The sequence below is a fragment of the Clavelina lepadiformis genome, chromosome 7, assembly GCF_947623445.1.
Source record: "Clavelina lepadiformis chromosome 7, kaClaLepa1.1, whole genome shotgun sequence".
NCBI lineage: Eukaryota > Metazoa > Chordata > Ascidiacea > Aplousobranchia > Clavelinidae > Clavelina > Clavelina lepadiformis.
The window spans coordinates 16,534,323-16,586,656 of record NC_135246.1 but is presented as its reverse complement, the minus strand read 5'-3'; the positions used below and the strand labels follow the sequence as shown (position 1 = coordinate 16,586,656).

Here is a 52,334-nt window from a genome sequence, read left to right as displayed (position 1 = left end):
ATTATCGCAAAAAGAAAGCAGCCTTTAATTTCTTCTGTTATTCGAGTTTGGACATTTGTTTGCGCAAGGTAAGTTTCCAGACGAAACAAAAAAGCACAGATATATAAACTCCATTGTGCCTAAGTAATATTATCTTACGTCTGTTTACTGCCTTTATCGATGCATGGGAATCATGCCCATATCAGTGAAATAAAGCAGAATTCAAAAGCATAAAATGACGTTTTATGCAGTACTTAGAACAAATGTATTTTTGTTGGTGCGAAAGTAGTGTACATAAGTAACGTGGCAACACCTATATTGTTCAAAAACGTTTAAAAACAGCGAACGCGATTTATCCATAACGTTCCGTTCGTAGACTAGGGGGTACTCTCGGGCATCGATGCGTCATAAATTCATTTGTGACGTAGAATGCCGTAAATCATACAGTCACATGACGCACCGTCACGAGTTAGATTATGTTTATCTTTAGTCTACCAAGAGGCTACGCATAGAGACGTCTGTTTTATACTATGTGTATTTTTTGTTGTCTGAAAATTGCGTATCGCTTTTATAGTTTTGAGTGCTTTTATAGTTTATATACAACAGTGTACAACTGTTCATATACAACTTTTATAGTTTTTTATAGTTCGCTTTATTATACAACAGTCTTTATTTGGTATTTTATCCATAGTTTCAAACAAGTTATGATCATGCAGTTTAAATTTTGGTAGACCTAGTCAGGTAGTGTGTGAGTGTGTGGTTTGTTTTTGACTTCAGTGAGTGTCAGAGTGTGTGTAAATTTATTCCAAACCAGACCCAGTTGCCTTTTCACTTAAGCTGATAAGTTTTTAAAGTTCTACTAATGTATCATATAGGCTAGGGCAGTGCTTTTCAACCTTTTTGAGAACCATCCGCACATTTTTTTTCGCAAAAATTTCATCCGGACTTTAAACCAACCGAAAATTATTACACAAAAGAAAATGAAGAGACTTAACACTTTTTCATTCAAATGAAGAGACTTAACAACTTTTATCAATGACTCGGTTGCTGCTGAATGTTTCTGGCAATTTCAGACCAGTTAGGCACAACTTCTTGCTCCAAAGCTCCAAATGAATAAGTTTGTTTGAATAATTCCAAGTCAGAAAAAGTAAAAAATATGCACAATTTTCATCCGCACTCATCCGCACCGCGTTTGTCACCCGCACTGCAATTTTTTTCAACCGCACAAGTGCGTACCGTCCCACAGGTTGAAAAGCACTGGGCTAGGGTATTTATATTTTCTTTGACTTATTCAGCTTAAATCAATATTTTACTGCTGTGCAGTACTGGTCCTTCAAAACTTCATGTATGTTAGCATAAAAGAATTCATAATGTCACAGACTGAAAGGCAAGACTTGTTTGAGATATTTTTGAATCCACAATTTGTGATAAACAGAGAAAACATTGTCATTTCGGCGAGTTAAGCACCCACAGCATACCAAATTGGAAGTGTGAAAATGTTCTTTTAGCAAGAGATTCTAAGTATGAGCTGTCTTTTACAGTAAGCATCCGCTGATTAAACAGGATTATCAGGACAGTAAAAGAAGTTTATTAAGCCGTGCAAAATGATCAAAAATAAAAATAGTAGCTGCAGCTTCTGTTCGACAAAATACGGTAGTACTATGCAGTATAGTAGCTAGTCTGCTAGTATGCTTTACTTTTTTTAACACGCAGATGCCAATTTTGTAAGTTTCAAACTTTGTAAGTTACATTCTTATAATATATACATACATATATTTATATATATATATATATATATATATATATATATATAAGCAGCTAATCTTGGAAAATACCACACAAATTAACAGCATACCTGGGTCATACATACATATCTGTTTGTATGATACCACTTGGACACTTGCTTGGTGCCATAACAATCATATCTTTATAGATAGAGTATACACATATGCTAAATCGTATTTTACCTCTTTTATAGGTTTTTTGTAAAATTTACTTAGCATGACCAATTTTTGCTGACTCATTTTGGAGTCAGCAAAATTTTTAAAATACTTTTGATGTGTCATAAGTGGAAGAGTCACATGACAAGTCAAGAAATTCTTAATCACATGCACTGTCCATATGTAAACTCTGAAGTGAGAAATCGAAAATACCTGGAAACATTCACATCGTACCAAGGCAATGTAGCATGGTTTTACCTTTCTATTCATAATGGATGTATTCAGTAAAATTCAGAAAAAAATCAGCTCATCTGAGAAGAAATTTCAAAACTGCCGTTTTGCAAAATGCTTGTAAGTTTATATAAAATGCCTTACATTTTGAGTTTTGTCAGATTGTGTATGCCTTTTATCTCACATTGTTATTCTCTATATTTATTAAAATGGTGATAACGTTGATATTTTTATAGCTATGCTCATAAGGTATATAGGCCTATGCAATATGTATATAAATGTATTTATGCTTGTATCAGAGAGCTAAGATTGCCAGCATTGTATTTATTTCAAACAAAATATTTTTTCCACAAAAATATAGCCTACTAAGGCCTACATGCACCTGTTTTCATTCATGTTTCTGGATATCTATGTAAATAAGTAGTTTTACCAGGTATGTGAGCTAGTGAATATGTCACATTTAGACCCTGAAAGTCACAGTGCACCAGACCTATCATCTTTGTAGCAGTTTCCAGTTACTTGCTGATTTCTATGTAATTTGTTCTTTCAGTCATCTGAATGTGAGTCACAAGATCAGGAGCCCCAGTCATATGCTTTGCTTAGTGGTGTGAAATATTTGAACAGCATGGACCAACGCAGCAGTTTGCTGTTGTTACATAATGTAGACATCCTTTATGTGCAGTTAGACAACCATTTGGCCACTTAAGCTTGTCAGGTAAATTGTTTTCCCAACTTAAAGGGTTTTTGTTACTGGTGAACTTGAAAGTAATGAGGGCCGTTTATTAAGCAGATGTTTTAGTATCTTTCAGTATTTTTTAGAAATTACTGAAACAGGTTATATATAACTGTATACAGTATAGTTAACCAACAAGTGTTTTGCTGCAAGGGTTCAGTATAGTTAATTTAATTAATTTTGTGTAAGGTAACTTAAATGAAATAACTTAAGTGTGTAAGCTAACTTAATAAAGTTAAGAATATAATGATTATTACCAGTCATCAGCATGGTTTCATCTTAATATGGTCATTAGATAGGAAATGCATTAATGCTTGTCATGTGATGTGTATGACATGCACTGTAGCACATATTCAAATATCAAATACCACTTCCGAAAACATGCCACTAGCTACCGGTTGCACAGTGGACTACATGACTCTCTGCATTTATTGCTTTGATATTTGCAGATATACACAGTTATATAAACCCTAAGCCATCAATTGTGTTTCAAAAAGTGTACAACTAAACTATGTATTGCTTGGTTCGATTCAACGTTTGTTTCTACTTAGCCAGTGTAGTTTGTTATTGTTTTATTAAATACACCTAAGTACATACAAAATTGATGTTCATTATTCACAATGGCTCCGTTTTTTGATGTTTTACTGCGGTAAGTTAAATATCTGCTTTTTTCCGAATTGATATTACCATTGCATTTTATTTGTTATTTTGGAGGCCCATTCATATTGCAATATCTTAAGCATTGTTATAGCTATGAAACACACATAAAGATTTATGTGCATATGAATAAACATTAGCTATAATTTTGTTATATTATTTACAGCAAGGCCCGTTCGCTGCCACAAGTGTCGAAAATAAGCCCACCCCAACAACATGCCTCGTTTGCAGTCGATTCGTCGGAAGCCATGATTATGGTGGAGCGTCCACCCCCAGATATCAGGCTTGTCTTGTTTAAGGAGATTGGTGATACAAGCGACCGGAAAATCGTTTTTGACTCAAAATGTTTGCAGAAAATAGAATCTTCATCCTTTGTAAGTGTCAACTAGCTTTGTTGACCCACAAACATTTAATGACCTTATGTAAACATTTGCTTTCTGTATATATACATTTACTCTTTATACAAAGTAATATTTTAGTATTTTACATCTTTTTGTATATAGTTGAAATTAAACTGAAATTGTCAATATCCAATCACCTATGAACTATGATCTAACATACTCCTTTGGGTTATTATGTTCATTAAATCACATTCAAATTTCTTCAAACTTTGTAAAGGAAGCAAGCTGCAGTTCGTATGTGCATTCATAAACATATAACTTGTTCATAACGCAGTGTTGCAATTTTTATAGACTTCACAAGGACAAAATAATACATCAGGATCGAATGGCACCAGTGAAGCAAAATTCCATTATCAAGTATATAATGAGCTAGCTTGCTTAACTTATAGATTACTGTCTGCTCATTTTTATGTATGACTCTCTCATTTCGTTGGTATTGTTGTAGTTTAGAATGTTTTTTGTAATCTTGTCTTTATTTCAGTACATTCGGACTCCATCAGACTGGGGTGTTTTATCAGAGATGTTGTTTGGATCTGTGGGAATGGCACAGAAGGCGGCATCATTGAAAATTCACTACATGAAGTAATCATAAAATTTATAACATTAATATTCTTTTTCTTTACTACCTTGCTCTGAACAGTAGATGTACAGGTATACACTTATCACTTGATTATTAGTATTTTGGTAAAAACTGGAGTGAAGCGGTTGAGTACTAGATACAGGTGGTCAGGTTTCACTGTGCCTGCTTTAATGCTGCAATACTTGGCATTGCAGGAATCCACCAACTATAATGCTGAGCAGAGTATTTTGTCTGCCCTCGTTTAAAGATGCAACAACTGTCAGGTATGGAATGTGCTTTTCTGCCTTGTAAACGTTAGGGAGAAAATAAATTTTTATTGATCTTTTCTGAGCCTTGTTGGCGCCTGGCTGTTACAATTTAACACTTCTGGTTGTAATGCTATTTACTTAACGTGAAATTGATTTTTGTAAATTTTAGTCTGGACAGAGGAATGGAAAGCTTAGAAATGCAGCGGACAAATTCTGTTCTTAGCAGGAGAAAAGCTAAAACAATGCCAGGTATCCAAAATACCAACTGGTTGACGTTTTATAGTAATATTTTGTTTCTGAACCAAGTATTTTAATCAATAATTTTAATCACCCTCCTGATGCATGATTGCATAAATTTCAACTCAATTTCTTTTGCAATTAATAAATTAAATTCCGAATTAAAAAATAATTTATGCCGCAGTGCGACCAGGACATCATCTGGGTTGTTTCAATGTTTTTAGTTCCGTCAACTTCGTCAGAGTCACCTTGTTCATCAGTCGCGTCGTCTTATTCAAGTGGCGTCTTTCATCGATCCGATTCCGCAGCGTCATTATCTTCCTTTCTACCTAATTCTTTTACACTAAATACTGGTAAGAACTGTTAAGGCCGTTTTGTAAGTAGGCTATAGACGTTTGAATATATACGATAGTTGTAGTAAGGCTTGTTAAAACGTTAAAGCGCGATAACTCGTTATGTTTTGTCTAAGTGAATTGTTTGAAATTTTCTAAGTTAGGAATTTTTTGACTCTAGGTTCACTGGGAACGAATGCTTTAAGAATGCCGTCGAACTCAAATGGTCGAGCTCATTCTCTGCCTAAACACCAGAGAGATAGTTTCACGCTGCACGAGGAGGTACGGGCGCTTTTAATTCGGTGTTCATTTTTATTTGATTTCACCTGTAGTATTTCACCCAACCCAGACATCACGTACGTTCATGTTTCCGATTGGTAATTTGCGCAGACGCTAGAATATTATAGTCTTGCGGTTTCTTTAGCTTGCTCTTGGTATGAAGAAAATAGCTGGAAAAATCGTGTTTCCCGCTGCACTTTTAGTTTGGCAAAGCAGTCCGCAACCACAACACAGTGCGTTTTCGACAGGTGCTAAATCCAACCAGTCGTTCGTAGTCAATGGTTGCGACGGGGATGATATACTTGTGATGCTGGCCACAGTCTAGCTTTATAACTGACTACTACACAAGTTGTTTCCGATAATGTTTCTGTGTAACGATGCGAAATTCCACAAATAGTTCCTCCGTATGACGTTAAACAAATACAATACCGTTACCTAATAAAGTTAGGATGTCCGCAATTACAGTGAATATCGTAACCATTGTCAACTTGTGACCGAATCGCCACTATTGGTCACGAGACACAGGCTCTTTATTACACAATACCATGTCACGGAAAAGGCAGTTGTTGCGTAGGAGAGATTCGCTTTGTTTATTCAAGGAATATTGTATAATAGGCTGTACAATGTAGCGTTGCCAGCGACATACAGTCATCTTGTTCAAAATGTAAAACAAGGGAACTAGGTACAAACTACTATGTCGGGACTACTGCGTTTTGGCTACTAACGTCTTGTCACGTTAAGCCGTTGGCCGGCAACTATGTATTAAAATTGCATACTGTATTACGCAATGGTGGCAACTGGCAACAACATGTAAAAGCATTCTTACCTTGCAGCAGTCGGACAAAGTGCATTCCGCAATGCGACGGATTCGAATGCGAATAGGATTTGCTGTTTTGTGTGCACCCGAGCCCAGTAACGCAAGGTTAGTTCCTGCTTGCTTTACTGTAAAGTATTCACAGCAATCTTTTTACTATTGTTGAATTTTCATACTCTTTTTACATCGTTAATACCTGTTCCATTTTCGGTTGCCTTTATACTATTGTTGTGTGGAAAATTGTTCAAATACGGAACTAACCGATATTAAAGCTCTGTGTGGAAAATAATTCACAGAGCATGATACGTATGGGCTTGAAATGTCACGAGATGACAGACTCGCCCATGTAATTTTCGTGTCTTTTCGGTTACGTATTCTGTCTTTGCCAACGTTTATGAGATTTTTCTTCTCCGCAGCGCTTTTCAACAATTTTTCTTCGAACACTTTCCGATCATCGAGACCCACATGACGAGGTTGAAGATGGATATTGAAACCGCATTTCGACTGAAAACGAAAAACGATTTCATTGAAGCAATGATGAAGGTATAGTTATTATGGGATAGGAAGTATATTAATTGAATAAATACACGTTTTTGATGCAATTGTTTAATTTCGTCATCCATAATGTTCATAAATTACTCGAAACACATATAATTTATATCAGCATTTACTTTAGCATGCTTATACATTAAATTGTTTTAATTAATTACAAATCACGGCAGCCATCAAGAATTTACCGAACTGTATGTGCGTTCAGGCCCAACAGGCATTCTCGTCAAAACTTCAAGTTATTTATTCGACTGTTCGGTTGCCTGAACCCGTGTGGTCGCTCCTTTCTCTTCCAACGATTAAATCACCTCACCGTAGTGTAGTGGTCGATTCGTTCGTATCCGATCTTTCGAGATTGGTTCAAAGTTGCAACACGAAGCAGAAGAACTAGTGAGTTGTGATGGTTTATGTTCAGTCATAAATATTTAAAACTAGTGAGTTGTATTATTTGGTTAATATTCATGTGGCCATGACATAGTTTCTTCAACTGTCAATTGTCATCATTTTGACTATGCATGATGCTCTAACACCAGGATTGATTACTTGTCTTGTTATTGCCATAGTTAACGTTTTTCGAAGCAGCAGTAGATGTAACAAAGCTTAAGGAATTCTAAATTGTATTTCTTGCTTTTGAAGTTTTTTCAGTGGTCTTTTAACCGCTGTTTTGACCCATCATCTTGGTTGGGTTTCATCCGCGACTCCTATTACGGAAGGAAAGAGCGAAAATGACCCAAACGTTGATTACAACGCATTATGGGCTCAGCTCGGGTACGGATTTGAATGATAAAGGAACGCAAATAGAATCACTAAAACAGTAAAAGTTTTGCCGCCTCAACTTTACTAAAAATAGTTAATTTTCCATTTCCTCACATTAAAAAATAGTACATTAGTCACCGAAACGTCACGTCACATTAGTCAAGTTGAGTCGTTTCCTTGTTTTAAAATCTAAAAAAATTTTTTTACTAAAAAATCAAAAAATTGTCTTCCAGGGATTTATACGGCGCTGTCGGTTCGCCAACTAAAGTAAGCAGGACAGTTGTGACCGGGTCAGGACACGAGTCTGTGTCTTCCATCCTTTCTGTACTTTCCTATTTCATTAGATCAACTCGTGTCGATGACGTGGTACCGGTTCCGGAGAAAATTACCCCGCAGGTACTGGCGTAATTTCCGCTTTTTAAAAACAACTGAACATAGTAAATAAATAAGCATTTCACTCTAATCGCCGTTAAAAAAACTACAAAAATTAGCACGCGCCAAACTTGTGAGTTTAACAAACGAAATTTTCTTATTTTTTTTATAACTCTTTTACGTTTATTAAAAAGGACGTTTTTTCTGAAAAACTTATCACGTTATTTAGAGTTTGGGAATTACCCCTCCACCTACCAAATTCATCTCCCTCTCCTCGGTTCCATGCGAGATCGATGACTCGGATTACGTACTCGTGTCCGTCACCGACGATTGTGACAGTGCAGAAGATTCTACCAAAAATGAAAATAAGGAGAAGAAACCTGCACACAGCCTGTCCGTTGACCCTGCAAATAAGAGCTCAGTGTATGGGACCTCACCAAAGAGCGCGGTTTTAAGAAGTAAATCCTCCCCACAATCGACAAGAAGAGACGGTTGTTCATCTGAATCACTTTCAAGGAGTCACAGTGGACCGATGATAAAACGTTGCAATCGAAATCGTAGCAACGCCGTTCTGGAATCTCCCACTTTTATAAGGTAGGCCATTGTTAATATCACTTATGTGTATTCTATGGTTGAACATTAACTCTACTCTTTCCCCGAAAGTACATCGTTTTGTTATGTTGCATCTGCTGCGTTGAAAAGATTAACTTGCTTCGTGTAGGTTATGTCGTTATGTTCTTTACCGATTTTTTTTTTATTTAAAATCGCTGTTTTATTACAAACTCTAAGAAATTACACGTATTTTTATAAAATCTATTTATACTTAAAAAATACATAAATTCAGGTAACTTTTATAACAATGATATTTTCCTAACTGGCAAAATCATATTACTTGGACAAAGACAGTTCACTATTGCAATTATAACGACATACGAAATCGATCACGCCTGGGCAATATTTGCAATTCGTGATTCCGTAAACCCAAGGCTGCATGATTAGCAACGCATGGTCGCGTGACCATTTGTTTATGACGTGAATAATCAATCGATTGTTGACGAATGGTCATGTGCTTTAAAAAAACCTTGCAATTGTGACGGATGACAACACCTGGTGTGGTACATTTTTATTAGCCAGCGTTCTTATGACTTGGGTATAAACAGGCTGTTGTGTTTGCGCGGCGTTTTGCCTTAAAAAGCTAATCTCATCCATACGTTGCCGTTGTTGTTGTCTCAAGTTTAAGCTCGTTTTACTCATTTATTTTATGAATAACAACTTTGCTTCCGCATATAAGTGTATAATTCCATCAATGGACAAATGTGGTGGTGCAACTGCTTTTAGCTTTGTTTACTTCGCCTGGTAGTTCCTGTTATGACAAAGATACTGTTCCTGTTATATCAAGAGAACCGCGGCCTTATTCATTTCTAATTAAATCCACTTTCCACAGAAATCGAACATTTTCAAGTACGGCCGCTAGCAAGCCACGAAGCGTACAAAGCAGACGAACGTCAATTGGGTTCATTGATTGCGTAACATCGCCAGCAAAACAATCTTCAGACAATAATTTCTTTTCCAAATCACGTGACAGCAATACGACAAGTAAGTCATACTTATGCTGCTGAATTTGCGTTTTTCGCACCGCAAACACCGCTGCATACGCCATCGAATTTGTTTTTCTGCAACTCTCTGAATAAGCAGCCCATTTTTACTTCAGGTTCTAACACACAAGGGTCCTTCTGCATGAAGATAGACTGGCCTGAAGTACCAACTCATATCCCGGGAGAGGAAAAAATTTTATCGGCCTCTAAAACCAGAAAGATGTCGACGTCGCTACAACATATCCCGAGTGAGAAGTCGGATCTGTGTCAACTCGCTCCGTCTTTCGCAGAGAGGTTTTCTCCTCGAGTGGAGCGGGTGGTGAACGTGCAGCGCGCTTCTCCGCACGTGGGCGTGCAAGAGGTTGTAATTCCACTAACGGACACTTTGAGAATGGAAAAATCTTCAAATTCGTCACCTTCGCTGCAAGATTTGGGGAATGGACGCTCAACTCCGTCGCCCCACTCACAGAAAAAACTCTCCCCTAAGCCACCAACAAGATCCACATCTAATCCATCTGTTGACGCCGTTGGCTCTTTCAAACCAGGACATAAACGAAGTTCTTCTCATAATGATGTTAAAACTCGCGTTACTACGAGACGACGTCCCCTCCCTACCTCGCCTCCGTGCCCCGAAAGGACGTTGGAACAAGGTTCGAATCCCAGCGAAAGTGTCCCGGTCAAATCGGAGAGCCCCAGTTTCCAGCGCATTAAACTAATGCGAATTCCATCTGTTGAGATCAATCACAATGTGTTCGATGAATATTTTGATTCGGCGATAAATTCTTTAGACTCATCACCGCTAGATAGGGCCTCCGGGTCTACAGCTGTACTAGACGTCATTGATGAACAAAAGCAAGCTAGTGTTACGCACCACGTGGCCAGCTGCCCGAACTTTGCACAGAGCGCGGAAAAGGCACCGCCTATTCCACCACGCGTCGGAGCAAAAGTTACTTCCTCACATATAGAGCAGGGAAAAGTCGAAACGCGAACCAGCACGGAAACAAAACTGGACATCAAACCAATTTATCCGGACCTGTCCGACTTATCACCCGACCCCATTACTCCACCAGTACCACCTCCAAGAAGACCAAGCACAGACGTTAAGAAGATTTACCCCGCTCTTCCGATGGAACCCAACGACTCCTTTGACTCAGTGGAAAATGAGGAGAGAACCAGTTTTCATTCGTCGTATTCGCAAACTCCAACTTCCCTCCAACCGAGCTACCCTATCCCCTTCCCGAAAAGGCAGGTGTCTAGTCAAAGTGACGCCACATTGGAAACTGCAAGTGACGTAACATCGTCGCAAGGCATAGAACTGCCTTTAGCAAATATTGAAACAGCTCCGACTCCGACAGAAAGTGAGGGAACGATTTGGGAAGCAGCGACTGGATTTTCGTCACTCGTCGCTGAGTGAGTATCTTGGAATAATTTTTCATGTAGTTGATATAACAAGTCTTTTGCAAAGGTCTTCGTAGAATGACTAAAGTGCCCAAACTATTTGTTATTATAAACAATGCAACCCAACTCTTAGTTTGATTTATTTATCGTGAATGTTAAAACAAAGAACATAGAACATATAAATGACTTAGGCTTTGTTTGTGGCCTTGACAATAATTTCCAAATAATGTTGATTTTAACTGTTTTTTACAGCTACAGTCCTGAATATTTGAACGACTTTATTTTGCACGGTGTCTCCAACCAACCAGACATTCACAGCAAAATCATAAAGGACTTAAGCCACATGACCGGAAATTCAGCACTTGACGAACCAATCGCAGAAGCTTGTTGCATTTTGGCGGATACCGACAACTGGTGCGTGACTTGTTCGCTTTATGCTTTTGTCAAGGCTCTAAACCAGCGTGGTCCAACTGCAGGCCCGCGGGCCAACTTTGGCCCGCGAGCACCGATGTTTTGGCCCGCGAACTGATAGTCACCTTTGATAGTCGCTATTGTTGAGGAAGAACCTCGACCGCAGATGTCACATTGATCAGCATTTAAATTTTATCAGCTAAATTTTGAACTATTCTAATTTCAGTTTTAATAAAAAAGAGAACTTTTTTCAGTTCTTATATCAATGTCACATTGTTCTTCAGTTCTAATTTAAAAACATTGGCCCGCAAGATAAAAAATTTTCTGATTTTGGCCCGCGATGAAAAGAAGTTGGACCACGCTGCTCTAAACAAAAGCCTTCAGGCGTTTGAAAAAACTCATGTGTGTAACTTAGCCGTGTGCAAGCACAAAACCACTCTACAATTTTTTATAGCAAAGCATTATTAAGGGTTTGCAAGTTTAACCTTACGTTTCACAGGACGGTCAAAGTCTTCAGTAGCCAGAGATTGCGCAGCGGACCTCCCGATTTGCCAGCACTTACCTCCAAACTAGTCAGCAGTATTTTATCCACTGTCAGCCATATGCACGTTATGAAAATGTCGTCTCAATTTGTAAGTGTCCTAATCTGATTGTATTTGTGATTATGTGTTAAAGAAATCAGGATCTTTACATTGCTTTGTTTTGCAAAACTCATTGCTTCATTCATGTACAGTATATGACGTTTTGCTGTTTTTTGAAGTGCATGGATCACCTGGAAAATGAGCTCCGCCAGCTGGTGCTAAAGAGTCGCATGCTTGCCGAATATGTGAGGGGTCGGGTGCGTGTCACCGTGTCTCAGCTTTCAGCAGCTTTAGGGTAAGCATAAGACACCGTTAACTAGTTACGTTTACTCTTATAGCTGAAGCTAGAAATTGTTCGTGAGTTCACTGAAAGTCCATTTAAAATATCTCTTCCACTTGGCAGGATTGAGGCCCAAGATCTTCCTCTTCTCATGGCGATTGCATCTTGTCACAGTCCGCAAGTCGCTCCCAAGATGATGCCGTAAATACACTCAGATGACAAACGACTTTCTTTGGTGTGTTTCCTGCTTGTATAACGTCTCCTGACATCGATATGCAAACTTCGCACTGTTCTTCTGTCACGTAACAATCGTTTTGTCACGCATGCATGCGTTTTTGTGCAAAGTCAGTGTTTCTTTTAAACCGTCATTTTAAAGTAACAATTAGTAGTGTCCCGAAAAAAGTCGTTGCTTCTTTGTGGTCGAGGCATTTTTTGTTAAATTTCCAAAGTTTTCATTTGAAGGCTCAAGCCCACTCAATGTGATGTCATCATATTTATAATTGAAATCGCGCTCCTTCGCTTGATGTTAAATACTTTGTTTTTTGCACATCCTGTTGTTGTTTTCGTCGTAATTGTGGCCATTTTGTCATGATGAATCGCGCTAATGCATTAATCGCGAACTACAACAGCGCAATCACCGCAGCAATTGAGTGAAACCTCTGCAGCCTTTCGCTGTCCAGCCATCACGTAAATAGTGTTGCTGTTCGAATTTCTTCTTCCTCAGTTTGTCAGTAACGGTAGTCTTCATTTCAGTGAATTTTAGTTCCATTCGCGTTTTATGTTTTTACTCAACACTAATTTTCTAACATCGATGAACTAAACCTACCTTTACAGTTGTCCCGTTTTGCGATCACTATTTTGCTTTTCAACTAATTAGGGTAGTTCCTTATCCCTGGGATAATACCAATTACATTTTTGCCTCATTTTAAAATTTGAGTTGTTTTTTGGTATATTGTTTATTTCATGGTGCTGCTGTGTTGCGTAGTGATGCAATTATGTCCGCACAATAAACATCTGATCACGTGAAAACCTGAACTGCGTGGTTAAGTGACTCAATATTTACATTACTGCGATGTTTTGTCGTTTTTTACCCTTATACTGAAAGTAATTTGTGGATGACTGGTACGAGGAGCAGCGTTTGAATTATATTCTGATCTAATCTTTATGCATGTGCATTAAGTGATATATTCAAAGTGGAGATAGTTTTGATTAAGCCCATGTAGCCTTAATGATTTTAGAAGATCTTATTTTAATAAGATATTCGGTGATCCTCCATGACGAGCAAAAAAATTAATACAACCAAATTAACCCGAGCAAACTGCTTTAGCTTTACCGACTCACTATCTCAGTATATTTAAGAACTGTCCGTTCCGGGACAAATATTTTGAGAAATACATGTTATTGGGTCATCTCCTTCGATTGTGGATGTCAACTTCGTCACTGCCCTTGCTCCATACCCTCAGTCTGCATGCCGTTGACTTAACCGCCACCACGTTGACAGGTGGTAAAACTACACCTAAAGCGACCGAGAATGTCTGGCTACCTGGGCGGCAGAAAACAAACTGAGTTTTCTTTTTAATCCAAAAGGCAAAGCCACTTTGCTCCCCAAACTCCATAGAACAGTACAAAAGATACATTTCCGCGGTAACACCATCGATCCTCACTTATTACTGCTTGTAAGCTCCTGACGTCAGTTCCAAGCACATGAACTAAAGGTATAGCTTCTGAAGGGCATCTTGGAAACGCTCCTTAATTACCACGGAGCCCGTATCGGGCTCATCATGGTCCACTTTTCTAAACGACCATGCTTACCAAAATTTCTGCAGCGGACTATAGGCCTATTACTGCAGCCTAGTTGGTTTTTGGAAACTGTTTGTGGAAAACCGGATGACTATCTTCAAACGTACTAAGCCAATTCAATAAACAAAAAAGATGTTTTTTCTGAAATCGGTCAAATTTTTCCAACGACAGTTGATCAGTTCAAAGCTGTACACCATGACAAGCACTTATAACTGAAGAAAATTAGCTTATGGGATATTTTTGTAAACCTTAAAGTATACCATTGAATAGCATTATACGTGCCATGTTTTATAAAAAGATAGTGCTGCAGTGCTTTGGCTAGCCTGTTGCAAATAGCAAGCTTGCATAAAGATAACCAATCAATAAGGACTAATCACATATTAAAATGTTATATGGCGGATAAATAAATGACATTAGACTTTTCGCTTGGTAGCCTATAGACCTACCTTCTGATGACTGTAATATTTTCGATACTTGAAAAATCTTTTCGCCGGTAAATTGTATTCGTAAAAACATGATTTTAGAAAAAATCTTTAACAATAAAAACTGTTGGATGCGAGTGTATATAGGCTACCAATGCCGGTTTTGTGATACGACCGTTTGATTAGTGAAAAGATTTGTCATACAAATTTCGTGCAGATTTCGCCGTACAAACATTCATGAATAATTAATAGAAACTAATGCATTTAGTTGAACCTGGAAGTAGCTTTCAACGAATAGGAAAGAACTACCAATAATAAGAAGTCTATTTATTTTGCTCACATTGTGTTGACTTAGCACCGCAAAGTTTCAGAGAAATGCATTTCAACGATGAAATAATTAATAATTCACTGGTCAACAAAAATTTTGTTGCATTTCTACCAACACTTGTTCTTACTTAATTTGGGGGCGCTGAATCCGAATCTGACCTTAGTTTTTTTCTGCAAGGTGTAGATTTTTTGCAAAATGAGATTTTTTATTTTTTCTTTACTAAATTCAAATTTTCTGAAAATTACATGATTTGGCAGATGACGTTCTTGCTTATAGTCGAATAACCAACCTCAAAACAAAAATAGGTTCCTAGAAATTATTGTGTTACCACTAGCATTTGTATTTACGGACAATTAGGCACCAAATGTTTGATAAAATGTAACAAAGATCATTTTTGCTGGTAAAATACATATCATAAGCAACTTTTTTGCAAAATGACATTGAAAAGAACGATGGAAATCCAATAACTGAATAACTTCTTCGTTTGTACGCTTTTTGAGTTTGCTGCTTTAATTTTATCATATGACAAAGCAGGGAAAGTGTAAAGAAGATGATGAAAGGATTCATTGTCAGGATTTAGAGCTTTAACAAACGGTGTTATGAGACCGTTTGATGTGCAGGGGCGGAAAAACAAATTTGTCTCTGCTTACGATTGGATTAAGTGTTACATTAGGCATGCCAACTTGAAATGTTTCACGTAAGGGCCGCTACTTCTGTGTCCAATGTTTTTCACGTGCTCTGCTATCCCACATGCATAGATAACATAGAAATTTAGTGTATCCTTTTTGCTGACCTAGCAGAAAACTAACCATTTTGAGGTTAACACAAATGATCCAGTTGTGCTCATGTTATCTGAGCAAATCCATAACAATTCTGATGTCATCATGCCATTCCTTTAAGACAGTGGAGTGACCAACTGGAACAGCTTCATAAACATTTCCATTGTGTAAAAAGACACACTTGAGGCTGCGCTTGGAACTGTCCAAAAACAATCGCCATCGTTCTGGATCATACGAGGAGATACCCAGTTGTTCGAGAAGACCAGGTATATCGTTGCAATATACCAGCATATTTTCCTCTGAAAAATAGGGAAGAAAGAGTTCTTCTCTTTTTCGAAAAAGGAAACCTTTACAGATTGATCTGGAACCTGTTTTTTCTTGAGTCTGGAGGCTAAGAGCTGAGCTTCTTGCTTGGACAAATCTAAATCACGTAATAAGTCATTCAGTTCTGATTGATTAAACTGCTGAATAGCTACTCTGGTTTCACCAGAAGAGTGTTCAGATTCTGTATCTGTTCTTTTATACTCCATTTCCATAACCTCTTCCCTTTCCGATTCAGTTTCCTCATTTTCAGAAAATGTAAAACCACTAAAGACTGGAGGACGGAATCTATCAGAGTGCGGAACAGGTCGTATAGCTGATGGTATACTTGGATAAGAAAGCATTAGTCGGCTCTTCCTGCCAACACCTTTCATATTTACCATGCAAAAGTAGCAGTCAGTCGTGTGATCTTGGGGTTCACGCCACACCATTGGAATGCAAAAAGGCAGACTCTTCCGCTTTCCTTTTGTTCAGTCTCTGAGTATTTCTTCGCAGTTATGGCACACAATATGTGGAGACCATTTCTTATCTTGATCGCCAAGATGGATGCCAAAGTAAGCTCTGTAGGCAGGCTTCACGAACGATGTTATATTTCATCTTTGACGAAAAAAGCGTGTACACCCCACTCATATAACAAAATGAATCAGGTTTATTTTTGCATTTACGAGTGTAAAATAGAGCTTATAACCTATCCTACAGCATCTATCCGCAATACCTCACTATAATCAAACTGCTTAGCTTCTTCAAACGCCCTTAAACAGCAGTAGGCTACAACTTAAAAGAGCTGAAAGCTTCTATCTGAAACACTGGTACTGTACCATACAGACTGCGCACACTAAATGTGAGCCAGAAACGAAAAAATTTAAATTTTCGATTGCATAAAAACTAGAGCATTCATAAAAAAACTGATTGCAGATTTGAAATCAGCATCCCAAGATTGTGTAGAATCAGTTAAAAAATCTCATGCAACAAAAAATAAAAAAAAATTTGTTGACCAGTGTAATCTATGTTTATCAAACAAATTGAACTTTGTTAAGCTCAACGTGGCGATATTAAGCCACCGCCATCAACACCACACACTTCAGTGAAAGACTGCGCACAGTGGACAAAACAAGATGAAGTACGCTCTTTCAAACTCGTCCACCGCTGGCTTGCTCTTGTGGTATTTTGGTTTTTCGGTATAGGCTTAATTTCAAGCGGACATTTGGAATCAACAGGACATGATTCCAGCTCATATAGTCAATGTTTCTAACGCAACGTTGCGTTTTTTGACTTAGCACGTATAAAATATCGCCAAATAAAACTTATAACTTATTTATGATGAATACGTCTATTCCACGAACAACTTTGCTTTCCAAAAACATTTCACGGAAAGTTATGTGACGTTCTACCAGCATTGGAAGCCAAGGTATTGGAATATCAGAATTGTTTTTTGTTGATACTGTGTGTGTGTAGCTTGGAAGGCGACCTCTATAGAAAAAGTCCTTCGAGATGCTCAGGCCAAAAAATGTCTTTTAGCCGCATGGTGGCACAAAATTTGAAGTTTGTTTTTAGTCCATTACATTCCCGCCTTTTTGACATACCAAGAAAAGCTGACCTACTTTGTGTTTTGAGCTATGTTAATGGAAAGAATTTGGACCACAAAGTTTAAACTCTGCGGAAATTTACTACTTCTTGACTAGAGCTGTTTGTTCATACAGAAGCTGTTTATAAACTACGTAATGGTTAATCTAGCTTAAAATGAGGTACATTGTCTCGACTGAAGGACCTAAGGTTATTCCATATACATTGTGTTAAGACTGCTGATTTCTATATTTTAAAAGCTTTTGACTTACATACTGTATACAGTAGTTTGGATCAAAACCTTTGTACTTGATTTAATACATGTTGTCACAATTTCTTATGGTACAACCGGAAAGAAAGCCAACACACAAAAGTTGTATGTAAATCAAACAGGACGTTCTGTCTGTTAGGGAATATTATTTCCTAAGGCGCTCAATAGACAGCAATAAAATTTTTGAAAACTGAAGACCTTAATTTGAAGCAATTATGCTTCTTCTAACGTAATCCATAAACAAATTAGCCTAAACATAACGCGTCAATGGGTAAGAACAGTTTTCCAAGAAGTGTCCCATCACGGGTGACGTTCCGGCTATAATTATCCAATTATATGAGAATGTTATGTTCCTAAATCGTGATTGTTCTTTTTCTTTATTTCAACTCGACAAATAACATAAAGCAAATTCTTACTGTGTAATTCTGAAGTCTGACAAAGCCAATATTACATCCTATAAAGTAATAAACACTCCACCCCACTATATATCATTTTTAGTAATTTGTTTCTGCTCTTCCTGCCATATACTCACAATCACGATACTAATCTTGTTTTTGTTTGTTATTTTTTATTTCTACGTATTGTATTCGTCCCCGTTTTACTCGAAAATGCGGTAAGAGTATAGTCACATTACGTAGATGATTCTATGGTAGCAACGACAAACTAAACTTTTGTATGAACACTTGTTCAAGCGTTTGTTCTATGTTGCTACGGTTAAGTTATATAACGTAATCAGTCATGATTGTCATCATGATCGTCATCGTCATCGTGATCGTCATCGTCATCGTCATCGTCATCGTCATCGTGATCGTGATCGTGATCGTGATCGTGATCGTCATCGTCATCGTCATCGTCATCGTCATCATCATCGTGATCGTGATCGTCATCATCATCGTGATCGTCATCATGATCGTCATCGTCATCATCATCGTCATCGTCATCATCATCGTGATTGTCATCATGATCGTGATCGTCATCATGATCGTCATCGTCATCATCATCGTGATCGTCATCGTGATCGTCATCGTGATCGTCATCGTGATCGTCATCGTGATCGTCATCGTCATCGTCATCGTCATCGTCATCGTGATCGTCATCGTGATCGTCATCGTGATCGTCATCGTGATCGTCATCATGATCATGTAGAACATGATTGCAGATATTTGTACACATTTCAGAAATCACATCATCGAACATTTTTCTCGCGTCTTCGACAAAATTGTCTCCGATGTAGAAAATATGGTCCGGATCTGCTGTGATCTCTAACATCTGGTCATAGTCGGGGTAATTCCCGTCGCTGTCACGAAAAGCTTGCACGTAAAGCTGGAAAGGACAGAGCAAATGTTGAAAGTGCTTTAAAATGAGAGCGCAAAGGTAGAGATCACTAGATATATTTTTGCCATGAGAAAGCTGTAACGTGTAAGTTAAAATGAAGTGTTATCTTGGATTAAGTATTATTTTCTGATTGATAGAACAGGACAAAGCTTTCCATAAATTAATTTGAATTATATGAAACAAATGAGATTGAAAAATCCCACTTTAGTCATAACATGATACTTACGATCACACCCTCATCTTTCCATACTTTAGCAGCTGGTACAACGTCATCATCTGATGACGTATCGGTAGCTATGATGATGACGTCTCGTACGGATTCTCTGTTGCCGCTTTCATGGTCACGCAAATTTTCGTAGGTCCAAGTTAGAGCGGCACCAGTGTTTGTTTTGCCGTCAGCTAAAAGTAAATCAAGTAGAAATGGCGTTATAGGTCTCTCAAAAAAAACACCCAGAACCGTTTGTATTTGTTGATGTAACACAGATACATCATTACTGCTACCTGACATGAAACGTCCACGCCAATGTAAAAATTAAATCAAAATAGAAAAAACGGCCGAAGCAAATTTTTCACGTTGACAAGCCTACGTTAGACATTTTCAACTTAGTTAAATAATAGTTTTTGTATTTTTACGTGTATTAATTCGTGGGGTCAATCCAACCGGGGTAAATATGCCCAGCAAATCGTCAGTGTACGAAATGAATCCTTGTTCATGAACATTCCCGCTAAAATCCAGGTGCGCATACATGGCGCCGTCTTCTGCTGAAAATACTAAGTTTCTGCCAAAAATTAACCAGCAATTAAGATACGATACATATTTGTCAAGGCGAGTTTGGAATGAAAGTTAGACATACTAGTATAAAGTTTATTGTATTACTCTTGGGCTAAATCAATTCGCAGTTATTGCAATATATCTATTTTGAGTGGCGAACTTTACGCCAATTACAACCATATAAGTTTATCTACTATAACCATATTTTTATATCGTTGTAAAAAGTTTAGAGCCAAAGTCATTTTCACTTTCACCTGTAAACCTTTACACCGACTCTGTCCATAGCTTGATACGTTTTTTTGCTTTGTGCATGCGACATAGTGAGTACATCAAAAACAACGTATGGAGGACAAGGAACTAGATCAAATTATAACATTAAGCTACAGTATGGCTGACAAGAATCTGTTAGAAAAACTAAAACATTCAGAGTTTTGAAAAAATACAATTTTTTATCGGACGATAAGCTATTTTATAGCCCACTCCAGAGAGAATTATATCATCAACATATAGCCTATAAGTTATAAGGTACCTGTACCGAATAAGGCCCGGTCCCTAATAAGGCCCATTGCTCATATTTCGCAAACCCGTGCAAATAAATGAAAGATTTTGTCCCTACATAAAAACTAATATAAATTCATGATGGTTTACCAGATTTCATCCTTGTCACGTGATCAACCGATTCGCTAGAGCACAACAAAAATTTGATATTTGCAGTTAAGGTGGTTTTGTTAATTTAGAAAAAAAGTAAGTGAGAATTTGGCCGGTTAAATGAACTGTTGTCAGCCGGCTGAAGTTTTCATGTAACAACCAACTTAGTATTGAAAAGGATAATGCACTTTTTTTTGCTAAAATTTTTCTGATGACAAAAATGTGACATTTTTTTCGTGGATGCCACATGCGCCTAATAAGGCCCATACAAGATGCTTGGCTAATTGATGTCCAGACTTCAAGAGTGGTTCCAGTCATCAGTTGGCAAATTGTTGCAGTTACTTTGATGCGCCTAGTGGAATCTTTTTAAATGTTTGCACAACTTAAAATGTGAAATTTCTAATAATGTTATATGTTGTCTATTACTATGTTTTGAATCAAAATACTCACAAAATTGGTGGGCCTTATTAGGAGCCTATGCTCCTAATAAGGCCCATTTTTTGGAATTTTTAATTTCTTTATAAAAATTTTTTGGGGGGTTGTCAGGTATTGTGGTTTTAATATGTTGTAGTCATATACCCTCACTAATAGAATACGATTTTTCAGTCTATTCTCATTTATGGTTCTTGAGTTATTTTCAAAAAAGTGTTAGGTGGGCCTTATTCGGTACAGGTACCTTACAGGCCATCGTAATCGATTGTAATCACTTACGAGAACAGCAAGGTGCTTCCTTGTCCCATCTTCCTGACGACAAGCATTGAAGAAGATCGTCTTCTGGAGGAAACACTTTATAATTTTCATCCGTGCACCTGAACTCACACACGGATCCCGTCTGGTTCCCATTTGAACACTCAATCACTCCATGCGGTAAATCTTCCATTGTGGGACAATCCGGATCATTCTGTAATTCTGTTCCTGTGGAAAAGTGATTAACACTACAAACCTATATTTCCCAAGTAATATGACCAGTTATAGAACAATTCTTGAAAAGGATTAAAGAGCCCATTTAGAGTAATACTGAAAATAAGAAACCTGTAATGGATGTGTTATGAGCTATACGCCTGCGTCATAACGTATAAACCTAGCAACTGATATAATTGCAAACAAAGCAAAATCTACTCTTTGCCAATCATATTTATTTGTTTCCTTCAATGCAAAACAATTCATACATAGGCCTACCTTTGGATGAAGTTGCAAAAACCGCGATTAGTACCAACAGCAGCTTGAGCATTTTGGATGCTTTTTATTTACAGGCAGTAAAAGCAAAGTAATAAGACGTTTTACTAGAGATATAACAGCCTATAATTTATAAGAATTAAGATATTATATGCCTATATGTACATGATACAAGGAAGCCAGAGATATAATATTTGGCCTTTTGCTTGTTGAGGTATAGGCTGCATACTGAATTGAATCTTTCTTGAAACAGGTGTAGGCTATCTAATTAGGACGGTTTATAGCAAGTTTCTGTATTTTGTTATAACAACTACATACAAATGCAGTAAATTCACTTGCAAGTTGCAACAAAATGATAATGTCGCTATGATTGCTGAAGTGATATGACGACACTTTAATGGTTACAACTCTATTAAACTATGACATTATTTAACACCACAGCAAAAATCTCACGGTTGATGTTTAAATACAGCCTGTACAGAAGACAATACAGGTACAATAAAGTTTAAGAATATTGCCGTGGGCGATTATTTCGTGTAAATATGTTTGCACTTACTTCGTTCTTTACGTTGCTTTAGGTAATTAGACACCTATAGCCATAAATTTTATCAACGGTTTTCTACCAAAACGGCTGTCAACCCATCTTATCAGTTTTTTTATGGTTCTTTAAACCATTTGTTAACTGGGTTTTCGTGTGTCGCGGAGTCATTAAACAACAAAAAGTCTACAGAAAACACTGTTTTAAGGGAAAAACATTCCCGAACGGAGATTTTAAATAAAACTGGCAGTGTCTGTTTCTGAATAAATAAATTGTTTCCTTATCCTATCTTATTGACGACATGCATTGAAGATAAACTTCGCGTCTTAGGCAGATGGTTTTGATTTCATAGATGGGCGATGTTGTGTGTTCATGCTCATGCAAGACTAAACTCAAAGCTTTTCCTATTTGTTTATCGTTTCAATTTTATCTTTCTTTATCCACACGATTATGAGTGCAGCTAATAAAAGCTCACAAAACAAGATTTAATGAAAGATTAGGAAATCGATCAAGTCCTGCAATTTAGAGCATTTTATGAAACAATGAGTAACCAGGCTGGATTGTTCAAAAGCATTTTTATTTCGACCAAGCATAATGGGTTGGTTCTTTATCTTACGCAGGATTTCGGCACAGATGTCAAATGTCAATGTATAGTACTACGGTTTAGCTTAATGTCTACTCAAGATCTGACCTAAGTGACCATAACGTAGCCAAGTTCATATAAGAAAGTAGGCCTACCAAGTTCATATAAAAAAGAAAATCTGCCTTTTAGTGGTGATCGTGTCAAACGTGATCGGAAATATTTACACAAAGATGAAAAATCGTGTCATTAAATATTCTCATTCCGGCCTCGGCGAAGTTGTCTCCGATGTAGAAAATAAGGTCCGGATCTGCGGTGATCTCCAACATCTGGTCATAGTTCAGGTAATTCCCCTCGCCGTCCCGGAAAGCTTGTACATAAAGCTGAATGAAAACACGTGACAAAAAATTGTATTCTGTGGGTTCAAAGATTTTTTATCTGTGCCCAGCTGTAATGACCTAGTTGTTGAAATATTCAAATATACATTTGAAGATTTCCTTTTATTTGACTTTAGCTGTGTACTACACCATTTTCTTGCTTACAATTGTTCCCTGATCTCTCCAAAGCTTTGAAAGTTGGACGATGCCATCATCTGATGACGTATCTGTGGCTTTGATGACGACATCACGGACTTGAAGCCTTTTACCCCTTTCAGCACTGCGTAGCCTATATTTTCGTACGCCCACATAAGAGCCTTTCCGATGTTTGTTTTTCCATCAGCTGAGTAAGAGGTTTCTCAAAAAATTTTACAGCGAGAAGGATTTCATGGAAAAATCGTATATAGGCTACTGTTTATAAAACAAATACCATGAGTGGTTGATAAAGTAGATTGGATAACGCATAGTTTGACAAGGTGAAGCATACTAAAACCGCCCACGAAACTTTTTCCTCACAAGAATTTGCTTTCATCACCATTGTCAAATCAAGTCAGTTCTTGTGTGTTAGCTAGAATCAAATAAACCTTGTCTGTGTTCACTAAATCTAACGGTCACAATGGTAAATTATTCCAATCTCTTAAAGTGGGTTGCTTATGTGGCGTTAGAGATGTAATCAATATGCAGTTCATAAGTGAATTTTTTTAGTGTTATCTATACAAGATGGTTTTTGGTCAAGTCGAGCCATTTTTTGAAGATAACTTGATTCGAGCCAAATAGATTATTTCAAACATTTACTGAAAACAAAATCAAATGAAGTCGAATCAATTTAAAAACGCAACTCGCTTTTTTACAAGCTTGCACTTGCCATAATAAGATATTATGTTCTTACGTGTGTTAAATCGAATGTTATTTTGTAGTTGGGAAAAGGCACCAGTCAGCACATCCGTGTAATTAAGAATTCCTTCATTATGAACTCTCCCGCTGAATTCTGCCTTCGCATACATGTTTCCGTGCCGATGAAACTAATTCTCTAAAAATTAGCATTTCAATGAGATAGAAGTTGCAACTACAGTGATTGCAGATATGCAGAAAGACTATACCGTAGGAATTAGTCTAAAATACAGTAAGCCTACTTAGAACGTTTTGTAAGAAATCCAGCCGTTAAAATGCAAAAAAACATCTAGACCTACATGCAGCTGTTTTAAGTAACAGTCGCAACCATCAGGCTACAAATTTATGGTCCATGAAAACGTTACCTGTAAACTGCCGAGCCAATTAAGCTCATAATTTCGTAGGTTTCGTTGCTCTGTGCGTGGGCTAGAACCAGAACGTCCAACAACACATAAGGCGGACATATGGAACTGCATAGATAGGAGGGTTACCAATAACGGGGAAAGCTTTTCATAGAAAACTACTTTGTAACGTTTTAAAGCGTATTACTGTGTGCCAGAAAAGGTAGATAATACGGTTGTGCGATTCAATGCACAAAAAAAAGTTTTTTTGTTGTGTGTATAGGTCTTTGGTTCCGATATTTTTTCCAGGAACATTATTGCTATAAATATTAAACTCACGAGAGCAGCAGTGTGCTTTCTTATCCCACCTTGCGGATGTCTGGCACTGAAGAAGATCATCTCCTTGTGGAAAGATTTGACAATTTTCCTCCGTGCATTTGAATTTGCAAACGGAGTTAATTGCATTTCTATTGGAACATTCAATGATACCGTGAGGTAAATCTTCTAATGGTGGACAACCTTAAAAAGACCACGTTATGTATTCACGTCAACCAACGTGAATACATAACGTAATTCATTTGATTGAAAATTACTTTTCACATCAGCAGCATTACACCGATCTGCATCGCAGCAGCTGGAACACATTGACTTCGGGAAGTTCTCGTTGCATTGCGGGCCATAACTGTCATACTTTGAGTTCTACACAGTTGCAGGGGTTCCAGGTCGATTCAACCCACGGACGATTCAACCCCGGACGATTCAACCCACGGACGATTCAACCCAGGACGATTCAACCCCGGACGATTCAACCCACGGACGATTCAACCCGCGGACGATTCAACCCGCGGACGATTCAACCCACGGACGATTCAACCCAGGACGATTCAACCCCGGACTATTCAACTCGCAGACGATTCAACCCACGGACGATTCAACCCCGGACGATTCAACCCAGGACGATTCAACCCACGGACCTTTCAACCCACGGACGATTCAACCCAGGACTTTTCAACCCAGGACGATTCAACCCACGGACCTTTCAACCCACGGACGATTCAACCCAGGACCATTTCTGCGTATTAAGATTGACAACTTGCAGTTTCAAATGCAATGCCTTCACATCGTGACGTCACCAGACGCGCTGAAAGGCCTTCCCTCTCTTGGTGGCTTTGGTTCTAAGGAGGCCTCTAATTTGGGGCACTGGAATTGTTTGCGGTACAAGAAAAGAGAAAAACGGAAGAATAATATTACAAAATTTACAAGTTTAATAGATTTCGACCTAAAAGACACAATTGACCGTATCTTGACCTAACGTAACATTTTGACTTTATATTGGCCTAATAACTTCTGTACTACACGTCGCACAAGACTGAAATTTGTTTTGTGATAGCATTCTGAGCAGGTTAAAAAAAATTGACCATGTAGACTTTTTTTGCGTGCAATCTTCATTCCAATCAACAAACAGTTGTTTCTAAGGTTTGACTTTTAATCGACGTGTGGCTTTATTTTTCGCTAAGCAGGCCTACTAGTTACAACACGGTACATAAACTTGTTTTTATTTCAACACAAGATGTGTATTGGTATAGTGGTAAAAGCGGCATCCGTTAAATCCGGGGTTGAATCGTCCTGGGTTGAATCGTCCGTGGGTTGAATCGTCCGGAGTTGAATCGTCCGAGGTTGAATCGTCCGTGGGTTGAATCGTCCGCGGGTTGAATAGTCCGGGGTTGAATCGTCCTGGGTTGAATCGTCCGTGGGTTGAAAGGTCCGTGGGTTGAATCGTCCGGGGTTGAATCGTCCTGGGTTGAATGGTCCGTGGGTTGAATCGTCCGTAGGTTGAAAGGTCCGTGGGTTGAATCGTCCGTGGGTTGAAAGGTCCGTGGGTTGAATCGTCCGCGGGTTGAATGGTCCGCGGGTTGAATCGTCCGCGGGTTGAATCGTCCGTGGGTTGAATCGTCCGGGGTTGAATCGTCCTGGGTTGAATCGTCCGTGGGTTGAATTGTCCGGGGTTGAATTGTCCGTGGGTTGAATCGTCCGACCACCAGTTGCAGGTTACTTTATAGCAAAAGGTTAACAAGTAATCGGCAATACTGTTATTGCGCTGTAAATCTGTAAGTACAACAGCCAAACCAATTGATCACAAATTAATGTATGCAACATGCATTTAATTTACTTTATTTATGCCTACTTGACTTCAAAATTCAGACAGTTGCCAGAAAAGCAAGGCATTGTTACACTTACACATCTCATCATGCTAACGTCATAACCCACCATAGCCATATTCCCGCGCAAATAGACTCTTATCATTTATGCGCAAGGTATATAGGTTATGACGTCAAAATGGCTGGTGAAGTTTTTTGTATTTCTGGCCTGCCCACCGAGTAAGTTTTGAGGTTTAACAAGACCGGAAGTATTTGCATATGGGCCTCCGTAGGCTAGTTGGAGATAAATTTGTTTTAACGTTTCTCTAGCTGCCAGAGTCTGGTACTTTAATACAGTCTTAAATTACTGCTAATTACAATTACATTAAAACAACGAAGCAGACTAATTCTATTGTGGTTGGAAAATTTGGTTGAAATCAATGAAATTATAGAACTTGTGTTCATGAAAACAGCAGGTCATTTTAATACTGGCGTGCATTTTAGTAGCCTATAATAATCAATTAATACTTTCTACAAAGTCTACAGTGTAGTGTGAATACTATGGCCTTTTGACAAGGCCTAGTGAAGCGTGTTCTTCAGCGACAGTGTTAGCCTACCTGCTTTACAGCCATCATACAAGCCTGTTCCTGTTTGCAAAGTTTAAAATTCTTCTGGATCCGGATTCACGACGAACTGTAGTTTCACAAACATCCTGTCGGTATAACAAACAACACGTCAAAGTTTTTTACAAGCACAATTTCAACGAAATATTGAAGAGCAACCTACTTCTACTGAAGGGAAAGTCTGAAGAAAACTGTAATGAAATGGTTGTTAATCTTACCTGTAAGGGCGACCATTTCACTACAATGTTTGTTAGTAGAAATGTTTATTGCGCTCGATGATATATGAGTCTCACAAGAATGACAACTGTATATAGGCCTACTGATTATATTGAAGCTTCTTAGAACGAATACATTTAGATAAAACATTGGCACAGCAACAGCATAAAAACTGCCACTGCTGGAACTATGTTACAGCCATCCTCTTGGCACAAAAGAAAAAGAATGAATAATTGTGAATAACTCATAATGCACGTAGGATAACTTATATCACGACTTTAGGCAGAAAACAGTTAAGCACACAATGCAATGATTGACTAGGCAGATGTTCGAAGACAGGAAGTATATATTATTTTCCATCTCTGTGTGGTATAATGTGCGCCGTACATCACAAAACCTTTCTCCTGACACACAGTTTCTGATTCCGCGTTTTCGCAATTCCAACATTGTAGAGCTGCAAACAATGAATATTAAGTAGAATGAGATCTTTAACCCTACTGCGATCCCAAATTGCATGTTTTTATCAGAAGTTTCAAATTACCGTTAACAGCTCTGCCCGTCAAAAGAAAAAAGTACAACTAATCTCATCTTCATCATGGATTTTTCACTTAGTGCAAGCTGTTTTTCAAAAACTGCGATTAATGAGTCATATTCTATGAAGGAATAATTCTTCTACAACCTCCTGCCTAACTAACTTTTACTTTATTCTTTTTTTTTTTTCTGAAAAAATTTATCAACACTCAAAAAGTCGCAATCGAAAATTATTTACGGCGTTTGCCACTTTTAAACCGCGAAAATTAGTGATCGATTGAATTTGCTAGCCGCTGCGGCATATCGCAAAGCGTGGTAAAAATCTGGTTTGGTGGCGGTGCCAAGCATCTTTTTACACAACTAACTTATGGCTAACGATTGCGACCAAACCTCTTCGGTAAATTATGGCTTGACACATGCCAAACCGTAAACTGGTCAGTCAGTTTTTTTATAACGAGATACGTGATCTTTACGTCGGTCACATTAGAAAGTGAGTGGATGAGAGCTGAGTAACTTCATATGCGGCCGATAAAACTCATAAAAACGCAAAAATAGTCAAAGCAGTGATTTAAAACAGACCACAAAATGAGAACAATAAGAATGGAGCAACATGCCCATAATACAGTAACAATTTGCCGACAAAATTATAGTCAAACTTGCAAATACAGTATTAAAACACTTAGTTACATGCAGCAACTTCTGCAGACACCTAGGTCCAAAAGCGTAAAAACTTATTATATTTATATCGTCAGCAGGATTTTCAGCATAAATACAAATACTGCATCTTTTCTGTGTAATTAAGAAGTTTATAAAAGAAAACATCAACCAGTGAACGTGCACTTCAAGAACACAACCACAAGTGTACAAAAGTCAATGGTAAATGCAACAACGGTAATTGGGATACACCTTTTCTACTAATTTCTGGTTAATTTCTACAGCAGTTAACAACAGACATTGCACATGGTTTGTAAAGTTTAATTCACTAGGTGCCCAGGAACATCAACATGTAGTTTACCATCTTTGTAGTAGTTCCAATACCTTAAATAAAAAAAAAAAATTAAAAATGTTACACAACATCAAAGCAAAAGCTGGAAAAGTTACCGGTTTGCTGAAAACAAATGACAGGCTGATTATTTCGGCTATAAAGCTACTGTATTTTTTCACTACATGTTAGTTAAAACTATCACTATTTGATGTTGCCCATGTCATTGCTCACCTTATTGTTGTATATAAATTGACGTAATGATTTTCCCATCGTTGATACAGGTCTATCCACACTTCTTTATGGGTAACATAATGATTAGGTCCATCCTATAAGAAAACATTTCAAATAGTTTAACATGGTTTTATACACACTGCACAAACCAATCCTATCCTTTCAGCTCATGGCTGATATTTGACCTCCTGTAATAATTTTAAGTGAATACCCTTTTAACAATACCACAAATTTATACACTATATTTAGGCAGATATTGGCAGACTGACTATAGCTACAACATATTAATGGCCTAGTTTAAGTATGTAGCACAATACACATAATACCTGTAGGTTTGAAGCCATTACTATGAGGTGCACCAAAAGTGTCATCAGCACACCACAGAAAACAGTGAACAATAAAAGCAGTATAGTCACAATAGATCTGAAAGAAATGAGTTTTTAGAATATATAGGCTGACTGAGTGATACACAAACATAAACAACACAATACCGCATAAGTTTTATAAACAATCCTGTAAAATGAAAAATCTGCAAAAGCGGACTGTAGCACAGTGCCACTTATATATTGTAATAGTAATACTGTACATTGTACATTGCAATACTGTTCTATATATTGTAATAAAAAATTTCCTACTCTTAGTGTATCAATATCAACCAAATTGCGATTTTGCTAATTTGGTAATGGAATGGTTATCCTCAGACTGTTAAGTGGTCTTTGACTTAAACCTCGGTGAAAAATCTTCCCCACTTGCTGATTTATGCATTTTTTATTTGCTTTATATCACTTTTTGTGGTCTTGCCGAAATTCACAAGTATCTACTAAAGCCACTGAACAGGAGCAACTGCCATCGAAATGACAGTTTAGCATGGCCTAGTATCAAACCGGGCTTGTGTAGTTGCCAAGTCCGATGCTCTGACCGCCACACTAGCAGGATTTAAGCATACTATAAGATCAACAGTTTATAAAAAGTTTGTGCACAAACTTAAAATCCTCTGAGCAGTTTGCAAACTTTCCAATGTGGACTATCAGCTTGCACTTTTAGCTCAACTTTGTATGATGATTAAAAGTGTGGTATTAAGGCAAATACAATGTCGCAGCATACAAATCTACATTAGGCTCTCCTACAACAGGAATAAGACAATGGCAGACTGAAAAGTACGGCAGTTTTTGATATGAAATCGTGCATGCGCAGGCAAAGAAGTTTATCATGCCATCATTCTACATTTTTTGTTATAAACTACAGTAGGTTTGAAATAATCTAAACTGTTTTAGTATATATGGAAGTGACTATTGATGTGAATAGCTCATGTGTTGTTGTTTGTTTGCTTTGCAATTTTTTTACATCAATATTAGTGCTATTTGTTATTTGTTAATGTAATTTTATCTTTTTTATCAGGTGTTGTGCCCCACGTGTTTTGTTTTGTTTAGTGTGTTAAGTTTCACGTGTTTTAATTTTTCTCAGCTGTTCTGTCTCACTTCATTATGCTTTACTACTTCAATAAATTGAGTAAAAAGGTGAAAAACATTGTCTTAGCCCAGGGGCGGGTAACATACGGCCCACGTCGGGATTTTGAGCGGCCCGCAGACAGTTTCCGGTCTTACATGATAATGTGGCCTGCGGCCACAGTCCGCCGCAATCCCTCACTACTTGCTTTATTGAAGCAGCTATTGAAGTACATTATTCGTTAATAAATTCATTAAATACTGTTTTTGGTCTCTATGCTTAAAACTTAAAGTTTACATTAAATACGATTTATTCCTTGCATAGGTGGATAAATACACGATTAATGTATCGATTCAGGAATCCGGCCCGCCAAGTATATACTTCATTTTCTCATATCAGGCCCGCCGACCGAAAAAGTTGCCCACCCCTGTCTTAGCCTATTGGTGTACTCATCAATTTTATTAGGTTAAGCAACGCAATTCGATAAGGGTTCATGAACAAGGTCATCCGATACAGAATAAGGCCACACGCCAAGAAACTCAAAGAGGCAGATAATAATTGCCTTTGATATTAACAGCACGCCATTCTATTGTTGGCAGACAATACTATTTGCGATATTTACATTTTACTTTCACCAAACATAATACGTATTAACAAAATGTAGTGAGTCTTAATTTGAACCGTAAGTGGCATTGCAACTTAATAGCATTAGGCCTACGAAGTAATAAACAAAGAAAGTTGCAGATTTTCCAAAGTGAGTAATTAATTTCTGAGCTAGTTAGGTACCGAGAATAATCAAAAAGTACAGCTGTACGTTATCGTATTTAGTTGTGCATCGTCTGTCCCGTTTATTAGGCACTTGCCCCGTGAAGCAAATCGAGTGAATCGTTTTTTTTTTTAACATCTATAATCACCGTGTACGTTTTGGGGACCAGTGCGGCTAATTTGATGTTTTTGGTCCGCAATAAAATCGCAGCGCAAATTGCTAATTATACGAAAAGTAGTTGCTGCTATTTAAAACTTTTATTATTACTAAGTGTAGTTAGGTCCCATCTTCCACCTAAGTGTGACTTATTGCAAGATCATGCAAAAGCAAACTTGTAATTGGAAAGTTTCCAAAAAAGTGTGCCTAATTAGGACGTTTGACCATATATTGACCAAACTGTAGAAAAACGGTCCCACAGACTTTACATAATTGTGTTTAGTGCCAGCATGCTTTCCAGTCCAATTTGTATTGCATACTATATATTGTTTGTATTTGTATTGGCCTACCATACCAGCCGCTGGAGCTGGGCAACCAAGAGCGTCAGTCAGCATCTACTTGCTTGTCTATGAAAGAGAGAGCATCGCTCATGTGCTCGTTAACGAAGCACACTATTGTATAAAACTTACAGCAATTTCATTTTTTCATCCTGTTGCAATGTCCTTCTTTCTTCCATTAAATCAGTAGCGTGTGATGCTTTCTTGCAAGGTGTTGATATTCGGTCTTGTTTCCCTTCGTTATTTGTAGTGATTGATATGGCTTGTTATGAAATCGACAAGGGCAGGGCATAGCTAAAGGTTACTAATTTTATTACATAAATCTACACACTTGGCATGTTCATGGCTAGGCTAGCCTAACTTAAAGGCTCAACAAGCAAAAGTAACTGTAACTTTACAAAGCTGAAGTTAATTTAGCGTCAGTGGAGAACCATGACCTTTTCCTGACGGAATTTCCGGAGGACTTATGCGGAAACTACAAGTCTACAATGAGGTTAGCACCATTCTCTTTGGTCCCCACAGTCAATGGTGAAAAATAAATAATAAAAATCTATTACAAATCTCGCTCAGTTAAGTAACTGGTTTGACCAAAGCATTTCAATTAAATTTTTTTATTGTTAATATTTTACTGTTTTAACCAAACTCGGAACTGTTTATCAGGACCAAAAATGTAATCATATTTTTCAATTTTCCCAAAGTTAGTCTTTGTCTTGGTTTTGCCATGTGGTAGGGGAAAAATTGTATTTTTTATGTTTTTAGCAAATAAAGAATTTTTGTATTTCCTTTAGGTGATTTGCATTATTTTTGGTCGTCTCAGCCGATTAACGATGAATATTTTCAAACGTTCCTCCGACGAACAGTTTTTTTTGTCTTGAAAGCCGACTTAAATGACGACTGACAGCTTTCTTGGCCATCATCAGAACCTAGTGCGAGAGCGTCTTAAGTCTGATTGCACATAAAACTCGTCTTAATTTTTGAGTCCTCATGAGGTTGCATGTTATTCTCGGCAGCATTTTTGCAGAAATCGATCGGCCTACGCGTAAGAAATAACACTGTATTGAACCGGTAACAAACTTAAGAAACAAATGAACGGCTGAATGAATTGACAAACGGCGAACTGAATACAAAAGTAAAGTAATTAACGTTAGTTAACTAAGGAGTGTAGGCTAAAGAATTTGGAAAAGCAAAAAAAATAACGTTAGTTACAGTATACGAATTTACGCTACGAGAAAGCTGAATTTTAAAGCTTTGTGTGATATATAAATAAAATACTGTATATAGATTTCTGATAATAATGAAGTATGTAGGAGAACTACCATTGACATCATATGATTAAGCACATTGATTCAACGGCACTTCTTCGAAAAAGCTTGTAGGTTATAGCCTATACTGTAGGGAAGTGAGGTTTAAGGTTATGAAGAAACTTTTGCATTAATATTCATATTCTTCGCTAGCTTGGCTCAGTTGATTTTCAGTTGTGTTGTGGTTTACGTAAATAAAGCTATATAGGTCAATAGGATAACCTTAGGGTAGATAGCTCATGCAGCATGAGTCATGCTCTTCAGTAGTAGCCTACAGTACGAAATTTGTGGTTGCAATTCCTGCATGGAAAGTTTGAATGATAAGCATGAAGTCTCCGACGTGACGAAAGTGCAAATATCGGATACAAACCATTGAATTGGTACACACTTGGTTAGCCATTGCACACCTAAGATTCCGGCGAATCTTGCCATGAAATACAGACCAGCTGCAGGGCATAGCCGTTTTCAGCAAGATCTTGCGTGCATCAACCAACCAAAAATGACAAGTGCGAGTGCGCAAAAATGCGACGCACTTCAAGTGCGCCATTACACTGATTTAATCAATTTAGGACCTAAAAATTGAGAGCACAGAAGGTCTGTTCCTAATGCCAAACTCCCCAGTCTTGACTTTTGGTGACACCAAGATCAACATTCATCATAATTCAACATTTACTGTAGTGTTTTTCTAGGGGTTATACCGGTACTGGAGGCAGTTTATGTGCGAAGAGTTTAATATAATAATAAGCTTGCGCTGTACTATCTGACTATATATTTTTGAACAGTTTTATTTTTTTGGTGGAATATGGGTGATAAAAAAGAATCAGCGGCCAAGGCGCATCTAGGAATCCCTGAAGCGGTATTTGTGGAAGATGTGGACAAATACATGAAACAACATGAACCTGCAACAGCTGAAGATATGTTAAAAAAACTGGATGAAAACTATCAAAAGTATAAATTAATGGAAGTTAACTTAACAGAGAAGAAGAGAAGACTAAAGCAACAAATTCCAGACTTGAAAGATACATTAGACATTCTTAAACATTTACATTCCAAAAAGGTACAACTATATATAACTAGAAAGTTTTGTGTGCAACATGCAAAACTTGCATTATTTGATAACCGACACTATTTCATCATCAAGATACTGCATTGTACAGGTGCATGATGCCTCAAAATTTGTTTAGGAAATTATTTTATATTGATTTAAAGGATTCTACAAAACCTATGGCAACAAAGTTTCTTTTATCTGGAGCTCTTCATGCAAAAGCAACAGTTCCACCAACTGATCAAGTTTGCTTATGGCTTGGGGTAAGATGGTGTTGGAAATATTTATGCCTGTTACATTATAGTTTGTATATGTTCATCCATCCATGTGAAATTTACATTCACCGTCTAATAAAAATCGTTTTCATAAACGATATCAGCCTCGGAGTTTAATGTATATAATAAACCAGTTAAATAGGATTACAGCAAAACAACTTATATGTGCACATTCAACTGTGTTTCATAGGACTTCCTTCAGTAAGGTCGGTAATATTTGTATTAAATACGGTAAGCAACAGGCTTCAAATTAAGTAATTGTTTCTACCAGCTAAAACAAAATTTTTATGTTTTTGTGCAAAACTAATTGAGGTTCAAAAACTTGGCAAGTGTTTAGTGCTTTGTATATTTCCAATTCAAGTACCATCAAGCAAGCAAATGTTGTTCAGTTTACCTATAGCCTACCATGGGAATTGAAGCACCGTTTACTAGAAAATAATTTTGTGATATCTTGAATGCCCTTGCCATGGTTACAGAAACATTGAAAATGCACATGAACTAACAAAACAAGAAGTTTGATGTAAGACAGAAACCCAATACTGTGTGAAAGTAGTTTCCTGCAATATTACTCTTGTTTTGTCTCCCATGGTTTATAACACCCTATTTTTCATTTTTTAGGCAAATGTTATGTTAACCTACAGCAGTCAAGAGGCGTTAGATTTAATTTCCAAAAACTACACAACTGCAGTGAAAAATCTTGCAGCTGTCAATGGCGATCTTGGTTTTTTACGAGATCAATTCACTACAACTGAAGTTACCATGGCAAGATTATACAACTGGGATGTAAAACAAAGACGGCTTGCAAAAGAAAAAGATGAAACAGCCAAATAAAACTTCACTTTAAACTTCAAAACATTACGCATGTATTTTGTGTTGCACCTTGTATGTATTAGTTTCTTTGAAAGAAGTAATACCGGGACTAGTGTATTACATTGCACTGAAACATTTGGCTGGTCGCAATGAAAAGACTGTTCTAAGAAACGAAATTTGCTTTTGACTTAAAGCGACACTTTTGCGTAAGTAAGTTGTAGCAACTCGGAAGCAAGGTTTATGAAATAAAACGGTGAAATGAGTAAAAAATCTAAATTATTATTTATCATCTTCTTGCTTTGTCTCAAACATTTTTTCCACCCCTGCTTTCCTGTCATCACTCATGTAGTCCAGTGACTGCTCCAAAACTTTCTGATGTCTTTTTTCTCTCATGCCCTGCAAAATGTTGTACAAACTTGTTCATTATCATACGTAACAATAATTGTACCCATTGACGTATATACAGTGTTACAACAAGCTCTACATTATGTGAATTGCAAAATCTGTAAATTTACCAAACTGCCATACAACATTGTAGCTCCCGATAGGACTGCCCAACCAATCATAAGTATTGTTCCAATTTTAACTCTTCTGCTCCAAAATCCTGTTTCACCCACCCTGATTATAACAGAAAATACAGCGGTAATAGGAGCGGTACAAAAACCTTTATTAACGTATGCACATGGGCAATGTTCCCTCTAATTTTTCACGAGTTTGAGCAAACACTGAGACCAAACTCCCTGAGCGGTCCCTTGGACCAGTGTTAGCAACATCAGGCATGCCACGTGCGCACTGTGGCCATTATTATGCGTTTATTTTATTTTCAATTCAGGTTGGATGTTTTTCTTGTGCGCAGCACAGATTTTCTGTGGGCGGAGACCGTGTCAGCAGTGCGCATTTGCGCACGCGCGCAGCTTAGAGGGAACATTGCACATGGGTGTCTTTGTTCAACTATTTATTGAATTCTAAAAATACCAAACAAAAAAAGCTGGACAGCTGATATATTTCATACCGGTACTGTACATACATGTGTTCTGCTGGTTTCTCTTGGCCCTGTTCCTGTGCTGTATCTGTTTTTTCCATCTCTTTTGAAGCTGACCATGTTTGACTCCCTAAAAAATACATATATATATATTCATAGCGTATATACATGTCGAGTTATCATGGCTTTTTAACAGTGTTGTAATGACTCAAGTCTTGTTTGTTGATAAATTGGAGTCTAAGATAGCTTGAGGTAGGTTAACGAAAATGGATTTTTTTTCTAACAAATTACAAGTCTGAAAAAAGTATGAACAAGTCTAACGTGTAGACAGCCATTATGTTAGAATAATTAACTTAATGACAATGCATAAGGTTATATTAGAATAGTTATAAAGTTTTTGACTAGACTCGAGTCACACTTCAAATCGACTCAAGTCAAAACTTAAATTGATTTTAGTCACAACTTAACCTGACTTGAGTCAGAATAAATGACTTGGTAACAACCCTGCTAAGTTCTAAATAATTCATATAAAAATGTCTTCAGCTGGAACAAAATGAACAAAGGTTCCATACAAATTATAGAAAGCAATTAGCGATGAAAATCGTGAAGTCATTCAATTAATTCCTTAGAAATACATTATTTATAGCCTACGGCTTTGCAGATAAAAAACAAGTTATTTGATGCACTGCTATAAATCAAAAAAGAGTCTAGCATACAGGTGCACAACCACAGGATGGTTTTGTATACTACTGAAATTGTGACGCCAGCTGGTTGTGATGCCAGATGACCTCACAATTCCAGTAGTACACAAAACCATCCTGTGGTTGTGCACTTGTATACTAGATCCTGAAAAAGTACGCTGATAATTAATAAACCTTACCAGTAGTCAAGTTTCGTATGGTACATAGACCTGTAGGCAAAACATAATTGCTGGTTGGCCGTGTAAAACTCGGTCCAACTGATACCTGGTGACAACACTTTTTGATTACAGAAAAATGTTTAGGATTACCTAACTTTGTTATTAAACTGCTACAAATCATGGTATTTTTATATCTGCAAAAATAAGCTCATGTTGTACATAAAACTAATTCTATAGGCTATTGTCAATAAAACCGACCATAAGCGAGTCGCGAGTGCTGGCGATAACCTCTAGAGTTGTTTATGCTGCGTCATCGGTCAAATTGTAAAACCGTCTGACACACTTTGGCCAATTTGACGATATCTGTAAACTTCCAGTGTTGTTAAATTACAATTAAAGAAAAGCTATACTTGTAACTTGCAAGGATGCGCTTAAGTTTAGCTTCTTAACAAGCTAAAATTAAACTGCACATGCTAAACAATTCCAACAGACTAGTGATTTCACGCAAAGTAACATTTCCAAGCACTAAATGTATAAAGCAAAAGAAAAAATCTATGCGGGATAATCTTCAAAACTAACTAGCCTAACTGGACAACACTGCCCACTTCCGTTGTCAATGTTTTTGCTTGATTACGTAACCTACCAGGGCGTTAGGTTGTTTCCCATAACTTGTCTGCTGAAAATCCCCACAAACGCAAATAGTTAATTCAAGGCTGGCATGATGACTCACGATAAAACTGAGCAGTCAAAGATTTGGTCGTCCAGAAATCAAGTAAGCCGAAGGGCAAGTTAAATTTAAAAAACATCAGTAAATAATAGCACAATTAATACAAATATAATCTATATACTCATTAAGGGTGATCCTTTTCCAGTGAGATTAATACGCGTGAGATTAATACACGTTTTCTCTGATCTAGCAAAAACATATTTTTTATGTCATAATAATAAAATGCATAAATTCTATAAAAAATAGATCAAACTGTTTTAAATGAATTGCTTTCTGGAAAGATTTTTAGTGGTAAAATTATTTTTTGGTTAGAAAGGAATAACCAAGTTTATTTTTTGAAATAAACAAAGATGTTGCTAAGGAATCTATTTTGACGATTTTGTTGACTAGGATGTAGATTTCGATGTTGAATGGTTGCAAATTCTGGACATGGTTCACTTCACAAAAAATAAACGGTTTATAAAAAGATCTTGGCGTTTGGTGAATGTTCATCCGAACTTCCGAAGACTGGAAGATCTGTCTATGGGTCTACTGGTTTTTTTGTTTATTTCTTTGAATTATACTCTGGTTTTTAAACTTCTGCAGCATCCATCAAGGAGAAAAACCTAAGCTTATAACATTCTTGTGCTAATGCAAAGAATTTCGGGTCTAGCATAAGTGCATAACCATGCACAAGATGCCTTTGAAGGCAATAGGCTGCGCTACTAGACCCAATTTATCTTTATTACATTGCTTACTGCCACTGCACGTACGGTACTGCTGTAGCTGTATATGGAAAAGTTTAATTATAGAAAAATCTATAAGCTTTAATAGACTGCGGGACTCTCTCTAGCTCAGCTGGGCCCAGTTTACAGTCAATAGGCCTATACACAGAGGACATCGCTGAAAAGATACTGTGACAATTCATGTAAGTGCAACGTATGGCACCTGTACGCATGAGATTTATCAACGTCCACTGGAATATTTTACTCATCACGCCGATTTATAATAAATAAACAAAGAACTGAGGCTTCAGTGCCAGATTGGAAAGTTTGGTAGGCCTAAGTGTGCAGAGGATATCAATGAATTACGCGTATAACGGCTATCGTTTCATGTTGATTGTACCGGGGATTTCTCACCCAAAAACAACAAACAGTCCAATCTGGCTTCAGTGCATGCCACCACGCCAAAATTTGCGTAGTTTTTCGCGCTGTGTATAGTCGAAAACTGCTGTACTTTCAATCAGTGTGACATTTTTGCAATTACATTGTTATAGACTAATCATTGTAAATTTAAAATTCAATAAGGTAGCCCGTATCGGCTGAATACTGTAATAGGCTACTACATCTGTATAAGCAACATGTCAGCTGTTGATGAAGACACGGAACTGCGTGACCTTCTTGTACAAACTCTTGACAAAAATGGTGTGCTTGGAAAAATAAAGGTATTTTGTTACTTAAAGGACAGTAGGGTGTTTGCTACCATCAGTACATCATATATCTTACTGTTACATCAACTCATAAATTTAACGCCATCTGCAGCAATATTAACACATTTTGGAAAGAAGTATGTTTATCCGCACACCACCATGCACATGTCGGAACACAACCAAGTTCACGAATGGCGGTAGAGTGCCAAGCTTGCAAAATGACCTAGGCTTAATACCAAACTGCACTGCCGTTGTAATCTTGTATGCATTTTAACACAGGAACATTTATGCCAAAAAATTTAATGTTTATGTTTTATGCCATGTCATTATTAAAACTCTAAATATTTTTCTGTTGCAACTAGGCCTAGCTCAATTTTTAGTTTAATGAATGGATCTGGTTCAAAAGCCGTTGGCTAGCATTTTCAATCTTTGCATGATTTTGATACCATACCAACTGTTAGCTGCATCTGCATATTTGATAGCTACGCTACTACATGCATTTTTTATAAAGACATCCACTTTAGTCACTCATTTTAAAAACTTTTCAGTCTGAAGGCGCTAGTACTTGTCCATAGTAGAAAGTGTGGTACCTGCTTGCGGGAGGTACATCAACATGCATGCCAAACTTTTTTATCTTTACAACGATTTATAATAAATAAAAAAAGAAATTCTGGTTGCTGAAGCACCAATTTGTAATAGATAAAGAAATGAGGCCTTTTGGGGTACTTGTTAATCGCAACCAGGTTAATATCCACTCTGGAAAGTTTTCAGTTGTGCTTGTCTTGTTAAATTTCATGCTTATTTGCCCATATTAAAGTCAATAGAACATGGCACACATCTTCTTCGCAAAATTATCCTACTTTTTTAACTCAGTACTTTGACCACATCCCAACATACTTGAGGTAGTGTCAGACAGAGAAGTGTTTCGTCTGTAAAATTAAAAAGCATATATATAAGCCAGTGAAATATGTTATAAACAATCGTTATTTTAACTTCTATCGAAGGAGGTAATAACATAATTTATAACATTTTTGGCAGATATTTTTCCATCAGAAAATATTGTCCATGAAGTTCTATGCCCCCTTGGAATGAGTTATATATATATAATATTTTTTGAATGTGCTGCAAACCCCTATGCTACAAGAGAAAAAATATGTACAGTATTATGTTGTTGTTAAATTTTTTGCTACTAGCAGAATTATAAAAAAAGTTTAACTCTTCTCATTTTTAATAGTTAGGTGAGAAAGAGATTGATTTATGGAGGGTGTCTGAGATAGAACTAGTCAAAGATTTGATGAGTTTTATCTTTATCCTTTTTTATCTTGGGTTGATATTGTATTAAGAACGGGTTATTTTGTTGTATCCTGTTTACTGTACAATCCGAGTTATATTTTTTGCATTCTGTGGGATTACATAACTCTTTAGGCTTGTTGTCATTTGTGAAGTATTAGATAAACTATTTTGGTTCGCTGATGACATTACAAGTTGTAACAAGATTACAACTTGTTTTACCATTTTTGTAAACTTGATGAGATTGAGGTACTAGACCTAGCCTACAGCGACCATAATTAACTACGACATGACAAAAAAATATACAAATAGTGACTTTTACTCATTTGGATATTCAGAAGGTGACATCTAAAATGTTTTTACTTATGACAGCAACTAGATTTACGGCTGAAATAAATGGGTCAAAACAAAACTGCATTTAGCCTAAAATTCAAGGAAGATATGTAGTTGACAGTAAAGATGTCCACCTCACTTCAAAACCTTTTTCTATTTCTGCTAGGTCTTAAAACAAAAGGTCCATTTATATGAGAAAACCTTAAACAGCTTAACTTAAGCTTTAAACCAGATGCGTCAAACTTATTATAGTTCAACCACCACATATGGCAATGCTTGATCACAGTTTGACCAAAGGTAATGTTTTAGATATTATGGCGATTTATGTGTATTCAGATGTTCTTGTATGGACAGCACTTAACTGTAGGTGCTATGTTTATTATAATAATTAACGTGTATAACCATCACTGAAGCCAGGAGGAATTAAGTAACAATAGCCTACACATTATGATGTGACACTGTTTGTTAACAGTGGGCGTTTGATAGGTAACAATTAAAAACACAGCAGTGACAATGGGATACCTGATCATTTACGCCTCACATTTGTATATCTTTAGTGTAAAATCAAAGTGGTCTGTATCCAATTTTAAAAATTTTCACTTTTCTTCAGTTCTTATGGCTTTGGAAATAGCTCTTTTAGCTTCACTAGTTTCCACCTTTGTATATAATCAGGATTTTGGAGACAGTAGTGGGCTTGTGTCCAAATTTTTTGGTTTGGCAGAGAACAAAAAAGCAGTCTATAACATAGGCGGGGAATAAATAAAAATTAAGTAATATTCGTTTAAGTTATTTGATCAGCAAATTACCTGTGTTTGTGAGTTTTATTAATCAGCTATTACTTTAAATACTTTACCCACTTTAGTTTGTACGTTACTAAATGGAGACGGAGAATAGTAAAGAACTAAACATAACATGAAATCATATTCTTTTATGCAGGCAGAGCTTCGTGCTAGCATTTTCCTGGCTTTGGAAGCTCAGGACCAACTACAGGTTAAGATATTTAAATCATTTGTATTGTCTTGTAATTATGCATAATCTACACTTATGTTGTGCTAGATAGAGCATGTATTTTCACAAAGTTTTAAGTTTGAAGTGTCTGTCATTCTGATTTTTTGTATTATAGAATCCTGCACCACTGGCCAATAAAAAATTACAAAATTGTTTGTCCGAAGTAGAAGGTCAGACATGCATTGATTTAATTCATGACTTCCTCAATTTTTTTAATTTGGATTACACAAGAGAAGTTTTCGTTCCTGAATCAAGCACGGTCAGTACTAATAAGGCCAACGCCGTTTTAATATGCTTTTATTGTAAGAAGTCTCATACATGTACCGCCGTACCGATGTGTATAATGAAACTGCAATTGCTGATTGTGTGATTACTGATAACAATGCTTTCTGTTCAGAATAACTTCAAATCACGTGCCCAACTTTGCCATCAACTTAGTATCAAAGAAACAGGTGACATGCAGACAGCTCCAGCTCTTGTATCCCTGGTCAAAGAACGAACAAAAGTAATGCCGGGGTTCAATTCAGTTTTAAAGCTGTCCTGGTTATGATAAATTTTGTTTATAAATACGTATTCATGCTGCTAAATTTCACAGGATACCTTGAGTGAATTCCAGGTAAAATCTGCTCAAGGTTTATTTATGGAAAACTGTAAATATGGAAGTGACTCAATTTCCCAGAAAACTGCTGTGGATGTGCTTTCAAAACTAAACCCTGGGTTTCCAGTATTTCTTTTAGAAAGATTTGTTGTAGAAGAAGCCAGCAGCCTCACTGCAGGTAAGAAAGAATTTGCTGGATTGTAGGAAAACCATGTGTTTAACCTTTTGAGTAGGAAACCTTGTAAAAGTTATTTTCTATTTTGTTTTTAGTGAACTGTCGAAAATTTATTCAAATATATGAAAAGCTTTATACTGCATGTCATGGCTTCATTGTTGGTGAGTCTTCTGATTTGGGCGACTGTGTTAATACATTCTAACGATGCATCATAATCTCTGATTATTATGTAAACTTTGCATAGGAGTTCAAACTTCCATACCTCAGTCAAGCGAAAACTCCTTTGATGGAGCAAAATCAGAACAGGAGTTTATTCAACAAACAGTAATTTGCATATTTTTGTCAAATTTTCCAACTTTTCAGAAATATTTTTTTAGGACTTACAGGCTACGTTTGAATTATCATTTATGACAATATTTTTCTGGCACAAATGCTTATTTTTTACTTACATAACTTTTAACATATAAGTGATTGCAGGTTGGATTGTCAGAAAAGCAATCTGACTCTTTTCAAAGCAGCGATCCATTAAAGCATTCCATTTCACCATCTAAAGGTTGTTAAGGCCAAGCTTCTGTCTGGAAAGTTTAAAAGAATCATTTTCCATGCAGCTTTAAAAACATTACATATCACTTTATACTACTGTGCTTTTACAACAAAGGTGTTCCAGTGGACTACTTGAAGCCAGCTGTTTATCCTGATGACACCATGGATGTGGCTTACGACCAATTTTTTGATGATGATATATATTCCAAACCAAAAGACTTGCCTGACACGTTTGTCGACGCAAGGCCAACAAATGTTAGGTAAACTATCACACATTACTGTATTGTTTTTTTTGTGGGATCCGTTTACTGTTTTGTTGCACTGGGTTTGTATCTTTGACTGAACAGTTCAACTTTTTAAAGGAAATTACCACCGGTGCTGCACAATGCATCAGAACCTTCGAAAACAGATTGGTCACAAACGGCTAAAAGTTCATCTTTTGATGAAGGTATCATATGTTGTTTGGTTACAGAAAATCATAAGCATTTGTGAGTGAAGTGTTGGGAATTCTGATTCATATGTAGAACGAATACAAGAACTAAACCAGTGATCAACAACAAACTAATCATCACTAACTAATGTTTTATACTGTTCTGGCTCTTTGTATTTCTATTTATGTATGTTGATTGTTGATGTTGAAAATTTTATTTACACTTAGATAAAAAGCAATCCTCCCTTGAGTATGAAGATGATTTTAATACAACCAGCCATGCCAGTATAACTGAAGATATCCACGTAAGTGTTCAGAGGCAATTCTACCAACTAGCTTCTGTTAAACACTTTGCCCAAATATGTCTAGCTGACTTTAAATCGACGTGGTATCATCAACATATCTCAACAAGACATTAATGTAATTAGTTTATGAAAATTTAGGAAGACAGCTTGTTGAGCAGTGAAAGCTCTGCAGCCGAACTCACCGAAGACAGATCTTTAAGTGAGAGGCATCCTGCAAAAGTAGATTATATGGAGGACATAAAAAAGTACTGATCTTTATTAACCCATTCTCCTGCATACAGTCCTTATCTTATGGCCTGAAAGGCTTTGGTAATATAGTATCGTGATTTTAGACTTGTCTCTTATTTAAACGTACTTTGTTAGATTATAAGGTTTTGTCCATAGATTGATGTTTATGGACGTTTTTATGCCATATGGTGTAATTCATAAACTCACAAAGTAACTTCAGCAATCAGCTGAAGTCTGAAAATTTATTTTAGTTTTTCTGCTGCCTAAATCTAGACAACTATAATATTCTTATGTCATTCGCGTAGTCTTGTGCGTATTTATTCAAAAATATATGGCTTGTAGGTGATTTCATTAGGAAATAATGTTTACCTACTAGTATTTGAAAAACAAGATCTGGCAGAACAAAACCTAAATTTTTGCGTGTCATATCGGCACTCGATCGCCTCAATTTCATACCCAGCATCAATCATTCTTTTTTAAAGTTACCTAAACTGATTTTAAACCTCACCCACCCCAACATTTTAGAATATTTTTTTACTTTTTGTGTTAGGTTGTTTTTGTAATGAATCGCTGTATTGTATTTTATCCAATAAAACACGCCCTTTGTTAACCTGGTAGTTTAAGACGTCAAAATAAGTTAGCTAATTTATTACTCTCTAATATGTAGTTTATTGTAGAAGCATAATCGGTGTTTATAGGCATATCTATCGCCTATCGGCTACCTTCACCAGCGACAGTATTTGTTGATTGCACTTTATTAGCAATAGGAAACATACTACAGCTACAGTGAGAGGACAGACTGAAGACAATGTACAACGATCCATGTCTCGGATGCTTCAACGTTAAATAGTAGACTGACTTGTATGAGAGCTTTCTCCTTGCACGCCCCTCCGGATGTCGAAGAAGAGCTGTTTAGTTCCTTCTTTGAAGCTCTGGTTTCGTGCGTTGTAAATGATGAAGTTCCAGGAGCTGTTACAGACCAAGATCATAACCGCAACGAATTCATATGAAATGAAGGCTGCGGCCAAGGTTTGATCCAAGGCGCCAGGGCTACCGTAGCGTATCCCGGTCAAGAATATCGAACCCAACAAAGCCAGCACAGATGGAAGAAGACTGGCTGTAAAGACACCAACCATTGTGACAAGTGTGCGTGCTAGGCCTTTCTCCATCGCAAAATCTTCGCTCACTCGATCTCGAGCGTGCCGAAAAGTATAATAACAAGTTGCAATCGTCGCCGCCCACATGACCAACAGTGGAACAAGAAGCGCCGCAATGTACAGATACATTGCTAGTGGCCCGGCTGACGCCATCATGATCGAAGCCACAAAACCAAACCGTAATGTCCCGACGAAAAATGGCAAAAGAGAAAATATCACGGCAAAGATCCACATGAGTACAACAGCCTTTACTGAAAAGGCTTTGGCGTCGTCCATGTTATAACTGAAAGGTCGCCTTACAACAGCAAGGCGGTCTAGACTAGCAAGTGTAAGAGAGTATACCGACGCTGCAAGAGAGAGAGTTGTAAAAAATCCAACAGCTTGTACGTAAGGGTAATCAAATGTGTCTTCAAATCTTCCCAAACCAGTGCGAATAACATATTTCGAATAAGTGCTGCTATGGTTTCGGCCGCCATCGTAGGTGGAATTGGAGTTACGGGAACGCGTAGCGATTTGGTACATGCTGATTGCAAACGAAGGGAGAACAATTAAACCGATAATGAAGTCAGCCGTTGATAAGGAGAGTTTATAAATTCCTTGGCTGTTTTGCAATTTCTTGTTACGCAAAAACACGGCCACGACGCATCCATTAGTAAGTGTGATTACAATGGACAGCACCACGAGTACAAACATCACAACCAGCACGGTGGCTTTAGCCCTGCAAATAATAATACTCGTACTTTAGCTGGTAGGCCTACTAACAAATTTAACATGTAGACACTCTGTTGTACAATACGAGGTTGTAAAAAACTGTAGAATATCCATCCTTTTATATTTTTAAGCAAAACGAACGGCAGGCTGCATTGAAGTTACACTGCAAATATTTTATTGCCCTAAGCGATATCACGTAACCGCAGCAAAGTACCTGCCATCCATGCACGTCCAAAAGGACATTGCTTGTTGTCCAACAGCGGATATGCTGATTCCGCACCAAACGACCCCGCAGAAGGGCAAAAATACTGTGGCCAACTCGTGATATTTTCCCAAGTCGACACTGTTTGCATTATCGTACATCGCCACTTGAACACAGGCTGGAATGGGCGGAGTAAACAGGGTGGTTGTTAAATTATTCTTCATTTCCATCCAAGATGAATGAGAGATGTTTGACGGACACTTGTAGTCTGGAAATCTTTTTTGTAAAAGATTACACAGGGTGGGGTAGCAATCCCCCCTAAAAGTGTTGTAGCTACAGCTCTGCGTATACACGGCCTTCGTAAAGTCATTGTAATTAAACAACGGATTTGAACATTCGTTGATATATTCGGGACACTTCCATGTTTTTAAGATTGCAAGAAAATCCGTCAAATAATAACCACCTTGGTACCAGTACTTAGAAAAGTCTTTGTAAGCAAGCTTGCAGCATCGCTTCTCTAGGGTTCTGTTCTCAATTGGTTTCCATCTCTTTGAAGAACAAAATCTGTTCGTATCCACATTACCTTAACGACGATAAGAAAACGGTGTTAAATTCAGGCTACTTTTCGAGGTTTTGGAGAATTCTGTTTTACGTTCTAGCGTAAGATAAAACCCTAATGACAGAGACATATATAGATCATAAGACTATATATGCCTAAAAGTTTAAACTACTCTATATCTTACTTGATATCGATACGTTGCTGTGTTCCAATGTTGAGTTGTAGTCTTGTAGGCCTGCTACAAAGTTTTGATAACAGAACAAACCCACAAGCATCTTCAAAAGTGCGAATGAGTAGCACAAAACCATTTTTGTTCTCACTAGGCTGTGCCCATGCCGAAAGACTGATAAAGCTCACCTGGGTGCTGGGAATATGGTTTAATGACTTTGAAGAAACCAACCACCTTGTATCAAATAAATAAATAATTTACAAGTGAAGCAGCTCACGTGATCTAGCGTATAGGTGTAATTATGATCCAATTTACAAGGTTTGCTGGAAGGCAATAGGCTAAGTCATGTCGTAATGAAATCAGGTTGCCTATTTCTCAATACTCATGTCCGACGTCCGACACCGTCAGACAGATCTATGCTGGTGGGATTGAGTCCAAACCAGGACTGTTCTTAAAGTGCTAATGGCACCCAAGCGTTAATTACCTGGTTGTTAAAGAACTTCTACTTAATGGATGACATGAATTTCTACGTTTGTTGTATGGCAATAAACAAATCAGATATAGTATTCAAACGTAGATCTGTCGATGCCTTTAATGCATTTCATTTATTTATTTATTTCATTCATGCAATTTTGTAAATGTACCATAGCTTGACCATTAGACAAAAATGACAATAAGTTTTTTCGAATGGCTTGTGACAGATTTGGTTACACATAGGCTACTTCATATTTGTGTAGCCCAGAAAACTTCAACATTGGCCAATAAAACTGTGCTACAGTTGGATGCTGTCAGACCTATCATTAGTTACAGAAATTTTATTTTTTGAAGAATGTATTTTACATCAATGCAGTGGACCCTGGAACCAAGTCGCAACAAAATGAATGTTCATTATTGCGGCAAACAGAGGGTTATCATACTTACGCTAATAAGGATAAAAAAGCTAAATACGATGTGTTTATGACAAGATAGCTGTAAAAAACCTTACACATACCATTAAAACGTTTTCAGTGAGAAATGTGGTGGTGACCGTGGTGTGACTTTTTATTGGTAATCTTTCTATTAATTTTATCATGAATCGACAAAAACTGTTTACAATACATAATTGAGTGTAATTATGGTGAGCTCAGTAGAGTTTTAATAAAGCCACCTTCCCACATTGAACAAAATTAATTTACATACACAGCCTAGTACACACAGCACTGTGCGGTCAGCGGAATTGAAGAATAACGATAACATTTAGGGCTTATTGTCTAAACTCTGACTCTTCTACGATTTACTTTATTTGATATAGCACAGTTATATACTATTTCGGAACGTTTCATTCAGTTGTAGATATGGGTCGAAACTTGATGAAAATGCCGTTTGTGCTTCTTAGAATTAAGCTTGTTTGCATTATTGGTTCTGGTGTTTCCTCGTCCAAGTAGACTTGATATTTTCTCAAAATCTGACTCAGAACGACCTTTATCTCGTTCATGGCAAAGTTTTGTCTGATGCAGTTTCTAAGTCAAAATGAATTTGGATTTCTACGTTTAGAAAACTGCTAGTACTAATGATCATAGGTTAGCACATGATTATTTTCTGTACAATAGAGAAATTTTATAAAATTAAAACAACCAAATGATTTTTTCATTTTGTTGTACTGAACAATGTTTTTTCTGTTTAAAGTTGCCATTCACCTGGATCCAGCTGAGAAAGGTAGAAAAGCATGAGGCGATCTCTTTGCTGAATTTTCGCGAGAAAACCTCTCCGGATTAAAAACCTTGTTAAAAAAGATCGCCTCATTTTGGCTTTCAAAAGAGCAAAATAGTTTCGTGTAATTGGTTAAACTTTTGTTTTTTTTGCAATCATTGGTTTAAAGGTTACAAAGGTAAGCTGCTTACATTTGGGTTTTCCCATACATGTGGGTTTTTATGAAGAGCAAATATATCCAGGCCAATGTTTGAACCATCAGGAATAACAGCCTCTTTTGATGGGAGAAAAGTGCTGCGGATTTTCAAAGGCTCGTTCAGTTGTCTTCCAATTGAAGGTACTGGAGAATTCATCCGCATGCTTTCTTTGATAAACATTGTTAGATGATTGAATTTTGGGAGGTCTTCCCTGAAAGGTAAGGGACTTTTTATTAAAGGTTTTCCTCTTGAATGCCAAAAAACATTGGATTTGGACTTTTAACATTTTATGAAATAAAATCATGATGACGGGCGACAAGTATATTTCGACATTTATTGACATCGAACAACCGCACATGAGCCACGGTGTACAATGGTTTGTGGAAGCACTGAGGTTACAGAATAGGCTAATCAGCACGCATTCAACTTTAAGTTTTTTATAAGTGCTATAAGGTGGAATAAAAACACAACAAAAATAGGGCATTACTACGTCGTGAGAAATCATCAGAAATAATTTAATTACCATTTTACGTCTTTCTCTTCTTTTAAAACGTCATTAACCTCTTCTCGACATCTTTCCTGGTATTCGGGATATTTTGCAAAGTTGTAAAGCGTCCAGGATATTGCTGGTTTTGTTAAAACATTTTGTTCATAATCGTTTACTACTTTTGGAAGCATTGTTTCGTATCGAATTTTGACAAATTGGTAATGTAGCTTACCACTTGCTGTTGTGTCGTGACCCCCAAACAAGAACGAGTCTACATGATCTCTAATTTCTCTGCTTGTCAATCCTTTCCCGTCGTCGTCCTATTGTAGCTCAAATATTGCGTTATGTAAATGATAATGTTTCTAAAGCATGTATAGCCTACCTGCTAATTTAAAAGATTGGAGAAATAGCTATTTACAGCAATAACATAAAATATGTAGTCTACAGTAAACTACACGTTATGAAACAAACTAAAATTTCTCAGGTATAACATACCTTGGTTTGAAGCAATATATCCAGGAAATCCAAAATCTTCTTCCCTCTTTTCTTAAATTGTGGCATTCCATTCTCAAACTCGCTTTCCTTAACCTCTTCGTTTTTTGCATTTAAATCGTCTAACACTTTTCGTCTTTCTGTAATAACCTATCCCGTACCCATGCAGAATACTTGGTTTTCTTTATTGATTTTCATTGCAATATATTTAAAAAAAGACGTTGACAAAACAAGAAGTCTGTGTTACCGGTTTCAATGTCACCAATTTTAGTTTTGTGACTTTGTCTATGATATATAGTTGCAATTCTTTAAAACTGCAGCAGCCATTAACAACTAACCTTTTCTGCGTAAGCATGAACATCGTCACAAGCTTTGGAGAAAATTCTTCCTGGTGTACTCAAATTCCAGAAAAAGTCAAAAAGATAAAGAGGATTTTCTAGTCGGATAAAGACATGCCTCGACAAAGTGTTGATGGCAGTTATGTACGGGTGTGCTCCTCTGCAAAAGAAAAAAAATATTTCGGTTTAGCAGTGAAATTTACTTTAGAGATTGTATCACATATAGGCCTACAGTTGTGTTGACCGCTTAGTCTTAGACGATACTTCCCGGAGACAGTTGAGAATACCTTGCGTTCTGACAGTTAGTTTTTGCTGACATGGCACATTGCATGAGGATATCTAATGCCAACAGACTAACAGGTTCAACGAGTTCAAACGGCTTTCCAATTTCACGTCTCATATTATCGAGGAAAGTTCGAACACATTCATTTGATATCTTCATGTACCTAATCGGATAATATGAATGTGTATAATTTACCGATAATAATTTAAGCAAAATCTGTTTATTTACCGGCATCAGTTGACATGAGCCTAGTGCTTAAAGTAAGCCTAATGTCATAATAACTTACGGTTGGAGCACACTGAAATGGAATGCCGGTGTGAGCATACGCCGATGTCTATGCCATTTCTCTCCTCTTGACGTCAGCAAACCATCTCCCACCCATGGTCGCATGAATTCATACACAAAACAGCCTTTAGGCGCTGCAATGTAAGAATGTTTCTTAATTGGAATATTCACAAAGTAGTTTTGTCAGATGTGTCGATAGAAGTTACGTTCGTTTAAATTTAAATCAAGGTGTGTCATATCCATAGTAAGCTATTAACTTGAATTCGATATTCAATTCTTCGTTTCCTTTCTACATAATATTAGGCTATACAAGACTCACAAAAGTAAAAAATAGTGGAAATGTTCGTAAAAAAATGCTCGGGACATATTCATACGATACTATTTGATTATATGATGAAGTAAAAACGATAGAGTGTTACCTCCGCTTTTCAGCAATGGAAGTGCCGTATCTGGATGATATACCTGCACTGCGGAGTATAGCGGACCGAGCCATTTATTAAATATACCAGGAAAGCTTGAAGACCTTTCCACAGTATTTTTGATTCCATTGTGGTCAAAACCATACTGCGAAATCCCAAATGACACAACATTATAAATATAGGCCTAAATGCTTTTAACTGCTGCTAAAATGAAGTGTGGCTCATCTACTATAAGTTATAGGCCTACTTGAATAAGGCTTGAACATCTAGCCCTGCTGTAAATAAGTAACAGCACCATTCAATGCAATCGAAAATAAAAAAAATTATTGATTCTATCGTAAGTCCCTAATCGTTTTACCGTATCCTGTACAAAGATATAATTTTTAACTAATAGACACTTTACTCAATTCAACTGAGCTAGAGCACGGTACTGGCAGTTTACCTTTAGCACATCTTAACTTTGTATAGACTTACCTTGGGGAGGTGACCATAAAACCAATGCTTTGCTTCTGTTCCAGCAATTTTATCCAAGTCCTTTGCTTGTTTGTAAGATTTCCAAAGTTGCAAGATTGCATGCCAGACGTTATAAATTGTTATTGCAAAGAATAGAATGCCTCCAAGCAAAGTAAAAGTGAAGAATTCACTTTGAAGTTTGAGCAATTCTGGTATGAATTCGAAAAACATTGCTTGCAAGCTTCTGCCCAAAAACTTTCAAACTTTAACAGGCTAAAATCGTTTTCAACATGACTTGAAGTGACTTAGATAAAAAATACGAACCTGCTGAAAACAATAACTTAATAACATAGCAGTAGCGTGTTATAGCAGTAGTTAATTGCTTTTCTATCTCCAGACCCAACCAACAAAAACCCCGCAACAGTTACTCCTTGCTCGTATTTTGGTCATGTGTCAACTCAAACTATACCTAGCTTTTTCTATAGGCGTACTTTGAACGGATATCTTGAGCTGACTTGTTAATGTCGTCGTAGCTGATTTCAGCCTGCTTATGTTATACTTGGCAGGTAGTTCATCTAAAAACTACACTTGCACAATGCTTATGATAATAACTACGCTACACTTGCACAGA

At 37.1% G+C, this 52,334-nt stretch overlaps 9 protein-coding genes across 15 annotated transcripts; 3 read left to right on the top strand and 6 right to left on the bottom strand.

Moving 5' to 3' along the window:
• Nucleotides 1-1,939: 1,939 nt before the first annotated feature.
• On the top strand, nt 1,940-13,402 carry LOC143464948 (folliculin-interacting protein 2-like). 3 transcript variants are annotated; one of them, XM_076963016.1, is made up of 20 exons: nt 1,940-2,270; nt 3,707-3,914; nt 4,233-4,298; nt 4,423-4,523; nt 4,716-4,784; nt 4,939-5,018; nt 5,231-5,359; nt 5,520-5,620; nt 6,454-6,539; nt 6,848-6,974; nt 7,189-7,370; nt 7,617-7,748; nt 7,970-8,132; nt 8,338-8,702; nt 9,553-9,704; nt 9,820-11,113; nt 11,354-11,515; nt 12,012-12,144; nt 12,273-12,388; nt 12,497-13,402. In XM_076963016.1, exons 1-20 carry the CDS (start codon nt 2,191-2,193, stop codon nt 12,576-12,578), a joined length of 3,828 nt encoding a protein of 1,275 aa, XP_076819131.1. In that variant the 5' UTR covers nt 1,940-2,190; the 3' UTR covers nt 12,579-13,402. The 3 variants fall into 3 exon arrangements, with proteins under 3 accessions (XP_076819131.1, XP_076819130.1, XP_076819132.1); XM_076963015.1 differs by having other exon boundaries at nt 6,451-6,539; XM_076963017.1 differs by lacking the exon at nt 1,940-2,270 and adding an exon at nt 2,490-3,532 and having other exon boundaries at nt 6,451-6,539.
• Nucleotides 13,403-18,397: 4,995 nt separating this feature from the next.
• LOC143465447 (uncharacterized) lies at nt 18,398-21,913 on the bottom strand. Its single transcript, XM_076963739.1, has 6 exons — nt 21,792-21,913; nt 21,324-21,527; nt 20,219-20,321; nt 19,826-19,971; nt 19,419-19,591; nt 18,398-19,180 (listed from the first exon to the last, which is right to left on the bottom strand). Exons 1-6 carry the CDS (start codon nt 21,841-21,843, stop codon nt 18,590-18,592), a joined length of 1,269 nt encoding a protein of 422 aa, XP_076819854.1. The 5' UTR covers nt 21,844-21,913; the 3' UTR covers nt 18,398-18,589.
• A 1,053-nt stretch (nt 21,914-22,966) lies between these two features.
• Nucleotides 22,967-25,229, bottom strand: LOC143465660 (uncharacterized). 3 transcript variants are annotated; one of them, XM_076964066.1, is made up of 6 exons: nt 25,109-25,229; nt 24,855-24,982; nt 24,540-24,644; nt 23,714-24,313; nt 23,449-23,626; nt 22,967-23,289 (listed from the first exon to the last, which is right to left on the bottom strand). In XM_076964066.1, exons 1-4 carry the CDS (start codon nt 25,158-25,160, stop codon nt 24,218-24,220), a joined length of 381 nt encoding a protein of 126 aa, XP_076820181.1. In that variant the 5' UTR covers nt 25,161-25,229; the 3' UTR covers nt 22,967-23,289; nt 23,449-23,626; nt 23,714-24,217. The 3 variants fall into 3 exon arrangements, with proteins under 3 accessions (XP_076820181.1, XP_076820180.1, XP_076820179.1); XM_076964065.1 differs by having other exon boundaries at nt 23,449-23,851; nt 24,173-24,313; XM_076964064.1 differs by having other exon boundaries at nt 24,173-24,313.
• A 2,293-nt stretch (nt 25,230-27,522) lies between these two features.
• LOC143465662 (uncharacterized) lies at nt 27,523-32,345 on the bottom strand. The gene is made up of 4 exons (XM_076964067.1): nt 32,078-32,345; nt 29,566-29,662; nt 29,240-29,334; nt 27,523-29,061 (listed from the first exon to the last, which is right to left on the bottom strand). Exons 1-4 carry the CDS (start codon nt 32,122-32,124, stop codon nt 28,998-29,000), a joined length of 303 nt encoding a protein of 100 aa, XP_076820182.1. The 5' UTR covers nt 32,125-32,345; the 3' UTR covers nt 27,523-28,997.
• A 1,608-nt stretch (nt 32,346-33,953) lies between these two features.
• LOC143465853 (prefoldin subunit 3-like) lies at nt 33,954-35,493 on the top strand. The gene is made up of 3 exons (XM_076964363.1): nt 33,954-34,303; nt 34,456-34,554; nt 35,185-35,493. The coding sequence occupies exons 1-3, from the start codon at nt 34,049-34,051 to the stop codon at nt 35,395-35,397; spliced, it is 567 nt and encodes a 188-aa protein (XP_076820478.1). The 5' UTR covers nt 33,954-34,048; the 3' UTR covers nt 35,398-35,493.
• A 133-nt stretch (nt 35,494-35,626) lies between these two features.
• On the bottom strand, nt 35,627-37,437 carry LOC143465855 (uncharacterized). Its single transcript, XM_076964364.1, has 4 exons — nt 37,239-37,437; nt 36,404-36,488; nt 35,892-35,994; nt 35,627-35,772 (listed from the first exon to the last, which is right to left on the bottom strand). The coding sequence occupies exons 1-4, from the start codon at nt 37,396-37,398 to the stop codon at nt 35,656-35,658; spliced, it is 465 nt and encodes a 154-aa protein (XP_076820479.1). The 5' UTR covers nt 37,399-37,437; the 3' UTR covers nt 35,627-35,655.
• A 1,012-nt stretch (nt 37,438-38,449) lies between these two features.
• Nucleotides 38,450-44,872, top strand: LOC143465923 (uncharacterized). 2 transcript variants are annotated; one of them, XM_076964450.1, is made up of 13 exons: nt 38,450-38,851; nt 39,231-39,367; nt 41,912-41,965; nt 42,099-42,242; nt 42,381-42,488; nt 42,579-42,759; nt 42,852-42,917; nt 43,001-43,080; nt 43,234-43,309; nt 43,415-43,559; nt 43,662-43,747; nt 43,958-44,034; nt 44,173-44,872. In XM_076964450.1, exons 2-13 carry the CDS (start codon nt 39,284-39,286, stop codon nt 44,284-44,286), a joined length of 1,215 nt encoding a protein of 404 aa, XP_076820565.1. In that variant the 5' UTR covers nt 38,450-38,851; nt 39,231-39,283; the 3' UTR covers nt 44,287-44,872. The 2 variants fall into 2 exon arrangements, with proteins under 2 accessions (XP_076820565.1, XP_076820564.1); XM_076964449.1 differs by lacking the exon at nt 38,450-38,851 and having other exon boundaries at nt 38,883-39,367.
• A 138-nt stretch (nt 44,873-45,010) lies between these two features.
• LOC143465017 (melatonin receptor type 1B-like) lies at nt 45,011-47,712 on the bottom strand. The gene is made up of 3 exons (XM_076963132.1): nt 47,076-47,712; nt 46,345-46,915; nt 45,011-46,137 (listed from the first exon to the last, which is right to left on the bottom strand). Exons 1-3 carry the CDS (start codon nt 47,197-47,199, stop codon nt 45,105-45,107), a joined length of 1,728 nt encoding a protein of 575 aa, XP_076819247.1. The 5' UTR covers nt 47,200-47,712; the 3' UTR covers nt 45,011-45,104.
• Nucleotides 47,713-47,860: 148 nt separating this feature from the next.
• Nucleotides 47,861-52,050, bottom strand: LOC143465020 (cytochrome P450 4F6-like). Of its 2 annotated transcripts, none has more exons than XM_076963134.1 (11): nt 51,725-52,050; nt 51,251-51,395; nt 50,833-50,965; nt 50,551-50,709; nt 50,264-50,423; nt 49,929-50,075; nt 49,666-49,753; nt 49,470-49,572; nt 48,941-49,157; nt 48,737-48,819; nt 47,861-48,559 (listed from the first exon to the last, which is right to left on the bottom strand). In XM_076963134.1, the coding sequence occupies exons 1-11, from the start codon at nt 51,932-51,934 to the stop codon at nt 48,379-48,381; spliced, it is 1,626 nt and encodes a 541-aa protein (XP_076819249.1). In that variant the 5' UTR covers nt 51,935-52,050; the 3' UTR covers nt 47,861-48,378. The 2 variants fall into 2 exon arrangements, 1 of the variants encoding a protein (XP_076819249.1); XR_013118576.1 differs by having other exon boundaries at nt 48,542-48,559; nt 48,737-48,847.
• Nucleotides 52,051-52,334: the final 284 nt, after the last annotated feature.

Excerpts from the sequence above, each read along its gene's own strand:
- LOC143465923 (XM_076964450.1), top strand. The coding sequence starts at position 39,284 with ATGTCAGCTGTTGATGAAGACACGGAACTGCGTGACCTTCTTGTACAA. Across the intron at positions 42,243-42,380 it reads TCGTTCCTGAATCAAGCACG|AATAACTTCAAATCACGTGC; the intron begins GTCAGTACTAAT and ends CTTTCTGTTCAG. Across the intron at positions 43,748-43,957 it reads AAGTTCATCTTTTGATGAAG|ATAAAAAGCAATCCTCCCTT; the intron begins GTATCATATGTT and ends ATTTACACTTAG.
- LOC143465447 (XM_076963739.1), bottom strand. The coding sequence starts at position 21,843 with ATGCTCAAGCTGCTGTTGGTACTAATCGCGGTTTTTGCAACTTCATCC. Across the intron at positions 21,528-21,791 it reads TTTTGCAACTTCATCCAAAG|GAACAGAATTACAGAATGAT; the intron begins GTAGGCCTATGT and ends ACTTTTCCACAG. Across the intron at positions 19,592-19,825 it reads GACCCCACGAATTAATACAC|CTGACGGCAAAACAAACACT; the intron begins GTAAAAATACAA and ends ATTTACTTTTAG.
- LOC143465020 (XM_076963134.1), bottom strand. The coding sequence starts at position 51,934 with ATGTTTTTCGAATTCATACCAGAATTGCTCAAACTTCAAAGTGAATTC. Across the intron at positions 50,710-50,832 it reads CATTTCAGTGTGCTCCAACC|GTACATGAAGATATCAAATG; the intron begins GTAAGTTATTAT and ends TTATCCGATTAG. Across the intron at positions 50,076-50,263 it reads TTCATGCTTACGCAGAAAAG|GTTATTACAGAAAGACGAAA; the intron begins GTTAGTTGTTAA and ends GGTACGGGATAG.
- LOC143465855 (XM_076964364.1), bottom strand. The coding sequence starts at position 37,398 with ATGATTTGTAGCAGTTTAATAACAAAGTTAGGTAATCCTAAACATTTT. Across the intron at positions 36,489-37,238 it reads CATACGAAACTTGACTACTG|GGAGTCAAACATGGTCAGCT; the intron begins GTAAGGTTTATT and ends TGTATTTTTTAG. Across the intron at positions 35,995-36,403 it reads GAGAAACCAGCAGAACACAT|GGTGGGTGAAACAGGATTTT; the intron begins GTATGTACAGTA and ends TGTTATAATCAG.
- LOC143465017 (XM_076963132.1), bottom strand. The coding sequence starts at position 47,199 with ATGGTTTTGTGCTACTCATTCGCACTTTTGAAGATGCTTGTGGGTTTG. Across the intron at positions 46,916-47,075 it reads CAGCAACGTATCGATATCAA|GTAATGTGGATACGAACAGA; the intron begins GTAAGATATAGA and ends ATCGTCGTTAAG. Across the intron at positions 46,138-46,344 it reads TGGACGTGCATGGATGGCAG|GGCTAAAGCCACCGTGCTGG; the intron begins GTACTTTGCTGC and ends TATTATTTGCAG.
- LOC143465660 (XM_076964066.1), bottom strand. The coding sequence starts at position 25,160 with ATGTGTTCCAGCTGCTGCGATGCAGATCGGTGTAATGCTGCTGATGTG. Across the intron at positions 24,983-25,108 it reads TAATGCTGCTGATGTGAAAA|AAATGCAATTAACTCCGTTT; the intron begins GTAATTTTCAAT and ends ATGTTCCAATAG. Across the intron at positions 24,645-24,854 it reads GAAAGCACACTGCTGCTCTC|TTCCATATGTCCGCCTTATG; the intron begins GTGAGTTTAATA and ends CTATCTATGCAG.
- LOC143465662 (XM_076964067.1), bottom strand. The coding sequence starts at position 32,124 with ATGGAAGAAAGAAGGACATTGCAACAGGATGAAAAAATGAAATTGCT. Across the intron at positions 29,663-32,077 it reads GATGAAAAAATGAAATTGCT|ATCTATTGTGACTATACTGC; the intron begins GTAAGTTTTATA and ends CATTTCTTTCAG. Across the intron at positions 29,062-29,239 it reads AATTTATATACAACAATAAG|GTATTGGAACTACTACAAAG; the intron begins GTGAGCAATGAC and ends TTTTTATTTAAG.
- LOC143464948 (XM_076963015.1), top strand. The coding sequence starts at position 2,191 with ATGGATGTATTCAGTAAAATTCAGAAAAAAATCAGCTCATCTGAGAAG. Across the intron at positions 4,299-4,422 it reads AAGCAAAATTCCATTATCAA|TACATTCGGACTCCATCAGA; the intron begins GTATATAATGAG and ends TCTTTATTTCAG. Across the intron at positions 11,516-12,011 it reads TTGGCGGATACCGACAACTG|GACGGTCAAAGTCTTCAGTA; the intron begins GTGCGTGACTTG and ends TACGTTTCACAG.
- LOC143465853 (XM_076964363.1), top strand. The coding sequence starts at position 34,049 with ATGGGTGATAAAAAAGAATCAGCGGCCAAGGCGCATCTAGGAATCCCT. Across the intron at positions 34,304-34,455 it reads AACATTTACATTCCAAAAAG|GATTCTACAAAACCTATGGC; the intron begins GTACAACTATAT and ends ATTGATTTAAAG. Across the intron at positions 34,555-35,184 it reads AAGTTTGCTTATGGCTTGGG|GCAAATGTTATGTTAACCTA; the intron begins GTAAGATGGTGT and ends TTCATTTTTTAG.